The sequence below is a fragment of the Quercus robur genome, chromosome 2 (assembly GCF_932294415.1).
Source record: "Quercus robur chromosome 2, dhQueRobu3.1, whole genome shotgun sequence".
In the NCBI taxonomy this organism is placed as follows: domain Eukaryota; kingdom Viridiplantae; phylum Streptophyta; class Magnoliopsida; order Fagales; family Fagaceae; genus Quercus; species Quercus robur.
This window is the reverse complement of record NC_065535.1, coordinates 1,116,848-1,176,452: the sequence shown is the minus strand read 5'-3', so window position 1 is coordinate 1,176,452 and position 59,605 is coordinate 1,116,848. Positions and strand designations below refer to the sequence as shown.

At 34.0% G+C, this 59,605-nt stretch overlaps 6 protein-coding genes across 14 annotated transcripts; 1 reads left to right on the top strand and 5 right to left on the bottom strand.

Annotated features, from left to right (window-relative positions):
* The first annotated feature begins 1,187 nt into the window (after positions 1-1,187).
* On the top strand, positions 1,188-3,921 carry LOC126708410 (uncharacterized). Its single transcript, XM_050408207.1, has 6 exons — positions 1,188-1,493; positions 2,390-2,460; positions 2,544-2,581; positions 2,671-3,183; positions 3,258-3,348; positions 3,475-3,921. The coding sequence occupies exons 1-6, from the start codon at positions 1,352-1,354 to the stop codon at positions 3,559-3,561; spliced, it is 942 nt and encodes a 313-aa protein (XP_050264164.1). The 5' UTR covers positions 1,188-1,351; the 3' UTR covers positions 3,562-3,921.
* Positions 3,922-7,870: 3,949 nt separating this feature from the next.
* On the bottom strand, positions 7,871-10,998 carry LOC126708381 (protein REVERSION-TO-ETHYLENE SENSITIVITY1). 6 transcript variants are annotated; one of them, XM_050408185.1, is made up of 3 exons: positions 10,608-10,998; positions 8,899-9,268; positions 7,871-8,510 (listed from the first exon to the last, which is right to left on the bottom strand). In XM_050408185.1, exons 2-3 carry the CDS (start codon positions 9,205-9,207, stop codon positions 8,088-8,090), a joined length of 732 nt encoding a protein of 243 aa, XP_050264142.1. In that variant the 5' UTR covers positions 9,208-9,268; positions 10,608-10,998; the 3' UTR covers positions 7,871-8,087. The 6 variants fall into 6 exon arrangements, with proteins under 6 accessions (XP_050264142.1, XP_050264155.1, XP_050264128.1 ...); XM_050408198.1 differs by having other exon boundaries at positions 8,899-9,193; XM_050408171.1 differs by having other exon boundaries at positions 8,899-9,339; positions 10,608-10,997.
* Positions 10,999-15,045: 4,047 nt separating this feature from the next.
* LOC126708374 (uncharacterized protein ycf36) lies at positions 15,046-18,662 on the bottom strand. Its single transcript, XM_050408167.1, has 4 exons — positions 18,115-18,662; positions 17,689-17,717; positions 16,787-16,843; positions 15,046-15,582 (listed from the first exon to the last, which is right to left on the bottom strand). Exons 1-4 carry the CDS (start codon positions 18,608-18,610, stop codon positions 15,382-15,384), a joined length of 783 nt encoding a protein of 260 aa, XP_050264124.1. The 5' UTR covers positions 18,611-18,662; the 3' UTR covers positions 15,046-15,381.
* A 704-nt stretch (positions 18,663-19,366) lies between these two features.
* Positions 19,367-30,039, bottom strand: LOC126708354 (serine/threonine-protein kinase EDR1). 4 transcript variants are annotated; one of them, XM_050408145.1, is made up of 15 exons: positions 29,352-30,038; positions 28,083-28,523; positions 27,713-27,816; positions 25,860-26,938; positions 25,342-25,578; positions 23,554-23,594; positions 23,312-23,353; positions 22,989-23,057; positions 22,770-22,870; positions 22,362-22,440; positions 22,184-22,282; positions 21,974-22,042; positions 21,797-21,846; positions 21,505-21,681; positions 19,367-19,967 (listed from the first exon to the last, which is right to left on the bottom strand). In XM_050408145.1, the coding sequence occupies exons 1-15, from the start codon at positions 29,796-29,798 to the stop codon at positions 19,874-19,876; spliced, it is 3,129 nt and encodes a 1,042-aa protein (XP_050264102.1). In that variant the 5' UTR covers positions 29,799-30,038; the 3' UTR covers positions 19,367-19,873. The 4 variants fall into 4 exon arrangements, with proteins under 4 accessions (XP_050264102.1, XP_050264111.1, XP_050264106.1 ...); XM_050408154.1 differs by lacking the exon at positions 25,342-25,578 and having other exon boundaries at positions 29,352-30,039; XM_050408149.1 differs by lacking the exon at positions 23,312-23,353 and having other exon boundaries at positions 29,352-30,037.
* A 6,837-nt stretch (positions 30,040-36,876) lies between these two features.
* LOC126708344 (glycine dehydrogenase (decarboxylating), mitochondrial) lies at positions 36,877-43,690 on the bottom strand. Its single transcript, XM_050408140.1, has 15 exons — positions 42,198-43,690; positions 41,663-41,908; positions 41,504-41,581; positions 41,315-41,415; positions 41,039-41,234; positions 40,783-40,908; positions 40,000-40,185; positions 39,766-39,879; positions 39,261-39,413; positions 38,717-38,905; positions 38,295-38,372; positions 38,090-38,215; positions 37,903-38,001; positions 37,537-37,654; positions 36,877-37,181 (listed from the first exon to the last, which is right to left on the bottom strand). The coding sequence occupies exons 1-15, from the start codon at positions 43,440-43,442 to the stop codon at positions 37,087-37,089; spliced, it is 3,150 nt and encodes a 1,049-aa protein (XP_050264097.1). The 5' UTR covers positions 43,443-43,690; the 3' UTR covers positions 36,877-37,086.
* Positions 43,691-54,982: 11,292 nt separating this feature from the next.
* Positions 54,983-57,343, bottom strand: LOC126708336 (GATA transcription factor 21-like). Its single transcript, XM_050408131.1, has 3 exons — positions 57,005-57,343; positions 56,174-56,485; positions 54,983-55,711 (listed from the first exon to the last, which is right to left on the bottom strand). The coding sequence occupies exons 1-3, from the start codon at positions 57,212-57,214 to the stop codon at positions 55,358-55,360; spliced, it is 876 nt and encodes a 291-aa protein (XP_050264088.1). The 5' UTR covers positions 57,215-57,343; the 3' UTR covers positions 54,983-55,357.
* Between the last annotated feature and the right edge of the window lie 2,262 nt (positions 57,344-59,605).

Genomic DNA, 59,605 nt, shown 5'->3' with positions numbered 1-59,605 from the left:
GGCACAAGTGGAATTGGAGTGAAGATTGAAAGTGTTCTCAAGAACTTCTGATCTTTGGTTTTGAAATTCACCATACTAAGATACACTCTCTTATTCCTAAATTTTAAAACTTACTTAATACATGTTATCAATTACAAATGAAGTAGATCCGTTAATTTTCCGCTGCGTACATTCATATTTCCATCAGAAGATATAAAGAATCAATAATAGACAGATACAGAGAGATTGATAGTGACAAACTTCCATGGTGGTTGCCAACACCGAAAATGAAGATTTGAGAGTGACAAACTTCAATGAGGGTGGTCATTAGGCATTAGGTGAGAGAGTGAGAGAGGAAAAGAGAGAAATGGAAGGATGAGGATAGAGTATACTTTGCCATAAGTTTACCAAATCACTCATGTAACAACTCAACGAATAAATGTCATGTGATTTAATTTTATACTCTTTTGGTCAAAGTTGATATCATCAACCTTCCGCTTGGTATTTTTTCTTTATAATCCCCACATGGTATTCACTTATTGAGTTTTTTTTGTTTTTTTTTATGAGACACTTATTGAGTTGTTTCATTGGTGATTTGGTGTAACTATTGCAATAAATAATTTTTTTATAGATAACAACAAGGACACATGTCACAAAAGGAGGGGAAAAAACCCATACAACAAATCACACACATTAAATAAAATTATAATAGGGTTAAATTGGGTCTAGTTGCTAAGAATTTTATAGTTCAACTAGTTGGTACTTGACACATCTTGGTGTGTTTATAATATCTAAAGTTGAAATCTGTCAGTAATTTTTGAATTAAAAAAAAAAAAAAAAAAAGGTCTAATTGGCTATAGCCTATGGTCATAATATCCTATATGTGCAATGCAAAAAATACGAAAGGGTGGAGTTTTTTTTTTTTTTTTTTTTGGTTTCCCACAGTGTTTCCTCAAGGCTTTCAACTAGAGACTAATCACTGTTCGTGCCGGGTGAGCCCACGAAGGGATAAAGCACTGGCCAAGGAAATTATTTTCAAGGTGCAGGTAGCGAAGGGGTGGAGTTTGTAGTTTATAAGAGCCGATCTAAATTTCGAGTAAGGATTGTCAAAAATCCCACAACTTTTACCACAAGTGAGATTTTTTTTGTCCCTATCATTTTTCCTAAATTTCTTAATACCGCTGTGCTGTGCTGTGCTGTGCTGTGTGGAGTATGTGCTTCCTCCAATCAAATGCAACGTGCACAAAAATGAATAACACCTCTCAAAGTGGCATTTCTCTCTCTCTCTCTCTTGTCTCTAAAGCCTCACTGTTATGAGCTGCTGTTTCTGAACGCAAAAGAAAAGAAAAGAAAAAGAAAAAGAAAGAAGAAAATGGCGGACAAACCAAGCCGAGCTCTGATATTGTACGGAGATGGGCTGGCACCTTTCATCCAACCATCTCATACCCATCTCCACTCTCTCTCTTCCAAAGCTTCATGTGGCTTCTTGACCCTCCCCAATGCCCCTTGCTCTGGTTTCTTTCTTTCTCTCTCTCTCTCTCTCTCTCTCTCTCTCTCTCGAAGTTTTTATATAATTGGCACTTTATTTCATGTTTGCTTGTAATGCTTTCAATACCCATCAGATAGATTCCTTTGTTTGATAATTTAGAAAGGAAAAATCGTAAATTTGATTCATCCAAAACAAAAAAAAGATGTTAATTTGATTCTTCATTTGTATTTGGGGTATGCTTAAAGCTTTCAGTTTTGATGAATTCCATGCAATTGAGTCTGTGCTGTTACAAGAACACAAAAGGTGTTAATTTGATACTTCTCACTGATTTGTGCAAAACATCCATATGTGCTCCCAAGTTATATAGGAAGCTCATTTTATGAGTTGGGTTTGCTTTTATTGTATTTAATCTAGCGCATATAGATATTTCAATTGATGCCCAAGAGCACGCATAGAGCTTTTGAGGGGTAGAAGTATTAGTATGTGTGCATTATTGTGTCTAGTGACACAAAAATTTCACAACTTTTTTCACGGCTGTTAGAGGTGGCATTTTATGATTACTGTATAATAAAAATTGTATTAGTGGTGAACCCGTGTGAAAGTGATGTTGAACCATTCACAACTTGCTACCTGAGAAAGTTGTGAAATTTCTGTCTCTCTGGCATATTACTCGGTTGTCATAGGTCTCAAAAGCGCTGTGCACACAATCCAATTTAATTTACCTTGGTGCCTTGGAAATCAAGCATACACTGCTCTTTTAACTTCTGAAAGCTATATTTATCCAGTTAAATGTGCTTGGAATTTCAATTTCATTGTGCTGGCTCTGGTCATGGTTATTCATGGTTCTTCCTTCTCTATTTACTTTTGAAAGTTGCAAAATGTGTGATCATTGGGATTGATTGACTTGAATATGGACTGCAGAAAGTGAGGATGAGAGAGTGGTTAGGGAGTTTGCAGTATTGCTGGATGTTTATGAATCTTATCTTGACAAGGTGAGATTCTTATACTTTTTAGCTTTAGAGAGTATAGTTTCAAGATGAAATCTAATAAATAGCATAATTTCTCTGTTTTTCAGAGTGGCAACACCACTAGAATGCCAACCATATCAGAGAGGTATCGTTTGTCTGTTGGGTTTTGTTCAGAAATTGTCATATACATTAAAAATACAGTACAATATCAACCAACATACTTTTTAAACTCAGGTTCATGGGAATGAAAGCTGCTATAATCACAAACAATACAAGTTTGAAATCTTTTGGTGCCAAACTGGGCATTTCTGTGTTGCAATTTGATGACTTAATTACAGACCAACAATCTCTTGAGGAATTACCAGCAGAAGTTGTGGTTGCCGAGTTGCTAAAGTTGCTCGGGTTTAAAGGAGGGAAGGCACTAGATATGAGTGAATATGATGTGGTGTTTGTGCACATTGGGGATGGTGAAAAGGTAATTAGTGAGAGAAACAAGGCTAATATTGCCAATGACATGGAGTATGTCAATGCTTTGGTTGGTGGTATATTGCAGATAGCCCAACCTGCCTCTGAAATTACTTCCCGTCTGCATTTGTCCCTCTTGATGAGCTTTGGTGATGTCTTAGAGGACAATGATCCCAACTTGTCAGTTTTGATGCCTAAAGATGAGAAAATTTCTGATCTTTCAATACTCTTCCCTCGTCAAAGTTACACCATGAGAGGAGAGTCTCCACGGAAAGATGTTAGGTGAGTATAAACTTGGTGGCTTCTAGCACTTCTTAGACCATTTCTTATAGCTCCAATTCATTTGTGATGAACAGGCACCATTGCCCAATTTTGATTGCTCAATGGCAGTATGCTGTAACCCGCAAGGATATGGTAGAGGCATTTTCTTTTAAAGATTTTAAGGAGGTACAAATTATAGTTATCATATTCATGATTCCTCCCTTTTTACTTGAATTCTAATATCTCTGGGTTTCAATTGATTAAGATATCTGCTTCACTATGTATATAATAATTGTTTTCATTTATGCACAGCATGGTGGAAATCTTGTAATACCGGCAGATAGATTTCTGCATGAGGTTGCCTTTAAGGTTTGGAAGGCCCCCAAGTATGGAGCATGAGAAGTATTTATCAAAGTCATGTTATGCCTTTAAGGTTTGGAAGGCCCCCAAGTATGGAGCATGAGAAGTATTTATCGAACTCTTGTTATGCGGAGACAATACTTCAAATTTTTGAGATAATTATGGAAGATAAATCAGAGTGCCTGCTCTTTCTTGATCCTTCAGTGCTATTCTAACCTCCCTCTCCTGTTTTGCCAAAATCAGACGCTGCTTAAGAACAATTTGCTTGTGTTTTCTAGGTGGATGGGTTTTTAAACAGTCATTTGCCTACCAAATGCCAACTAATGATAGCGATCTTGTTGAAATTTCTGTTTCATCTCAATGCTGCCATTTAATAGTCATTTTGATAATTTGAGTGCCTTTCCATGGTGTCTAATATGCGTGCTTGGCTACAAAAACAAGAAGTATGATGTTTGTTTTCTTGTGCTTTCATTTATACTCGCCTCCAGTCCAATTAGTAACACATATGTATCTCAGGTTTTTTCACTTTTCAATTAAGATCGCCTACAATGTGTACCACAGAATCACGTCACCTTTGGGAACTGAGGACTGCGATTCAGTGCATTGTGCAATACCCCTGGAGCAACCGAATCAGTCCCTCTAAAATTTTCCATCTATTTTAGCATAAAAACTTACTTTTTCTATTTTACACAAACACTTTACAAAAATATATACATCAGTTTATCTATTATACACACTTTTTATTAAAATAGTATTTTTTTTCTCACTTTTTTTATTATTTTCCACCAACCTACCACCACCTAACACTTACTTCTTTTTTCTCTTAATGCACTCCCTCCTCCTCCTCCTCCTCCTTCTTCTTCTTCTTCTTCTTCTTCTTCTTCTTCTTCTTCTTCTTCTTCTTCTCTTTATCTCTATCTCTATCTCCGCCTCTCTTTCTTCTCCTTCTTTCTTTCTTTCTTTCTTTCTTTTTCTTTTTTTTTATTGAGAATCTTTTTCTTTCCTCTTCTTTTTTTATAATTTGGGTTTTATACTTTTATTATAGATGATGATTTTGGCTTGGGTTTGATTAAGGGTCCATTTGGTTGGAAGGATGGAAAAGTGAGAAGATAAAAAAAAATTTAGTTTCTCTCATTTGTGTTTAGTTGGGAGGGTGGAAAAGTAGATGAATGGAAAACTTTTTTGTTTTGTTGAAAATAAAGTTTATATAAATTGACCATTATGTCCCTATTAATAAAATAAAAGGTAACACATTATACTTTAAAAAAAAAAAATTATGTATAGATAGACACTAATTAAAGTATTAAAAAAAAAGCATAACAAAATGTTTTCAAAAAAAAAAAAAAAGAGAACAAAAAAAACCAACCAAAATTAATGAGAAAATAAACATATGAGCACCAAAAAAAGAAAAGAAAAAAAAGAAAGATACACATCCAGAAAAAGTCAAAGAAAATAAAAAGAAGAAAAGGAAAGAAGCTACGTTTAGACAAAAGAAAAGAAGAAAAAAATAATAAAAAATGAAAACCATTACGTCAAAGGAAGAAAAAATTGAAAGGAAAAAATAAAAAGCCAACACATTATAGATTTAAAGGTGAATTTTAAGGGTATTTTTGGAAGCTCATTTTATGAGTTTCTTTCTCTCAATTTTCTCTCCACTTTGAAGAGAAAACTTTTTGGTGAGCCAAGAGAGAAAACACCTGCACCTCACTATTTATTTTCCTTCCTCCTCACCTAACCAAACAAACTTTAAAAAAGTTTTCCTTCCTATTTTCTCTCCAAAGTTTTTCATCCTCCCTATTTCACCTCCAAACAAACACACCCTAAGGGCAATGATTTTGGGCAGAGAAAGCAAAAATTTTGGGTGTAGAAAATGGTGATTTTGGGCGAATTTGCAGTTTCTGCTTCTCTTCAGCATCTTCTTCTTTCTTTCTTTCCTCTTCTTCTCCTTCTTTTTTCAATTTCAGTTTGATTATTTATATGAATTTGTATATGGGTTTGATGAATTTGGATATAGATTTAGAACAATTTTGATGATTTTGTCGTGTGTCCGTGTTGTTGTGGTGGTGGTTGGCAATACTGGGTTGCAGTGGTGGTGGTTAGCGGTGCTAGGTTGTTATGATGGTTGGCTTCTTCTTCTTCTTGGCATTGAAGAGTGGGTGAGAGAGAGTCTGACAAGGCAAGAGAGAGGAGAGGAAATATATATATATATATATATATATATAAAATAATAGATAGAAGAGCTACAGTAATTGTGCATATATGCACGATTATCGTAGCAATTGTGCATAAATGTACAATTTTATACCCACTGATATGGGTGTTTTTTGCTCAAAATGTGTAAAATAAGCAATTTTTTATTATTTTGCAAGACTTTACACATACTAATGCTCTAATTCACTTAAACTTCAACTCTTTATACATTTTTTTTTACTTTTTAACTTTTTAAAATTTGTTAATCCAATGGATGAGATTAAAAGTTACCTTCTTAACTTTTGATTTCAACCATTGAAAAAGTATTACACAGTGTAATAGCCCTAGCTATAGCATTCAAAACTCAATCCAGTAACTGTTAACATCAGCCCCGCCCTATAATTGATTACAGCTTCATGCATGTCGGAATCAGAATGGGCACCACTATAATTGATTTCAGCCTCATGCATGTCTGCATCAAAACCCACAAGACAATGAAGAATCTTGTCAATCTTCACATGTTATAAAATTTTCATTCTTTATTTTGGGAACAATTTTGCTGTCCCCACGTTGACGCTCACACCTATAGAATGGCCAAATGAAACTTAGGAATTTTACAAATTTTCTTATTGAAATATAATTCATTGTCTTTGAAAGTTGTTTATTTGAAACCCTACAAACACCACAGCATTATACACCTTGTTAAATGTCTCCACAAAATGCCCCTAAACCAGAGGGGACCAAAGGCACAAAACCAAGGAGAGTATCGCTTCTGCAGCCAGTTTCTGGTCACAGGAAATAGTCGAGATTATAGAGAAGCATTAGCTGAGGACAAGATCAATCCATTTTACCATCCATGACACAGAAATAGGTGTTTTGCGCATCCGACATATACTTCATTTCTCTCACAACATTTAGAACCCACAAACTATGAGAAAGATAATGCATACATCAAAAAGACGACATACACCGAGATAATTATTGATAACACTCAGCCTGACTATCAGTACATCCAAAGCAAGATATTACCCTCTCCAGTACAACAAAATGGCAAGGACTAAATGACCACCAAAGACATGCTTTGTATTTTCAAATTCTTCAGAAACACTTTACACTATTGCTGTGTCTGGTTGGGTTCATCATGTTTGGCATTTGTGAGAGAGCATGCTTTTGTGCTCCTTTAATCTCTCCACACAGTGCAACATTGTCCTGCCCCATAAAGAATATAAGTTACTCAAGTACAAGTTTCCAACTACAGAAATTAGACTGTGTTTGTTTTGGCTTCAAATCACTTCCGGAAATGCTTTTTCGTAAATGCGGGTGTTTGATTGCACATGGAAAATAAATTTTCCAGAAAATATTTTCAGTTGACCGTAAAATATTAGGCTTTGACCCGGAAATCATTTTAAGTTTGTATTTTACCTTCAAACCATTTCCGGACTCAGACACCGAAGAGAGAGAGAGAGAGAGAGAGCACGAAGAGAGACTGGAGAGAGTGAGATCGAGCTCGCACCGTCGAGCTCAGCCCACCGCCCCAAGCCCAAACGCGCCATCCTCCTCTAGGTCAGATCATCGCCTTCGATCTCGTCGTCGTCTCGATTGCGCCAAGATCAAGCCGCCCTCTCGATCGCGCCAAGGTTGCACCTTCGAGATCATGGCGCCAAGTTCGTGCCTGCGAGATCGCGCCGTCCTCCTCTGGGTCAGATCATCACCTTCGATCGCACCGCCCTCTCGATCTCGTCGTCCTCCTCTGATTTTTTTTTTTTTGTTGTTGTGGTGGTGTGGGTGGTGGTGATTTTGTGGTTTTTGTGTTGTGTGGTGGTGGGTTTTGTGTGGATAGTGATGGATTTTTTGTGGGTGCTGGTGTGTGGGTGCTGGTGAATTTTTTGTGGGTGCTGATGTGTTGGTGGTGATGGATTTTCTTATATAAAATTTGTTTGGAAGCTGAAAAAATGGCTAAGAAAATGTGAAAATTTTGTAGAAAAATAGTATTTTTAGAATGTTACCACACACATGAAAATATTTTCTAGAACAATTTTCATAATGCAACCAAATACTTAAAAATATTTTCCTTTCTCGAAAATAGCATTTCCGGAAAATATTTTACATTGAACCAAACACAGCCTTAATACAAATTTCAAATTCTACACTGATGAGAGAGAGAGAAGATTTAATTTCCATTATTTAGTCAATAATCTACAGTTTTAATCCGCTTCTTGATTCTAGGTGGACAACTTTTGATAACAAAGGTCTCCCCAGAAAAACTGCAGCAGCTCCATATTAGCTATTTATAAACACCACTTATAGAAGGAATACCCATACAACATTATCTGTTTTCTTCCATTAAAAACTTTTCAACATCTAAGACAAAGGACCTAGCACTCTATCAAGTTTTTGGCACAATAAGTACCAATCAAAAACCACCCAAGGAGGAGAAGAGAGAAGGAAAACAGCCCAATCAAGAATGGCCACCCGACCATGACAATACCAAGGCAGAGCACCACTACAAAAGGGAGGAATGATCTAAGGATTGACATGCTATCAACCCAATGCCCCTTAAATAGTATAAGAGCTGCCACATTTACCATATTCCAACTCATTGATCCACCGTAACAGAGCCGATTAAAACAGTTGGCAACAAATGAGTGGCAGTTGCATGTGAAGAGGTTGTAGGATTTATTCTCAAAGTAATGAATACTAGACCGTAGTGCATCATCCCAGGTGAGTGATGTCCCATACTCAGTATGCCTGTAGCCGAACTTGCATGTGTGCCCAGCTACGGTTGGTGGAAAGCAACACTGCATTAACATTCCAATTTAACAACAAAACTGTCAATGGACTGTACTAGGTTGGGGAAAAGCAACAATTCATTAAAATTCAGCTTCCACAACAAAATTGTCAACAGAACCGATTGGTAGCTCTAATTATTCAACACGAACCCTTCACATAAAATGATAAGAGAAGAAATGAGTGACAAACTCATAATTCTAACGGGCATTTTCAATTTTGTTACAAAAATAAAGGCCGACAAATATCAGGGGAGAGAGAGAGAGAATTAAAAAAATATTCAGTTTAACTCTTAGTTCAAATGTTCATATTTTCCCACTAAATTGCTTTGTCAAGTATTGATGATCAAATTGACAAAAAAGTGTGTCTGGATGGGTTCAAGAGGGAGAGAGAGAGTACCTGCTCTCTATCAAGCTGGAGATATCTGGCTACAGCACCAAATGAAAAATCATCAACATTTACAAAGTTGGATCCTGCAAAATCTAAAATAGCACCATCCTCCCTGCAAATGCCAACATGCCCAATGAAGGGTGCCAACCATGACACTACTGGGAGTGGAGTCCAAACTAAACAACATGGAAACTTTGCATTCTTTGGATCAATTTCATCCAATGGCCAGAACTCGTGCTGAATCCTTGGTGTAGAACTTGCGTGTTCAGCATCATAAGCTACTGTTAACTCCATTTTAGGAAGTCTTCTGAATGGCATATAGGTTTGTTCAATTTCTCACACAGAAACATCAATATGTCAAATGACACCCTCAGGCACACTATTTGTCCCAAATGCAATAAGCAAACCTAGCAACTCAGTTACCCTTTCACCAATATGATAAGAACTATTCTACAATAAACACAACATTATAGGCATTCTTAGGAAAGCGGAGATGGGGGAAAAGAATATACAATAAGAACTGTAAAGTATATGGTTAAAAAAAAGGAGATATTGTGCACTGAAACTGTCTGAAGGTGCAGTGACAAACAAAATACTAATGTGATCATCAAAGTAAACAAAAAATGAAAAAGCATCCCTTTATTAGGCTCACTAAGCCTCTGATAAATAGAATGTTTCATCATAACGCTGCACCGCCCAAATCCCATTCTAACTACTGAAAGTGTCCTATATGCTAAATAAATTGCCTTCTACTCTAATATTCCCTACCCATTTTGATGACAATGCCATACATCCTCAGTTGACCCACTTCTATTTTTTGACACTGACACAATTAGAAAATAAAACAGAATTTTTATAACCTAAGTTACTCATAGGTTCCTCTTCTTTCTTTCTTTTCTTTTTTTTTTTTCTTTTTTTTTTTTTGTGTCAGTAATAAAGTAATTTTTATCTATCAAAAGAGAAAAAGATGGCATGCTGTGTATTTTACTGTTCAATCGGATTAGGTCCTCTTTCAGATGTAGTCAAAGTTTGGAAAGAATAGTATTAGTCATGAATACAATGAGCGTAAATAATAATAATAATGAAATAATAATCAATGGACTACCATCTGAAGACATCCAAAAATATAAATAAAGATCAGAAAAATCCAGACTTAAGTCTATCAATACACTTTCTCAAAAAAAAAAAAAAAAAGTCTATCAATACAAAGCACCTGTCCTATTATAACACCCTCTCCTTCATTCATTTCTGATTTAGAACTACGGAATTTGCTCTTTGGCAATATTACCATACATAGTTGCCTTACACTCAGGTTTTCCATTTGCAAAAACACGAAACACTGGCCTGCATAGTTCGCAGAAACTCTATGATGGGCTTAATTTCTTAATGAAATTGCCACAAATCGAATCAAGAAAGAAGTTTTTATTCTATGATCCTAGGCAATATCTGAGGATTCCAAAAACATATCAGTAACTAACAATTAAGGAGAAAAAACTCAGTTTTCAAAAAGACAAGCTACCACCAGAAAAAAAGAAAAGAAAAAAAAAAGTTGGTTTAGACAAACCGTACATAAAGCTTCTGACTTTCAATTATTCCATGAAACCCAGATGGGTTACTTCACAAAAATCCAAAACACATTGAAGAAGAACAAGATCCAAACCTATACATAACGCATTCAAATCATTAAAAGCTTAAAAGGGTAAGCACAGATACTGTACCTGACGACAATATTGATGCAGAGACTGAAGCTGAAGCTGAATCTGAAAAAGGGTCCAATTGATAAATAAAAAGGTGAGGAGAAGAAGAAAAAAAGCCTGTGCTTTTGTTGATGTTGTAGTTGTTCATTGTACTGGAAGAAGAATGATTTATGATGACAAAAAAGAGGAGAAAAAAAAAAATGAAAGAAATCTTTGTTTTAAATAATAAAAAAATATAGTTAATTGGTGGGAATAGTAATTATTTCTTGTTCTGGAAACCAAAGGAGCAGAGGAAAAGAAGGGAAAGGTGCATGAACCATTCCTTAATTTCGATTCATTGGTGGGTCCACTATATTTAATGTTTATTCATTGTTTAGATTGACCACACGCTCTGTTGCCGTCTTCCGGACCAACTTTGATGTCTAACAGTTACTCCTCGTTGGTTGAGAAAAGAAAACCATGTGAATTCTGAGGTAAAGTGCATTGCATTATGTATCATATACATTGTATGCTGTTAACTTGCCGCCTCTTTTCTTGTTTTTTTATTTTTTTTCTTTTCTTGACAATCATATGATCTTATCTTAAGGTGCGTTTGGGAAGCGCGTTTGCGTTTCCCAAACGCACGTTTTGCGTTTTCAGCCTTTTCAGCTTGCTTCTTTTTTTTTTTTTTTTTTTTTTTTACCCCACGCGTTTTGGTCAATTTTGTTACTGTTCTTCACTGTTGCGCAGCAATATTTGACTTTTTTCTGTGAACAGTGCACATCGTGTACTGTTTATGGACCCACAAATTACACTTTTCAACAACTTTTTCATTAAAAATGGGTCCCACGGTACTATTCACACATTTAAAAATTATTTTGCTACAGTGTTTTTCAGTTTTCAGTTTCAGTTTTTAGTTTTCAGCTGTATCCAAACGGACCCTTAGTCTCCATTTGGGAAGCGCGTTTTCGCATGTCTCAGCACAAGCGTTTTGGTATAAAAAAAAGAAAGCATTTTTTTGTGGGTCCCGTGTATTGTTTACAGGACTCACAAATACCTTCATTCATTAATTTTTTCTTTAAAACTAAGTCTCACAGTACTATTTATACATTTAAAAATTATTTTACTACAATATTTTTAGTTTTCAGTAATAAACGGTATCCAAACACTGGTCATAAAAGTATACGAATGTCTTGATTTTGAATATAAATTTGAAATATGTTATGTCTACAATATTTTCATAATAAATTTTAAGTAACAGATTATTACAGGTTATTATTGGTGGGGTAAAAAAATAATTTTAGTGATAAATTCAAATTATAATCAATAATAACTAACTACTTTTTTATGAAAATTTTGTGAACATCACACTTCTCTATAAATTCAATGTTCATTTTTTTTTTATAGATAAAATAATCAGAAAAAAAAAAAAAGAAATATGACTTATGATTTTTATTCTTTTAACGACATTAGTCTTTATGTTGAATCATAACTTGATAATGACTTAAATATTTCTATACCAAAATGCTTTTCAATTGGAATTACTATTTAGAGTTGGATATTTTAGTTTCTTATAACAAGTGAACTTACATTTATGTGTGTAAAAATTATGAAAAGATGAAGGTCTAGAACATTGGTGTCGTGTCTAACCACTGGTATTCTGATGCTCAAGTTGGATTTATCTATTTTTTTAATAGAATAATTGATCACTCAAGAAGTGCTTAATTACCTTTTTCATTTGGGTTCATCCATTTTTAAGGTGGTCATGCCTATGACTTTCTTCATGCTGTTTCCTTAGGTGAAGTAACATCAATAGACTATCATTAATGAACTGTAACCACAGTCAAGTAGTTTGGATGTTGTGTGTTGAAGATTTAATCAAAGTCTAACACGTGAGTATTATTTGCTTGTTATTTATGTGGTTAGTGAGAAATTATTAAGTAGTTCTAGAGCCGTGCTCTAGGCTCTCACATGAGGCTTCATGTGATAGTTCCAAGTACTATTTCGAAACTACCTAATAATTTGTCATGATTGGTGGTTTTAATATCTGAAACTCTCATGTGGTTCATTGCCTTTACCTCCACCTATAGTGGATTGTGGACCTAAGCAATGTGCCTAATAAGCTAAGCATAATAGATCTTCAAGATTTGGTGCCAAGAATAGACTATAGAGCACATTGGTTTGGTGTTGAGTAGAACGAAAACGACTCTCCTCGACGTATCTCTATCATTTATTTTTAGTTATTTTTGAGATATTAAATTGAAACATTAACCTTGTAATTTGACAAGAATGTTGAAGATAAATAATAGATTGTGTGTACAAAAACTTCGAAGTAACAAATATTATTCTTAAAACATCCTAACTTGTATGTTTTGACTGAAATGTGACTTAAGACCTAAGAAGCACGGACAAAGATACACGTACAAGTACACTACGATGCAACGAGCAATTTTTGAAAAATTATAACATAACATGGCAGGTATAACATCCAAAAATGAGTACTTCTTAATTAAGACATCCTAACATGAGTTCATTAATTACAAATTTTACACCTACGAAAATGTGTATTTAATGAAAATGAAAACTTAGATTATGGGTATCAGATCATCTAAACCACGGGAAAATTGTGAAGGTAAACCATGAGCTGCTCATGAAGTCTTTGATGTCAGTCTAGCTAACTGTTTGCAAAACCGTGTGAAGTCTGAGGTGAGTAGTGACGTCAGGTAGAGTGCAATGCAGATGTATGTATCATGTATGTATGCTAGCTTTTTAATTTGCCCTTTTTTTACCTTTACTTCTTTTTCTAACAGTCACATCGATCTTATCCGCTTGAGCATGGCTGATAGTTTCTCTTTTTTCTTCTTCTTTTTCTTTTTTTTGACGAACTAAAAATTTGATTCGAAAAGACAAAAACAGGAGAACAGCACAAAGGAGAACTAAGCCTCCATTACATAAGTCAAAAGAACCTACAAATCTAGTATTGAGGGACCATTTTGCTAAAGAGTGGACAATCCTATTCTAGGAATCCAACAAAAGGAGGAAATGGGAACAAACTTTGCAAGAGCAATGGATTCTTCTAAAACATTTTTAACTCTCCAGTGAACATCTAGCTTCTTGTTATGAATGACTTGGATGCATCCCTGCGAATCACCTTCAACTTCAACAACAACTTCTTCACAAGATAGACACGAGGCCAATGAGGCAGAATCTATAAGATGGGCTAATAGTTTCTCTTTTGTTGAGTTACTAATGCTTAAATGATAAATAAGTTCCCAAATAAGACAAATAACATACTGAAATTTGGTAGAGTATAAAGCGGAATAGTGTGACAAGAAATTTGTATTCTATTTTATGATATAGATTTTTAAAAAAAAATATGAGTGTTACTTTAGGTGAGTTGAATCATAACTTGATAATAACTTAAGTATTTATGAACTCATGTCCTTTTAATTTGAATATTCTGTTTGGAATCGAATATTCTAGTTTCTAATTTGGATATATTGTTTGGAATCGGATATTCTAGTTTCTTATTATCGAGTCAAATTAAGAACTGAACTAATATATCTAATTATTATGTTAAAATTGTGTACAAAAATCATATGTATGGATGATTTAGTTGATTGCAAGTTCAAATTCTTGAAGACATGCAAAACTGAAAAGGTGAAGGTTTAGAACAACAGTGTTATGTCTAACCATTGTTATTCTACCGCTTAAGTTAGATTTCTCTCTTTTTTTTAGTAAAATAATTATTCACTCAAGAAATATTAACTTTTTCTTTTGGGATTATCCATTTTTAAGATTATTGCCTCTGTTATTTTCTATGAATCGTCTCTATAGGTGGATCACATTAATGAATGATTATTAATGGTTCGTAATCACATGCAAGTGGTTCATTATCGGCTCAATCCACATTTAACATGTGGGCATTATTTGCCTCTTGCCCATGCGGCTAATGGGGTCTAAATATCTGAAACTTTCAAATAGTGGCCTAGGCCCCAGATGTGGCGGATCTAAGCAATATAACTAGCATGCTGAGCAAAAAAGATCTTGATGTGGTACCTAGTAGAGCAGGCCTTGGTTTGGTGCCAAGCAACGCAGATCCTACTCTCTTTGGCCCATCTCTCCTATCATTTATACTTCATTTTAAGAGATCAAATTGAAGCATATAACATTGTAATTTGACAAGAATGCTGAAGATAGATTATCATTATGTACAAAAAAACTTTGTACTAACAAATATTATTCTATCAATCTATCCTTTTTGGTTTATCAACCTTTCTTCGCTTATTTTTTTAAAAGCTTTGTCTGAAATGAGACTTTCCTCTTACTTTTTCCAAAGAGAGATCAGAAACGTGTATCATGAGTTTCACTACTTACACATTTTAAACCTCAAATACATGAATAGTTATATTTCAGATTACATGTAAATAATCTAAACCACGTCAAAGTGATAATAATGTAAACCACATTTACAAGAGGATGCATTCAAGCTATGTGAATTCAAATGATAAAGTTCTTAAAATTACACATTAGGCTCTCTTAAAATGTTACACTTGATACCACCTGCCCTTGTAGGTGATATGGTACCCCGTGCACGAAGTGCTTAGGGGTTTAGTGAAGGAGGAGTTTGAGCAGCAAGGTCAGCAGCATATGAAAGTATATATTTCTAACTATATCCACAAAACAAAACAAAAAAAAAAAAAAAAAAAAAAAAAAAATCCATATGAAAAACTGTACGGAAGGAAAATTAATGACATGATTCTGCCTTTACACTGAATAAGATACATTACTATAGAACTGAAAGCTGCTTCATGAATTATGGAAGACCAGGTTCACCGCAAAATGCGTCTGGCTCAAATGATCTTGCAGACTCATCATTGTAAACACCAGGTATTACTCTACCACTGGCTTCTACCTTTTGGCCACCATCAATGTTAATGAGGAGAAGAACACATACAAACAGTGATGCAGCAAGACTCACAAGAGTGAACTTTAATCTGCTCAGCACAGGTTTGACCTGTTGTAGAAGATATAGCACCCACATGAGTTTGAATTTACCCAAAGATGAAGTTTATTGTTATATTAGGATATTACTATAAATATTGTAGACCATGGTTTTGTAATATCATGGGTTACTATAGTTTTATGGTTACCAAACTAAGCCTATTAAAAGTCATAATATGAGAGAGAGAGAGAGAGAGAGAGAGATGCTGTATACATATTTTCTATACAATAAGCTATACAATAGTGTCCATATGTATAGAGCCTATAGTTTACCTAGGATATCCTTAATTGTCCTTGATTTTAGTCTCAATCAAGGATACCAACACGTACTATATGTGGTAAATGTGATAAACTATTAACAAAGTTGTAGACATTAAGAGCTTTCTATTGTGGACATAGGCCTACGTTAATTTTCTTACTTATCTATCACTCTCAGTCTCCCAATAACAATTCTAACAAGTGCAAAAGGAAGCACCTCCAAGAGGGGGGAAAAAGGACATTCAACACTTGCAAGTCTGTAGTTCATAGTTCAATGTCCTGACGTTGACTATTAAAGACATTTTGTATCACCATGAGTAGTTATGAAATGGCATGAATTGAAAAGGCAAATCAATGAACCATACATTTGGACACGAAAGCACATTTTTCCGACTTCCAAAAACTCTTGAAGCCATAGAAAACTCTCCCATTTTCTCTGTGCTGCCTAATTAGCTGAAGAGTAGGCAAAAGGGGTATACATAGTCTATATAGAAACTATGTCACCATAACTCTTGTTAACGGCTTTTACTTGTGAGAACAATTCTGCATGACTTAGATGACAATATTACATGCCATAAAGCACTGCCAAGATTCCTTTTTTAAACAAGGATCCTGCTGTCTAAGTATCAACCAGGAGGTTTAGAGAACACAAAAACAAGTTTAGCTTTTAGTTCAAAAACTTCTACAACTCCTGAGAAAGCAAATATTAATAGCTATATGCCAGAGCGCTCATAGGCCATTTTGAAGGTTGAATGACAATACAAATGGTCACTTTCATTTCTTTTCCTTGAAATTTACATTGAAATTCTGCCATAAGTCATCTTTCCTTGAAGTTAATAGCAAAGCATCCTTAAAAAAATCATTTATGTTCCTTGATTCATAATAAACAAGAGCCTCCAGCATCAAACAGTCAAAGATCATTATAATTACACCAAGTCTGTAAAATATAACTAACTTACAGAAAATGAACCAAGGAGCCTGTCACGTGCCAAAACTTCAGCAGTTTTAACCCATACCTGTTGAAGAAATTCAATTCAGGCTTCAATAATGTAAAACTATAAACTGAACTTTAAAAAAAGAATTTTCATCTGTAGTGCTAGGAAACATAAGAAAATGTAAAAAAATGTAGGAATCAATGAATCATATAAAAAACAAATGACACAGGAAATATGCACTAGATTTGCATTATGAACTATTGAACAAAAAAAGATTTTCTTTATGAACTATAAAAACATTGTTAACAAAAGCCATCCACCAAATCCTTGGTATATAATTAACAGTTTGAAATGAAAATTGATACTTAGAAACCATTGCTTTTATCTTTTACTAAATATTCATTCTTGAAAATTTTCCACACAATACCAAATTTCTTCATAAATTCTGTGGCTACCAAATAAGCTTACAACAACATCACAACCTTGTCTCCATAATTTTCTGAATTCCAGACTGCCCAAATGCCAAACAGATATCAAATTTTATTGCAATTCCCTTGAGTGAGAAGTCAAGGGACTGTCACCTCATGTATTAAACGTTTACATATAATGCTTATTAGTTAGTAGTGTCTCATGAGCAAGATCATTTTCTTAAGGTTGGTAGAAAAGGTCAAGAGAAAGTAAGAAACTAAAATTTTACGAAACATTCAAATTTTCGTTGATCTCCACGCAAGCAACAACATATGCAATTATTATCCAACTTACTTCAGGTAATGTAGTTCCATTTGGAAGCAAAAAAATGATACAAAGAAAGACATTTGAAAATTCAGCTTTCCAAAATATTCTTCACATTCCTTAGAAATGAAAAATAAGGTAGGGAAGCACAAACTATATTGAATTAAAGACAAAACAAAATAGAATTCATGTACCTGACCATCATACCATCCTGTCTCTTCATCTGCAAAAAAGAGAGGGAAAAAACTACTCCATCAATCACCTAAACCTCCACACAAGTGTTAAGCTCTGGTTGGTTGCTAAGAAAATGAAGTAAGAGAAACTAAAAACCATGCCTCATACAACTTTCTTAGTTGAAGAAGTTAGAATTCTTAAAAACCAAGAGAACATAGATTAGAAAAAAGGGTCAAACTTAAAATCCAAATTATACCCTTTTTAAGTTTGGATGAATTCTAGTTTTCGTCATATAGTTTACTATATTAGTCTAACTTAAAAATTGTAATTTAGATTTTGAGAAGGAAAAAAAATCAGATATTCAAGTTGTTTGCTTTCCTCAACTTTCACAGCAACCAACCAAGTGAAGTTAGATAACATAGAAAACAGAGCATTTATATATATACATTCAACAGTGGCACTAAGCAATCGATTGCCCACATAAGCCCAACCCAGATACATTCTCAAAACGGCGAGAGTCACCACAAAAACCCCACTTGAAAAAGCACATAAAACCCTCTTCAATGGCTCAGAATCTGGACCCACAGTGCCAAGCCAGGCCACAGGGAGGCCAATAAAGAGAGCAAAAGAAGTGCCTGTGATGAACAACCTGGAGCTGTATTGAGCAATGTCACCTGAGGCCCATGAGAATGGGAAGGAGGTGGAGAGGTTTTGGTACTCATTTATGGGTTGCTGTTCTAGTGGAACAGGGCACTCTGTTTCTGGTTGTGGAGTATTGCTTCCATTTCTGAAGGATGATGAGGAAAAGGGTATTTTGGGAATTTGGGTTTTGTAGTTGTAATGGTAACGATGATGGTGGTAGAGTTTGGGGTTTGGAATTGGGAAGATGGGTGGATATTTGTTGGGTTTGGAGGGAAAGAAGAGGGTTAATTGGGTGGCCATCTCTTTGGATAACTTTTTCTGTTTGCTAAAGATTGTTGGACACTAGCTCTATCCAAATAAAGATTCTTTTTAGTTATTTCACCAAAAAAATAATAGTAATAAAGTGTTTTTTTTTGTTTATCCTTTATAATTACTTCTTTTACTATCTAATTTAGATTGTATTAGTATTTATTTATTTATTAGTGGAAGGGTGTCATGCCAGGTCAGGTCTATTTTGCTTGATGTGTTTTGACTTTCTGGACTGATTAATAGTGTGATTGAAGATGAGAATCAAGTGCTGCAATGAGGTATAGGAATATACCAAGGATGTAAGTAATAATTGAGCGATTGTAGTGCGGACTATATGCCCAAGTAGTGGCCCAGAATTTGACAAGAACTTTTAAAGAGAAAATATGTGTAGTATGTAGGAACAACTAAGTTACCCATTGAGTTAATCTATAATTTTTAGGTTCATATGATCTAATGTCCTGAGTTCAAGTCATTTAACCGACACTTTAAATCATCCCAAAACAAAATTTTCTTTTAATTACCCTGATGTGAGTATGGTATCAAAAGACTACCTTAAAAATAAAGGGTACAACTAATCATTCAGACGATCTTACAGCATTTGATTATTAGAACCACCTCAAATAGTGGAAAATCAAAATTATTTGTCCCTGAATTATCGCAAGCAGCAAAGTGAGGTTTTCATCCAGATTGAGGTTAGCAGCAGTCATAGTTACTATAAATAACTTTCTTTTATCTACCACGTGTAACTTATGAGATGGTCTTTTTTCATTCCAAAAATCAAGCTTTATAATAACACATCTTATGCAAATAATTTCTTTTCCTATTTTGATCTTTCTTTTTCACAATATACTGCAGAGATCAAATGTATACAATTCACCAAACATGATCTCCACAGATAAAGAACTTGATAAAATTATTTTTTTTTTGTTCTTTTTTTCTTTTTTTCCTTTCTTTCTCAACCTCCTCCCCGCATTTTTCTTTTTTTCCCTCCTGGGACATTCTTACATTTAGAATGATTCTACCTACTTACACAACTAACTTCATTGGTATCCTCCACTGCACTTTTGCAGCTGTTCGGTTAGGAGGACCACCAAATTGTTCTGAATGGGTTGTGCTGAGCTCCCACTTTGAATGAACCTAACACTTCCCAATCCAGCATTCTCTCAAGTTTCTTTGCATAAAAAGAAAAAAAACCTCAGCTCCTCCAGCTCTTTGAGCCGGAGAACAACTATTATTACAATGGTGTTGATCTGGTCACTGTGTCAATCGATTTGTAGGTACAACTAGACGTTGAAGATGGCGAAGACTGGACATAAGCTGTGAGAAAGAGGGCCGTAGATCTGGGTCCCTGCAAAAAAGTAAACATACTTAAATGGATTAAAGTTGATAAGCAGGATATCACTGCAACCCAGTATTCCATCACAAAGCACATCTATGTATTCTTGAATTAATAATTGCTATTTACTATAACAAGAACATGGTATAACTTTTTTAATTGACCTTATGTCTCAAGATTATGGGGTTTAATATCATAATTTGATCTTTTTAAAAACTTTTTTTTTTTTATAGGTAAGAAAAAATATTATTGAAAAAGGAAAAGCATGAAAAATACACAAGGTTCACAGTAGTGAACAAAGGGGAACAGAAATAAAAAACAAACAGACTTGACACAAAACTATTCTAAGAGATAAAAGAAAATTCATAAGTGTAGAGCAATCCGAGATACCCTAACACCGAGACCAATCATAAAGGGTCTGATGGCATACATCTAACAACTGAGCCAAAGATTTTCCAGTATCCTCAAAAGAACACCAATTCCATTCAGTCCAAATAGTCCACTTTAAACAACCCAGAACCAAATTCCAAATGTCAAAATTATGTTTCCCAAGCCAATGATACCAACCAAAAAATAAGTCTGCAACAAAACCTGGCATAACCCAATCAATCCCAAATAACCAAGGCATATCCGTCCACAAAGAATGAACTACCGGACAAAAAATCAGCTAGTGATCCACAGATTCCTCATTACAACAACGATTCGCCAAAGTGCGATCACGGAGCATAAAGTTATCCAAAGTTAGAATTTGACCATGAGCTGCAGTCCACATAAAGAATGCCACCCTTTTTGGAACCTTTACTTTCCCAATGCCCTTCCAAGGGAAAGTAGAAAGAGGTTCATTTCGAATCTTATGATAGAAAGACTGAACATCAAACTTCCCACTGCCATTGAGACGCCAACAAAATCTATCACTACCTCCACCCCTAGGAATCCGAGTTTTAATGAAATGAAGAAGGGAGTAGGAAGCCGCTAATTCCCAATCATTAACTTCCCTATAAAATCTCAAACTCCAAACTCTATCATTATCTCCAAATGGAGGACTTAACACTTCTGAAATACAAGCTTCCTTATTGGCTACACACACAAATAACTGTGGATAAAGAGTTTTAAGAGAATTGTCTCCAGTCCACTTATCATGCCAAAAAAGAATACAAGAACCATCCCCCACCACAAAGGACAAATGCTTAGAAAAGTTTTCCCAACCTTCACTAATACTTCACCATAAACCACAACCATGAGCCCTTCTACAAACTCTAGTACTCTACCCCCCTGTCCCTTCCCCATATTTCATGGCTATGACCCTCCGCCACAAATGAGTAGTTTCATGACCATACATACATATATATATATATATATATTGTCACTTCTGTATTTTGAGTCCATACTATGCATAATTGATGAAAAATAAAAAATGTTACATGGATTTTAGAATTTCTCTTCAATATTTCATTAGGATGGACATCTAAATTGATTTTATATAATTGCCTAATAACCATAATAAGTGCAGTCCCAATTGTCAATAAGGATAACAAAGTCTAAATCTTACGTTTGCCAGCAATCACATATTATCTGTGCTACTACTGGATCAACCTCTTCTGGAATTTCAAGACGCCTATTCTGGAATCCAACAGCTCCAACAACCTGCATTGGGTTCAACCCTTTCCAAGGGATACGTAAAGTAGATAACTCCCACAATATGATACCAAAGCTATATACATCACACCTGCAAACAAGAAAACCTGATTATGCCAGACATCTATGGCATTGAAAATTTTCCAAAATGGACCTGCCTGGCTACAGCAATTAGGCAGATTACAAGCACAAGCATATTAACTTACTTCTCATTGGCACGTTCATTCCTTAGAACTTCAGGTGCCATCCATTCAGGCTGCAGTATCATAGCAGCTTTTATCAACACATATTTTTATTAAGCAACAAGGTAAAATGATGAAAGAAAGGGCCACAAATGGGACATCAACATAGAATCTGTTTGGTTATTCACACTTAATTATTACCGTTCCAGCGGTAGACTGAGAAGACAGAAACGTGTGGTGCTTTGTGCGTGACAAACCAAAATCACAAACCTGCAGACAGAAACCAAAAATTGAAGAAGATTCAATTGATGGCTCTCACCAAACTATATGGCAGTTCTTCTATTTAATAAAAGTAACAACAAATACAATCAGGGAAAAGCTCTTAAGTGCAAGAACTTGGATTGAGCAGACCTTAACAACCCAATTTTTATCAACAAGAAGATTTGGAGACTTAAGATCTCGATGCACGATGGGAGGATGGCTTGTGTGCAAGTAATTCATTCCCTTGGCCTGCAAAAAATCAGGCAGTTTGCTCAAGAAAAATGAAGTAAACCAAATACACCAGAAAGAGAGACAATCCAACTTATACCACATCGAGAGCCATCCGCATTCGCCTCTTTTCATCAATTGGAGGATTGGGACGATGCAGTAATCTATACAAACTCCCCCTGCATACCAAGAGAGCTTGAGGGACAAGACAATATAGTACAACAAAATTCCTTGTTTTGTTACATAGTTTCTTGGTAGAAACTTACAATTACATGACCTAAAAAATCTCTACGATGATATACTTCTTGCCACTTAAAATAAAGACAGATAAACTCTAAAAATGACACAAATAACACTCTCAATGGGGTCACAAAAGAAAAGAATAACACCCTCAAGGAATTTTACAGAAGTCAAGTAAACATGGTAAATTGGATATGCAGGTAGATCAACTAAAAATATGATACTAATTAACACCAATATAACAAATGGAGTACAGAAAAGAATTAACCTGGGAAGAAACTCTGTCAGTATTGAGAAATGTGGGGAGCGAGTAACTGCTCCCATGAAAAGGACAACATTAGGATGTCTCAGTCTTAACATGATTTCAACCTGCATGAGGCAACCAAGAGGAATTGTCTTCAGTAATAAAAAGAAAATTAATTCTAGTAGATATTTGGCTTATAGTAAAACAACAATATATAATGTAAGTTAAATATATTCCACTTACTTCACTTTTAAACTGAACCAATGAATCACCAGAGAAATCTTGGTCTAGAAACTTCTTGACAGCAACTTCCTGAAAAAACATTTCATATAATGTCAAGAAGAACAAATAAAATGTCTTAAAATGGTTAAAATGGATCAGTCAAATTCATATTCCAGGGTCACCCTAAAAAGTCCTTATGACCAATTGACAGAATAGGAGTTTTTTTTTTTTTTGGTTGACATAATGAGTTTTAATTTCAAAAAGAAAAAAACTATTGAAATTATTTCTTTCACAAAGCTGTTGAAGCAATCAGAAGATTTTGATAGAATTGCTGCATTGTTTACCACTATCGAATTAACGTATGAAACATTGAATCTGACGATCCTCTGATTGGTGAAAAAAAGAAACTACTAATGTTAGTCATAAAAAGTTCAAAAGCACTCATACAATTGTTGCTAATTTTACCACTTTGTGGTCATCAAAACTTGTTTAGAAAGAATACATTTTATGCATTTTTATAAGTCCTAAAGGTAACCGCGAACAAAAAAAATAGATGGATAGTCACTGTGTTAAAAGTACAACTCACAGTGCCATTCCAATCTGCACGATAAACCTCACCATATGAACCTGCAAAACACATCATGTGGGAGTATTATCAAACAGAAGTACAGGTTAGTGCTCCTGAACGGATAATATAAAAATAGATAGCAAAACATTGACAAGTTTAACATGCTGATGCAGGAAGCACAAGAAGGCCAAAGGATTGGTAGCAATAATCCATACATCTTTCCAAACTCATTTCCTTCTTTTGTTGATTATAAATGTTAAAGCTAATTGTTTTTTTAACAAGCGATTCATGAAGTTTTATTGAAAAGAGAGTTACTTCAAGCTCACGATGATGAACACAAAGAAACTTATAAGTTACAAGGAATCAGACAGACAAGCTAAGAGAACTATGAAACTCAAATATGGAAATAGAAATACAATGAGTGAAGTTCCAAGCCCAATACCACTTGAACAAGGAACAAAGCAATAAGGATTTCAATTGCTCTAGGGACCTCTCAACATCGATTTCCCCCATTACCTCTATTCCCATTTTCCCCACTGTCCTCAAGTGGCTTAAACAATGGACACACAGGCTCGACTTTAGTTCAAATTGAGCATCAATAAGCAGACTCAAGCTTGGCTTAATGTCATCAAGCTCAAGCTTAGCTTGGCCTGGCTAACTTATTACAGGCCCAAATTTGAGATAAGCTAATAATAAGCGAGGTTGCAAAAAATATGAAAGTATTTTAGAGGAAACAATGGACTAAACCAACTAGAAGTTGGTACCATTTTTTAATACATAATTCTTGTAACAATATAATTATCATAGTACTTCTCAAAAAATATATATATATATATATATAATTATCATAGAACTATGAGATATCTTCCCTACTCTACAAGGTTGATAATATGATTATCATCCAGTTGTTTAGTTTTCCAATGAGCTCTAACTCAAATCGCACTTCCTAGCCCTCCAAAAATTGGGGGTGTGGTCAAGGGTTCAAGGGTTCAAGGGGAGAGAGAGAGAGAGAGAGAGAGAGAGAGAGAGAGAGAGATGAGAGATCTATTAGAAATACAACCAGATCTGTGAGAGATCTAAAGCAATTAATGTAACACTAACTTTTGGATAAATAATTGATGTAAAACTAACTTATAGGTAACATGGCACTTCCACCATTTTAGTCGTAGTTTGTTTAAAGCATACACATGTATCAATATTTGTCTGGGACTAGGATTTGAACTTTCACTTGGAGAGTTCAAAAGTAGTTAATTGTTTTGACCAAGAGAGCAATAAGCAGCCAGAGAAGATCTTAAAGCAGAAGCAACACCTTCTCAGCCACTGGTTTTGATTACATCCAACATTCCCATGTGGACTGCCCTTCACATATTGCATAAAGTTGAGTTTGGTATCATTAATCCGAGACTAGCTTTAAACAGAAACAATTATGTCCTTTTATCGCAATGGTGGTTTGGCTCAACTGGTTGGGTAGGTCTTTGGTTCAAATCCTAACAAGAGCGCAATAGAGAGAGAGAGAGAGAGAGAGAGAGAGAGAGAGAAGTATCCTAAAATTGGTACTCTAACCAAAAAGTTTGTAAAAGGATGCATTTTAATTATTCAGGGAAAAAAATCAGCTAAAGAATAAAGACATTAGGTCAACATCAGTACCAACTAAAATGAAAAAGATCTATATAAACCTACACATAAATGCCCTCAAGGCTTCTTCCAAAATGTAATGTCTAACATGATAATACATTGTCTAAATTAACAATTCACTGTCTTTTTCCTTCTATGAAATAGAACAAATTAAGATAAAGAAAATCTTACCAATACCAATTCGTTCACCAATCCGTAGATCCTCCCATGGAATTTCCCATTCTGCAACTTCCCTGAGCACTGGATTAATACCCTCGCTACACGCAATGCGAAGACAACTGCTGGCCATTTCTATTGCAGATTCTTCACCTGATTCAATGCCATTAAATAATCCTCCAATATTATCCTGAAAACACTGTTTCTCATCACTCGATGGTGCAATGTTACGTTGTCTTTTGCAAGATTCAGCTGCAGTGTCCAAAAGATTCATGAATTTGTCAAAGGCCAGGTTGTAATTATTCAGGAGAAAAAGAATCAAGATATTCAGCCAACTTCACTACTAATGAAAATGGAGGAAACACACACACACACGTAACAGTAACATGTCTTCATGGAAAAAGTGAGAAAACATGATTTTTTTTATTATTCCAAAACTCCAGGTCTACCATGATAATTCATCATCTAAATAACCAATTCAACTTTTTTTCTTCTCTATTAAACTGAATAATTCAGATGGAATAAAATCTTACCAATACCAATTCGTTCACCATTTCGTATATCCTCCCATGGAAAATCCCATACTGGAACCCCCCTGAGCACTGGGTTAATACCCTCACTATGAGCATCAACACGGGTACCACTGTTGGCCTTTTCAATTAATTTCGCAGCAGATTCATTTCCCAAATCAATGTCATTAGAAAATCCTCCAATCTTATCCTGAAAGCAGCGTTTATCAGTATTGTCACTGAATGGGGCTGCAGTGTCCAAAAATGATTCAAGAATGCGTTCCTCATTCAAAGCTCTTGCATTCATTTGAAACGGATTGGGAGTAACCATATTTACACCTGTAGCATCGGTCTGGAATTTTTCATTAGTTCCAGTACCAACAAGCACATATCCCTCAGATGTAAATTCAGAGTAGGATAGAATGGTATTTGTCTCCAATTCTTTATTTTGATTGGCTAACCTCTCTGCAGACAGTTTTTGTTTCCCATCACAATTAACATTGTTCAAAGGCTCCAGCTCATGGCTTGACAAAACCTTATAAGGATTATTATCTACATTTTTACCAATTGCCATATCAATATGTTCAAGCACTTTCTGCTCACCCAGATCATGTGAATTTATGTCCAAAAACAAATCTGGTGGAGGAGATGCACCACTCTCTAACAGAACAGCATGTAGTTTCTGTGCAAATTCTGGGTTCTTTGCTGCACTGATTACATACTTTGAGACATCCTTAACTTTCTTTTTCTGTGCGCACGATGCTTTTCCATATTTTCCAGATAAGCTTTCACATGATTTATGCGGTGATGGAAGAAGCTTCTCACACTGGTGTTCAAATCCCTCAATTTGGTTTTCTTTTGTTTGGAACCCTACAACAGAAGCTTCATCTGGCTTTGAACTGCCATCTTTGAAAACACTATCAAGATCAGGCGGTACAGCTAGTGTTCTACTTCCTTCATCATTCATCGAACATATATCTTTGGGTGTTCCTATGACATCTGCAAAGCTCCTTACAGCAAAGCCTGGATTTGGAAGATGACTGCTCGGTACTTCAGCAGGAATTAGGGCGCCAGGAGCACCCATGAGATCAATAATATATTCACTGCATTGAATCAGAAAATTAATTACATACTGACAAATTGTTCCCTAACATCTTAAAGCTTGTTGTATTTTCTTTAGTTAGGCAGCATATATGCCTGAATTGGTAGGAGCAAAATGGAAAACATAGAGCATACACCTTTTGAAATCAAGAGTTCAAATCGAACAACTTAAGAAGAGTCAAAAATCTGAACCCGAATCACTGCAGTAAAATATACAACTGGTAGATGAATGTAAATTTGCCAGAAATATTTATTGGTTCTTTGTACTGTATGAGAAACAGAAGCAGCATGTATCAAAGAAGTAATGTCAAAAGTAATTTTGAAGGGACCATCCTAAAAGGTGCGCAGCTACTATCCAAAATCTAGATGTTAGCTTGTATAGGGATGCATGTGCTGCTTCATTTACCCTTTTTTTTTCCTGTTTTGAAAGCACAATTGGGTACAAAATAGGGAGTAGCAGTCACACGCCAGTAAGCCCTCTGCCACCCCCACCCCAATGAAAATGGGCTTCATCCCTTGTCCCAGTTACAACCCCCCCAAAACCACCCTAAATATTTTACCTGCACCTTATGCAGTCACTCTTGTTCATGTTTGACACAGCATTATGGGTTTAACTACTATAACAAAAAATAAATAAATAAATAACAAAAAACAAAACATGCATAACATATGTGATACCAATTTAAAGTGCCCACATCAAAAAAAAAAAACTTTATCTTAATCCTCAGAAAATTTTATATTTGAAGAATTGAAACATCATGACTGGAGGTTATCACCTTCCATCATCAATTTTGATGAAGTTCACAGCTCCATCATCAGTGCCAGTGTAGTAGCTTCCTTTGACCAGCATACATGGAAGATTAATCCTATCAGCTAGTACCTGGCACCACAAGCATCAAATAAATAACTTCTTGCCAATATTCTTTCCCAGAAGATGACACACATTCTATAATCTTAAAAAAAACAAATAGTAACAAAACAGGGAGCATTTTCCAAATAAAAGAAGAGGGAAATTTTGATAAAAATTAAGCAATCAAGAGCCTAAGGTTAGTTAACAGGTGCAAATATTTTATTCATAATTCAGTAAATATAAGGTAAGTCCATGAATTCATTAAAAAAATAAAAGGCAAGTCCATGATGTTTAACCTTAAATAGCAAGGCCCTGTGGCGGGAAAGTCCAATATCAAGACGTCCGAGGGGAAGAATAATAGTGTTAAGAGAATTCCGCAACTCATAACTTCTCATGTTCCACCTTCTCAACATTTGATCAGCATTGCCAACTGGACCACCCATTCTATCAACAACAAGATCAGCAATTTTCTGAATTAGGCCACTTAAAATCAGACCATGTTTAGAAACTTGACACTCCAGGGATATGGCACATGCTGTCTTCTCAAGCTTTTGAAGTTCAAGATCAACCAAGCGGTTTACTAAAATAACTTCATAGTCAACATTATCTGAAATGTTTATTGCTTGAAGATCCACCAACAATGGCATCGTCCCTTGTGTGTCCAAATTTGAGGTAATGCCATATACATCATAAAATCCATCCATCACTTTTTCATGATAATTGACAACATTATAGCTCTGCAATGCAATAGATATAAAAATTTAGTAAAACCTCTCCCTGCTTATCAAAAAACAATATTGAAAATGAACCATCCAATCACATGGGAAGGTCAAGACAAGACATTGATATTTGACTAAGATTTTCACAATCCAAGTTCCTATAAGGCAAGAACTCCACTGAAATAGGTGCAAAAGGCAAGCGAATTTATAACGAAGAAGCCACATCAATGCGAAACTCAACCTCAACTTCTCAGCGACCAAAGTTTAGAAAAAAGCAAACAACGAGCCCATTGAGAAAAAAGCTTTGGTTACCATAACCAATCTTTTCCCGAATACGAAACATGAGGCAACGCGGAATTAACCTACAACTTCAATTAACATATGCAAAATAAAGTAAATTATCAATGCAAAACAACGATATCCACCAATTCCTATGCAGTGCATTAGAATCAAGACTCAGAAACCCACACAACATGAAAAAATCGATATGCCAATGAGATTTTCCAATCAAAGAATACCACGCCTCACCATCACTCTTCAATGTTTTGGAATCACAATCCAACACCAGCTAATCATACACAAATAGATCCTCAATTCACCAACCCTATATGAAATTCCAAAACCAATGCACCACCAAAGCAATAAAACCTAAAACGCAATTTTGACAAAAATGCCTACAATATAACATACACATAGTTTGGTACAATTAGGGAAATGATTATTCAATCTTAAACACAAATAGATCCAAACAAAAACGAAATTTGAAGAAAAAAACCTAATTCGCTCAAATTCACACACAATTTGCAAAAAAGAACGATAAAGATTCGAAATTGATAGGTACCGTACCCAATATCGAGGCGAGAGAAACTTAACGAGGGCCTGATTATCGGAAATAGAAGCGGAGCCACCGAGACTAATCCGCTTCGCGGCGTCGATCTGAGCGGTCTCGGGATCCTCACGCGAATCGGGATCGGAAGCGCTAATAGCTAGGGCTAACTGTACCTGAAACTCCTCCTCCAACAGATTGAAATCCACCTCAGCAGCAACAACACCACCACCATCGGTAACCGTCCGATCACCTACCGACGACGACGAAGACTCAACGGCACCAATTCTCCCCATTCCGCCGCCGTGCGCGGAGGAGGAAGACTCGGAAGCGCTCGGGCTTTGACTCGGAGTGGGACTCAAATTCGGAGAAGGACGAGTCGACTCGGACGAGGCGAGTCTGTGATGGTCATTGATTCCACCACCACCGATGTGAAGCTTTCTCAGTAGATGCTTCATTTTCGACATCGATCATCAATAACAATCTCAATCTCTCTATCCCTCTAAAGCCTTATTGTTTTCGCTAAATTTTTTTTTTTTTTTAAACTGGGTCTTAACGTGCGCACAATAAGAACAAAGGAGATTCGCTTAACCTGCGCACTTCTCTTCTTCTTCTTCGTCAAGCTACTACTACTACAAACACAACTTGAAAGACTTAAATTAACCGCTCACCCATTCCCTCCAATACACTGTTGTGTATATCTTCTTCTCTTCTCCCAAAATATATATATCTTTTTATTAAAAAAAATTAAATAACAATGTTTATATTGGATTATTATTATAGTATTAAAAAACTATATAATATTCTTATCAAAAAAAAAAAAAACTATATAATATATATAATTTTTTGATGAACCTATGTAATATATATAATTATGCTAAAGTCAAGGCACCAAAACATTAATTCTAGTGTACGACTAAGTCACATTGCTTCTTATCAACTACACTTAATCTTTGCCGTTTGATTAATGTGATAAAGATTTTAAATATGTTGATGTGCATTTTTATTTGTAGTTGAATGGATAAATCCTAATATGCATGATGCATCGGATATATCTAACTACCCTCTTCTACATAATCCATTAGGCCTCGTTTGGGAGGAGGGAATGGAATGGAATGGAAAGGAATGAAAAGAATCATTTTAGAATATTTTTCCATTCCCTTGTTTGGAAGTTTTAATGGAGGGAATGGAAAGCTCATTCCCTTGTTTGGGAGTTTAAGTGGGAGGAAATGGAATGGATAGGAGGGAACACTCATTCCTCTCTATTCCCTTAAAACCTCAAATTTTCATTCTCCCCAAAATTGGGAGGAATGGGAGGGAATGGAATTAGATTTAATGATTTTTTTACTAAAACTCCCAAAATACCCCTATATATTCAACTCTTTATTTTAAAATAGGGGTCTAATAGTAATATTATCAGAAAATGATTCCATTCCATTCCCTCCATGTTGCTCCCAAACAAGATTAGTTACATTCCATTCATTTTCATTCCTTTCCATTCCTTTATTTTAAAACATCCAAACAAGGTTACTTAATTCCATTCCATTCCATTCTTTTCCATTCCTTTCCCTTACTTAAATTTAGTTCATTCCATTTAATTCCTTTCCATTCCATTATATTTCATTCCCTTATAAACTCCCAAACGAAGTCTTAGAGTTATCTTTGGAAATGGCGCTTGTTCAATCCCACATCGGGGAGAGACGTCTTCCACTCATGAGACTTTGGTCTAAGGATACCACTACTACACATGTACACTCATCCTTAGGTCATGGTACACTCATCCTTAGGCCAAAATCTTATAAGGCATGAGTGGGAGGCGTCTCTTTCTGATATGGGATTGAACAAATCCTTGAGGACTAAGACTCAATATCATTTCCAAAAAAGACAATACCTGATTGGGGGTCGAGATGAAAGTCCTCCCACAAAGTGTATATAAGGAAATAAGCTTAAAGTTTTTTACTACCTTATTAGGTATTCCACTTTCTTGTGGTAAAGTTTTTTATAGTATAACTTATTTAAACCTCAATCATTATATTGGTTTTTTTTTTTTTTTTTTGAGTGATTGGATAGTTATGGTAATGACGAAATTAAGATTCGAACTTTAGTTGTGCTAATAAAGGAGACTAAGCTATGTTACTGAGTTACAAGATTGTTGACTATTATATTGGACCTAAACAAGTTGCTTTTAGAATTTGATTTGTTTAGATAAGCGTGTCATTTTAGGAAAGAGTTGAATATATTATCAATTTTATTATAAACACTTACAAAGTGTCATGATGATAAATTTAATTGAGGTTGCACCAATAATATAATATATAATCACTCTTTCTTTATTTTTTTGAGAAAAATATAATCACTCTTTCTTTTCTTCTTTTTTTGCCTTATGTCTAAAAGTTAACCTATTAGCTTATAAGGTTTATGTTATGAAAAACCGTATCATCCCTAATGATATTCCAATTTTTTTTTAAATACAAGATAGAAATTCTACTATAGTCTAATCTAATGGTCCATTTGGATTAAGGGGAAGTACAGTATATTTTGGCCCAAAAGCATACTTTTAGTCAACTTTACTCAGCTCCCCTCCATCCCCCCTCAATCCAAACAGGTTTAAGTGTATATGTGTATGAAACTCCCTCCTGAAAACTTGAATCCCGACCCTTACCCCTCACAACCTACAAGCACTTATACTTATGAAGTGACCACCACACTAAGGGTGTGTGGTGGTATAATACTCCAAATTTTAAGTCATAAGAAACATATACTAATTGAGATGGTATGGATTCATAAATGCAATTTTTATGTCACAACTCACAAGTTAAAAGATTGGTTTAGGTTAACGCTAGGCTTGGTTTTTTGAATTATTGAGAATTTAGATCCTAGTGTTCAATAGGTCATAGGAAATGATAAAGATTCTTTAGAGCTATTAGGATAATTCTACAATGGAGCTCCTCAAATATTATCCATTCATTTTGAAGTCAATAAGATTAATTTTGTCATATTATCAACATTTAAGCAAATATTGACTATCATTGTTTCTATATTTATTTAAATTTTGGATGATATGGCAAAATACAACTTGCTAGTTTCATATGGATAGTGAGATTTTAGAAACTACATGGTTAGTTACCTTACAAAGTCTAGATAATCTTCATCCCATGAGAACTAGTTTTAGAAACCCTATAAAAGTCTAAGTTTATTGGGAAGAAAACGACCAATGTGACCACTTATAGTAAGTGAAATCTAACACAAATTTTTAACTTTGTTCCAATTGTAATTAGTGCAAGATGTATTCCTAAATTTTAGTTGAGATTTTAGGACTTCATTAATTGAGGGAATTGAGGTATATTGAGATTTTCAAACCCCTACAAATACAATATAAGTCAACCGTTCATCTATACTTTTTGGTAACTTTAAAAAATTACCAATTCTCAACTTAAATTTATACCAAATTAACACAATATTTTTTTTTATGAAATTATTAACACAACATTAATAAACTTCATGCAAGCAACCAAACTCATCTTAATAAACTTCATAGTCTCCTACTTTATCATTTAGGAAAAAATTTATATATAGACAATACTTGAGCGGTAAAATTTTGAAGTATTGTTCGGCACATAACAATTTTTACAATTGTTGATGTGATGGATTTTCATTTGAATAATATCACTTTCACATAAAATCAACCATTAATATTGTAAGGACTGAAATTGGATTGGATCCAATATAGGATTGGGTTTTAGCCCAAAAAGCCCAAACAATAAATTTGTAGAGCGTGGATGAAAGAACTAGATTTACTCCAGAATAAAAATGATAAAATTTGCTAATTTAAGGCTATTAAACACAAGTAAGATAAGAAAGTCTGTCCTTGGAGTGGCCTGAGGAGCTTATATTATATTGTCTTGTTCATAAACAAAGTTACGAGAGCTCACAGTATTATTACAAAAATTTCTTGATTTTTTCCGATGCCTTTTCTTTAGGCCATATTCTCATGCTATATACTACAATCTTGGTATCATCTCTACCATACACGTGTAGGTTAGATCCTGGGAACTTCTTTTTGTCCCCTCCAATACCTCCCAGAACCATCAACTAGTAGCTGTAAGGCTGCTTGACCACTGTTCAGGTATCACCTCCACATTAATGCAGCTAGAGAGTTAGTTGGGAGACATTTAATGTGGAGGTAACAGCTTTTTGAAGATATTTGTTGCCCTCCCCTTTTCTTACCCCTTGTCAAACGTCCAACTCTTAGTTGTGATGTAACTTTGAAGAAAGTCTATGATGATATGACACTCTTACTGACCTCGGACCCTTGTTTCCAAGATGGTTGTTCTCCTCGAACATTCGTTGGACTTATCTCATACTATCTTTACTTTTCTCTTTATACCGTTCCCCTTATAACCTTATCTGACCATCCTCGAATTAGCTAATGTCCTCGGATTGGACCATAGGCCCAATTAGTACAGCCTTAATAGTACCTCCTAATTAACTGGCCCCCACAAATATCATTTCAGAAATGGTTTCCTTAATATGGGTCACACTTAATAAAAAAATTAGATAAATGAAATAAGTCTCCTCCTTTATCATTTAGGAAAAAAATTTATGCATAGGCAATACTCGAGAGGTAAAATTTTGAAGTATTATTTAGCACATAACAACTTTTACAATTGTTGATGTGACGGATTTTGATTTGAATAATATCACTTTTACATAAAATCAACCATTAATATCATTTGAGAAAAGGTTTCTTTAATGTGGGACTTAATAAAAAAATTAGATAAATGAAAAAAAAAAAAGAAGACATAAAAGTAGTCCCACAATTTATTTTAATATTTTTTTCTCTCTATGAAGCTAGTCTCACAACTTATAAAGTTGAAAAAAAAAAATAATAAAGCTGTAAAAAAGATAAAAATTTGCCAAAAAAAAGTCAAAAAAGTTGTTAATGGTTTCCTTAATATGGGTCACACTTAATAAAAAAATTAGATAAATGAAATAAATCTCCTCCTTTATCATTTAGGAAAAAAATTTATGCATAGGCAATACTCGAGAGGTAAAATTTTGAAGTATTATTTAGCACATAACAACTTTTACAATTGTTGATGTGACGGATTTTGATTTGAATAATATCACTTTTACATAAAATCAACCATTAATATCATTTGAGAAAAGGTTTCTTTAATGTGGGACTTAATAAAAAAATTAGATAAATGAAAAAAAAAAAAAAGAAGACATAAAAGTAGTCCCACAATTTATTTTAATATTTTTTTCTCTCTATGAAGCTAGTCTCACAACTTATAAAGTTGAAAAAAAATAAATAAAGCTGTAAAAAAGATAAAAATTTGCCAAAAAAAAGTCAAAAAAGTTGTTAATGGACACCGTAAAGTGCTCGTTAACGCAACCTCATATAATTTTTAGTAAGTTGTCTGTTAACACAACCCATTAGCACAAAACACAACATGTCACTTTAAAAATCATGAAATTTTTTGCATTCCTAAAGTTATTGGTCCATTTTTAGTCATGGAGATGCATTAAAAGAGGAAACCAAACGAGAAAAAGAAAAAGAAGAGGGGGGAGGTGATGTTAGGTATGCAAAAAAAAAAAAAAAAAAAGTTGAGTAGTATGAAGTACCACATCCAGGTGTGTATGTCGAAAAATCAAGACGTATGGCTATACATAGTAGTCTAGTAGAGAGAGCATATTGTGAGTTGTATTTTTTTTAGTTTTTTAAATTTTATGGAAATTGTGAGTTGTGAATTGTCTTTTGAATTGACTATACCTTCCATTTTTGTTTTGATTTTATAATTTATTCCATTCAATTATGTCACGCAACCACAGGTCCACAGCTAATTGTTATCGTATTTATATGAATTCTAAAAATATTTTAAAGAGATATAAAATATATGAATTATCCATTTTATTAATTGCTTGACAAGGGCCTTGAAGGAAAAACAATAAGGATTTAGAGGTGTACGGCAATTAGAAAAGGATTTGATGTGGTTCTCTTTTTTGGTACAAAAAAGTGGAGTTTATTCCCTAAGTTATGGATAAAATGTAAGTTGTACTGAATGGGATGGATCACGTTAGTGCTTGTCAAGATTACCAATATTATACTCTATTATTATTTTCAATTCATTAATTAGGAACGATGTACTTAGGAAAGGGGATGGTATCAACTGGACAGGGAAACCTTAAAAGACTAATTAATAATGTTCATAAAAAAAAAAAGACTAATTCATAATAAATTATATATATAATGTTGATATATATATATATAAAATATTTGTTTAGGGAAATTTTATTTTATTAAAAAAATTTTTATGGAAAACAACTTGATTTTTTTTTTTGTATTTGATCAAAAAAATGTGGATATATATAAAATATTTGTTTAGGGAAAATTATTTTATTAAAAACAATTATTTTATGGAAAACAACTTGATTTATTGTATTTGATAAAAACTATGACATTAATGAGTTTGAAGATTTGTTGCATTTGATTTGCTTAAAAAACAATCAATGATTTTTTTAATTAGTATAGTTCTTATAGTGGTGATGGCAATAGTGGTTGTAACTTGTAAGGGTGGTAACTACAGTGGTATGACAACATCTAAGGTGGTGGCGACGGTAGTTTTGATTGTATAGAGGAATTAGAATGAAGAAGGTAATGGTAACAAGTGATAACACAATGAATGTAAGATTCGATGAAAATACAAAAGAGCGAAAGTGACGAGAGTATAAATATTTTAAAAAACCTAAAGGTAAACATTTGTTCAAGTTTTGTCTTAAAGAGTATATTCTAATATTTAGACATTTTAGTGTGTCTATACTATGTGATGGGACTACAACCATGAAAGCTGCAAAAGAAAAGAAAAGAAAAGTATATATATATATATATATATATATATTTAAATCCTATAGTTTTAAGATATTCTAATTGTTATAATTTCAAAATTAGCAAATCAAATACTTAAGTTTAAAAACTTAACAAAGTACACTGTAGGCTTGGCAATGGAAATATCCAAGTTTAAATCCCCCCACCCTAATTGTTATCAAATTATTAAAAATAAAAAATTGGCAAACATATGACCATCTCAATTAAAGATATTTAAAGGAACAAAGTGCAGATATGATGCTTGAGCTTCAAGATAACCCCATGTTTGGTAAAGAGGAGTTGAGATTGGACAGACGGTCCAATCTCAAGAGTTTTTTCAGCAACATTTTTTTATTAATTTTTTTTGCTGCTTTTTGGTCACAAGTCGTTTATACTTTATAGGATATTCTATCAAAGCAGAGCCTATTGGCAGAGGATCCAAATAGATTCAGCCACCAACACTAGCTACAGTTCGTTTAGACACTCTTCCTCGTTTTATTCTAATTAAAAACTCTGGATTCAAAGCAGTAGATTAGTATCTTATCCAATCCATTCTTGTGGAATTAGTTATGTTTGTTCCATGCCAATACTTGGCTTTGGGAACTATGAATTACAAGTAGAATTAACATAGGTTGAGCATTTAGCTTCTGTTTAATATTGGCTAAGACCCAAAAGAGGAGGGCGAATGAAGTAAATTATAATTACAACATTTTGGGTTGCAATCAGCAACAATTGTTATTAGAACAGCTGATCATTATCAATATGGTATTAGGAAAATGAATGTCACCAGCTGTGAAGGACATAATCAAGGAAATATTTATACAATGAGAGGGAGAAGCAAACGGTTTCATAGAGAAACCTTGCAGCAAGGAGCATGATGAGGAAGACTAGGCAGTGGCTGCCGCTTGTTCTTCAACAACATGTGATGCTGGGAGAAGGGTGCAGACAAGGTTGCGGTCGCCATAAACATTATCCACACGCCCTGATATAACAGTGCAAAAGAACTCAATGTTAGGTAAAATTAAGCAGGCATAGACTATAAATGCATTAAAGTATTCAAGGTTTGCCACAATTTGTAGCACTTGCATCTTGCAAATAATCATGGACTAAGTAGAGTAGATCTTGTATCAATGATTAAAATGCATGTGGTGCTTGAATGATTATAATATTGCAAGTATTAATTGATAAAAGAAACTGTTAAGTTCCTCAATTATAGACAACAGATCAGTCTGAAAGAACAATGGTTTATATGAAAAGCAAGCAATTAAGAGATGGGGTATCAAGGCAACTATATAACATCCAAAACTACAAATTTAGATGAAGATGGATATGGATACCTGTAGTAGGCCAGAACTTCGCAACACGAAGCCAAGCAGCTGGGAAGGCTGCATATTCCCGAGAATATGGTTTTGTCCATGCATCTCCCATGAGCAGGGATGGTGGATGAGGAGCTCCCTGCATAATATTTTTTTAGATAATTACTTTAAAAGTTCACAATTGGATTATTTTTAAACATGTGTCCATAACTGTGCAAGGACAACAACAACCACGAATTTGTCCCAAAATTTTTGAGGTTGGTTATCTTATGGATCCTCAATAGACTAGTCAAAGTTGGACACATGAATTCTTGAGCAAGGACAGCAATCAATTTAACAATTTCTTATGTGAATGGCCAAAGTGAGGAAAAAGAATAGTCATTTCACCTTCAGGACATTGTTGTGGACGTCTGCTTTTCCATTCTCAATCTGAGCAATTTCTTCTCTAATGGAAATAAGAGCATCACAAAACCTGTCTAACTCCGCCTGCAAATAATTTTAAATTTACTTAAAACAGAACAAAGAAACAGGATGAGAAGGGTGTGTTAAGTGGAGGGACTCCCAAAGGGCATACCTTGCTTTCACTTTCAGTGGGTTCAATCATAAGTGTGCCTGGAACTGGCCATGACATTGTTGGTCCATGAAATCCGTAGTCCATTAAACGCTTGGCAATATCTTCAGGCTCTATACCAGCAGTATTCTGCAACAATAATTGGTTACAATTGCTCCCAAAAATGGAAACAGTAGGCAAAATATAACCTAGAAATGAACAAAACTACCTTGAAGCCTCTTAAATCAACAATGAATTCATGGGCAACTGTTCCATTGACACCACGGAAAAGAATGGGGTAATAGTTCTGCAAAAAGGCAAAGCAAAATACGAAAACAATATTAAGAACACCAGGACAAAAATCATTGAGACTTCAGCTTCAGAAGGGAGAAAATAAAAATAACTCAAAACCTCAAAGTTGGTTAGCCAGGAAAACCACATGTGAGTGCAATGCACAGGTCAAACTTCTTATTCAAGTGCAAACATGTACCCACATTATCGTGGGACTAGCTAGGTCAAACAATGAAGTACATGTTATTCTTCTTTTCTGAAGATAGAAGCATGACTAGAGCATGGCACCTACCTACTTCTATAGTAGTGAATGGATTTTCAAAAGATAAAGCAAGGAAGTGTAAAGAAAGAAGCAGGAACCTCCAAACGCTTTGCCATGTAATTTGCATTCAGAATAGCTATTTTTGATGCTTCAGTGAGACCATTTGACCCCATCATGGCTATATATGTGTATGATATTGGCAAAATAAGTGCAGAGCCCCAAGGTGCAGCAGAAATGGTACCAAGTGGGTGAGACTTGTCAGGAGCAGGTATTCCACCAGTGGGTACCTTAAAAGTAAAAGCAGGATGAAATTAATGATTGAATAAGAAAAAAACTTGCCAGAAAAGAATCAATAATAATAAAAGACAAGTAGTGGCAGAGCATGCAAGTAATCATCACCATCATGTAACTTTACTAACCGAAGTGGGTTATGCTCTGATTGTTCATGCATGTGTGTGTGTGAGGCTGTCAGTTCCAATACAATTAGAATTACACAATGGATCATGAAGAAATGAAAGATGGATGAGAATGAAACTAATTTGTCAATAGAAGCTACATGCATTTGATGCATATATAAACCTAACATGGAATTAAATGGAATCATATTCACATATAAGGTTACTCAATGAAAAGAGCAATTACCACAGGATGCGATGGCAAAAATGGTGCCAAGTGTTTCTTCACACCAATAGGACCCATGCCAGGACCACCTCCTCCATGAGGAATGCAAAATGTTTTATGGAGATTGAGATGGCAAACATCAGCTCCAATGCAACCAGGGTTTGTCAGTCCCACCTATAAGGACCAAAGGTTTTTTAGATTTAATGTGAAATAAAATTGAAAAGAAATGCCAGAAAAAATTAAATGCATAAATAGAAGCTGAAGTTTCCACTACAACAATATGTAGATATGTGTTTAAAGAGCAAAAAATCTAATGACCCAGAAATTATCTACTTAAACACAGGGAATATAAATTGAAGAATAAAAAAATCAACCAACACACACACAAACTAGCCCTACAGCTATATATTTTAGTAGACCATTTGATTATAAGGTAAAGGTTATTAGTTGATTTTACTAGATTATGTGCTCAATGAATACAATTAACATATGAAGGAAACAAAGGAAGATGGGGCAAATAGCTGACCTGTGCATTCATGTTAGCCCCATCCATGTATACTTGACCTCCATTGTCATGAATTATCTTACATATCTCATCAATACCTTCTTCATAGACTCCATGAGTTGAAGGATATGTGACCTATCATGTCAACCAAAATTAAAAGACTGTCAATATTGAATTAAATCTCCACCTTCATCTCCTTTAATTTTGTCAAATGACAAAAGCAGATTCCCAGCATAGGATGCAAAATGAAATTACCATAAGAGCAGAGAGGTTGTCCCTATTAGCTTCAGCAGCCTTCCTTAATTCTTCAATGTTGATGTTTCCCTTGGCATCAGTTCCAACAGAGACAATTTTCATTCCACACATGGCAGCACTAGCAGGATTTGTCCCATGTGCTGAAACAGGTATAATGCACACATTGCGATGATGGTCACCTCTTGCCTACAATGTTCATTCAGCATCAGCTTTTGACAAAATAAGACTAATACAATGTCATGTTGTTTTTGAAATGGAGTGATGATCTGAGGACTTCTAGATTTATGGCAAGAAAATACTGCAATTTAGACTTGCTTCCATTCATTTACATATTTGAGGAACAAAATGCTATTCCATTATATATTTATGCAGACAAACACACACACATACTGCAGATTTTAATCATCAGCATCATTCACAGCAAATGCGAAGAAAAATTCCTAGAAAGCTTGAATACCTTCAATATCTACCATGAAATTCCTTATTCTAAGTAGAGAATAAGAAGAAACTATAATCACCCAAAGGTTAATCCTTCTTTGTTTGCAATGATATTTTCCACTTTGAGAGAGAGAAATCAAAACTCAAACTTTGACGCCTGCCTCATGTGCTCAAGGCACTTTAGGAGCATACAAATCATCATATTAAGATTCCAGGCTTCAAGTTGAGGTGATTACTTTATGTTTGCATCAAAGTGAGCCTTAAGGAGAAAGCATCAAATGCCTCTTACTTTCTTTACTACAATCGAAAGAAAACATTATTTAAATTTGGCCAATGTTACCATACCAAATGATATGCCCGGATAACCATCAAGCCAGCATACTCTCCAGCCGCACCAGCATTAGGTTGCAAGGAAAAAGAGTCAAAGCCAGTGATGGTACACAATAGTTCACCCAAATCTTTGAACATTTCCTGGAAACCATTCATTAAGAGAATAATGTAAACCTGCCTGTTTATACAAAGAAGAAACAACATAAAACCAAAAATTTTGGGCAAAGAAAACAATTGGAACTTATTGTGGCAAGTAAACATTTCTAACTACCTGATAACCCTGAGACTGTTCAGTTGGGGCAAAAGGGTGAATGTCAGTAAAGCCAGGCCATGTTACTGGCATCATCTCACTTGTTGCATTCAATTTCATAGTACACGATCCCAATGGAATCATGCTGTGGCATAGAGAGAGATCCTTTGATTGTAACCTATGAATGTATCTAAGCAGCTCATGCTCTGTATGATACCTAATAAAGAGAAAAGAAAAGTCAGGGTTGGTTATGAAATGTAAACTTTGCAGAGTTCAAATTTCTTGAGGGGGATATACGTGTTAAAGATTGGATGGGTGAGATATGGGCTCTCCCTTTCTAGCCCAGAGGGAATCACGGTCTCCACCTCTGGTGCAAGAGATGCAGCAGTAAATGGAACCTGAAAATTTACCACAAGTCTAAGTCAGGTGGATGAAAATCCTAATTGATTGCAAACACCATCACCATGTAAAACTAATGAGACTCACAGGCTTGCCACCAGCAAAAACTTTGAGAAGTTTATCAACATCCTCCAAGGTGGTTGTCTCATCAAAAGAAACGGTTATCTGAAATGCATATAGACCCAATTAATCTCATCACATAGACCTATAGCCAACTAATTGGTTTACTTACAAAATCACACTTACGGTGTTCCGGTCTACAATTCTCAAATTTATTTCACTCTTGTAAGCAGCATCAGCAATTGCATGTGCATCAGCAACCTTAACCTTCACAGTGTCAAAGAAAGGAAGGCCTTGAACTTCCCCTGTCCCAAGCTTCTTCAGTCCAAGTGAAAATGCCCCAGCAAGACCATGAACCCGTTGTGCAATGGATTTAAGGCCTTCAGGTCCATGATAAACAGCATACATAGCAGCCATATTTGCAAGCAGTGCCTAGATAAAACAGGACAGATATTCAAACTAGAAAGCCAACTCCTTGAACACCAAGACACCTATTCTAGAATTACGCCCAGCAAAAAAATTGAGCTGGACCACAGTTACATAATTCATAATTGTCAAAAACATAATGATTCACAAGATTTTCAAATATCCATATAAGCAGCTCTATTAAACTAATTACAAAAGTAATAAAACAGCAATAACAACTAAGCTTTAGACCCAAAACTTTGGGGTCAGCTATAAATCCTCAACAGACTAATTAGAGTTAGCAATAGCTTAGTACCTGAGCAGTGCAAATATTGCTTGTAGCCTTATCCCTACGGATATGCTGCTCCCTTGTCTGCATTGCCATTCGCAGAGCAGGCTTCCCTGAAGAATCAACACTTACACCAATGATTCTTCCTGGCATCATCCTCTTGTACTCTTGTGATGTGGCCAAAAACGCAGCATGAGGACCTCCATACCCCATAGGAACCCCAAACCTCTGAGCAGAACCAACAACAATATCAGCCCCCAATTCACCTGGTGGCTTCAACAATGTCAATGCCAATAGATCCGACGCCATCACAACCTTGACCCCATGACCATGAGCATTCTTAATGAACTCCGCATAATCCAAAATCTCACCCTCAGTCCCCGGGTACTGAACCAAAACACCACACACATCCCCAGATTTGTAATTGATATCCTTAAGATCTGCGGTAACTACTTTAAGATCAAAACCATCAGCTCTAGTCTTACAAATATCAATTGTTTGAGGGTGACAATTATTGGCAATTACAAAAGTTTTCTTCTTTCCCTTCTGAATATTATTACACATAGCCATTGCTTCAGCAGCGGCTGTTCCTTCATCAAGCAATGAAGCATTTGACATGGGGAGACCAGTAAGATCCGTAATCAAAGTTTGATAATTTAACAAAGATTCAAGACGCCCTTGAGATATCTCAGCTTGGTAAGGTGTGTATTGAGTGTACCAAGCTGGATTCTCCATTATGTTCCTCAAAATCACAGGTGGAACATAAGTGTTATAGTATCCCATCCCAATATATGACTTAAAAACCTGATTTTTTGAAGCTAGTTTTTTCATGTGCTCAATCATTTGACTCTCAGTTAACCCTTCATCAAACTTATCAAACTTCATTGATTGGATTCTAATAGATTTAGGCACAGTGGCATCAATAAGCGAATCAAGCTTATCAAACCCACATAAGTTAGCCATTTTGGTTTGCTCTTCTGGGGTTGCCGAGTTATGGCGGCGTGGAAAAGTGTCACTGGGTTTCAATGCCTCCACAGATATAGAACGAGTTTGAGACACCCCAACACCTTGACCAACATTGTTATGTGACAAATCTGATCTAGTACTTCTACGCATGGACATGTACGAGGTCAAGGATGATACGTACCTTGAGGGTGTGTATGAAACTGGGGAGACAGTGTGCAACAAAGTCTCATTTTGACGAAACTGCTTGGCTTCTGACACCAACCGCTTCAGAATTGCACGGTTTGCGAAGCGCCTTGCACGTTCCATGAATGAACAATGAGAGAAAAGCTTCTGTTTTTTTTTTTTTTGGTGTGTTCTGTTTTTGCAGAAACAGAAACAAAAATGAACAAACAGCGAAAGCAAAAGCAAAGAGGAAATGGGGTTGGTGAGAAAAATGAAAAGACCAAAGAAAACAGGAACTAAAGTTGTTTTGTTTTGGTTTTTTTGCTATTCCATTGAAGTGAGTGAGTTGGGTTGTGTGGTGGGTTGTTGATAGTATGGTGAGTTTTTCTATGTTACATAGATATATATGCAAATAAATATTATAATAATAATAATAATAAATATGGAGGAAAATAATCAAAATATGAGCCCAAGATCTGGTGGAGAGGTGATGGGTGGTGGGTGACTAAGCACCTAGAGGAGAAAGAGACCTGTTCAGGGATAACATACTAGTCTACAAAAAAAATGTGTACAAAATCTGAGGAAAGTGAGTTAGTGAATGTATGGAAGGAAATGAAGGATATCAGATTGAGTTTCAATGGATCAAAATCACTTCAGAGGGAAATGAAGGACATTTGGATGGTTTTTAAAGGGTATATGAGATTCTTTCTTTGGTGGCAGAATCTCTTTCACATTAAGCTTATCTCTATGTCTCTCCCAATATAATAAAAATGTAAAATTATAAATTCTGCTCTCTAATTTCAATCTATTTTTATTTTAATCTTTTAAGTTTCATATAATTTTTTTTTCTCATTTCAGCACTTATTAATAAGTTTTCAATTTAGTTCTTTTGTTATTTTCTCTAATTCCATCAAATCTTGTCATTACTTTTAAAAATTTTCTTTCTACCAAAAAAGACATCATTTTGGTAGATTTAGCTGTGGGAATTAAACTGGAGAAAATTGGATTGCATTGAAAATGAATAAAAGTTAAAAGAGTGTAAAGAAAGAAAGACCAATTTATATATACTAAGGAATTATAGGTCATGTTGCTCGTAAATGCTATGAGCTATATATGGTTATCCAACTAGTTATAAATCAAAAGTAAAATCATCCGCTTAAGTTTTTGAAATAATCGGTAATATAATAATAAAAAATTAAAATTAGAAAACATAAAATTAAAGGATTGAATTGAAAACATATCAAATTTAAGAGATATGATTTATAATTTAGTCTCATAAAAACAAAATGGGGTATATAAGATATTTGGTTAGGTTTGAGGCAGTGGGAGTCCACTTGGATCTAAACTAATGGTGCTTTTGAACCATATGGTGTGAAATCTCGGAGGACCATCAATGTCAGAATGTGATATGTATTTGATTGAAGAATGTGATATGTATTTGATTGAATTTTCTTTTTTATTTTTTGGAAATTTTCTATTTGCTGGTTTTGGTGGGACCCATGGATCTGGTTGGAGGGTAATATTGGAAAAATAGTTGGATCATCCTCTGAGTAATAAAACGTGGCTGACATTGTACGTTTCAAAAGTGAGTGAGTCAGAGATTGACGATTGTTTTGATACAATACTAGTTTCGGTATTGTATATGTAATCAAGGCCGTTTGATTGTAAAATTAGTGCTAGGGTCTAGTAGAATCAACGGTATGTGTTCATCTAACTCTATTGCTTTCTATTGTTAGAAAGAGATAGGAATCTGAAAGCCTATGTATGAATTTTTTATTTATTTAATTTTTATAGGAAATCACTCAACTTAATATAAATCAAACAACCATAGCATTTACATCATGAAGAACTACTAATTCTAAGAAACTAGGACAATTCTCCATCCACATACACCGATTATCTATGCCCTTGGCATACTTTGCTAACAAATGAGTTGAGGTGTTTGCATTTCACTTAACATGAGAAAAATCAACATTATGGAACTCCAAGGAAGCTTTGTCAATGCCCATGATCACTGCATCAATCGAGACCGGAATTGAGGAAGAATGATTCAACGCCCTAGAGACGATTAATGAATCACCCTCAAGTATGAAGTCTATGATCCCAAGTTGCTTTGCAAATTGCAAACCAAGTTCAAAGGCCTTCGCTTCTGCTTCAAGAGGCTCCAGTGGTGCATGTATTTTTCTACTCATTGCTACCAAAAATTGCCCATTCCAATCCCTTACCATTACTCCAACTCCCACTGAATTCAGCTCAGCAAATACAGCACCATCGATATTGAACTTGAAAACCGATACTGGAGGTAGAAACCATCTCTGAACATGCTGGACTGACTCCTGGGCACTCGGTAGTAACTCAATAGCAACCCGATACTTCTCCAGATATTGCACTGCCCAATGAAGAAGCATTCTTTCATCTTTTCGCTTTCTGCCATGACGAACATCATTCCTGTTACCCCACAACGCCCACGCATAGGTCAACAGAATTGATCCATCATTAAATACCAGAGCATCTCCTTAAAAGAACCAAGCTAATCCATCACACTAGGAAAAACCAGTTTCGACAAAGACCACAGTTCTTTAGCGCGGTAACACTTCCAAAAGAAATGGATTGAATTCTCAGCCTCCTCGTTGCATCCATCGCATATATCAACTTGCAAAACATTCCTTTTAACAAGGTTAGTTTTCAAAGGTAGGATGTCCCGACAAGCTCTCCAAGAGAAGTGCCTTATTTTATGAGGCACATTGATTTGCCATAGCCGTTTCTAGAAGCTCTTTTCTTGGCTACCATCAGAACTTGAACCCGTGGATGAGGCTAATGACATTTGAGTTGCAACTCAGTAGGCATTTTTCACTGAAAAGGCTCTATTAGTGCTCCAAGCCCAAATCTGTTTATCTTCTAGCAGATCAGAACTTATAGGGATTGCTTTTATAGCCTCTGCTTCATGCGGCAAGAATAGAGCATCAACGGCATCAACCTTCCAAGAAGCCTCATCCTTATTTAACAATTCTTTGACCTTCATATCTTTTGGCATAAACAACCTGGGAGATGAAACCATGAATGTAGAAGGCTTAGGCAGCCACCTATCACCCAAAATCCGGATTTTCTCACCATTTCCAACTTTTCACCGTAAACCATATTTAACAAGAGGTTGAGCAGACATAATACTTCGCCAAGTAAATGATGGACTATTACCCAAAACAACTTGTGAAAAATCACTTGTATGGAAATACCTTGCCTTCAAGACCTTGTACACCAAGGTGTCATGACCTTGTTGAAGTCTCTACCCTTAATTTGTTAATAAAGCTATATTAAACTCCTTAAGCTTTTTAAAATCCATCCCACCACAATTTTTCGGAGCACATAATTTTTCCCAACTCATCGCCTATGTATGAATTTTGGTCTGTCATTAGTCATTACGATTTTTGAATGGGAATCTAATACAGTAGGCATTAATTTATGGTATGAGTGTTGCGTACACAAGGACTTCATTGTACCAATAATTTTGGTTTTGGGAGTGAGTACTGTGTTTATGATGTCTTGGAAAAAAAATCAGCTAAAACAGTTGATATTTTTAGCAAGATGAGCATTAGACATTGGATTCAAAATATCTTGTTAGCATATTGGGGTTAGTTCAAGGAATTTTTTCATGTAATAATTTACTATGTGTGGAATTAGAGGGACTACATACACTTGAAAAAATAGTTAAATACTCAAAAGAGTCTGAATGCACTCGTTGATATTTAGAGCATGTTCTCTTGTATGATTTTTATCCTAATTGGTATTATTTTTTGTGTAACTTATCACATAATATTCCCATTTTAAAAAATCACATCACATCATACTATATCATATAATTATTAAATAAAAGTTGGGTTTTTGAAACTATTAAATGGCTATTATGTTGCTAGGACTACGATGTGTGTCTATATTCTTAGTAATTATTAAAATAGTCTATATATATATAAAACCGAAACCTATGAAGTTCTCATAATTTTCCACGTCAGCACAATATTTAAATAAAATTATCATTTTATTTAAATAAAATTATTTTTGTTTAGTCTAAACTTAACAAGAAGTGAAACACTATCTCTCTAACAAGTCCAACTTAAACTCAAACTCATAATTATTATTTTTTTAAAATAAAATTATTTTTGTTTAGTCCAAACTTAATAAGGAGTGAAACTCGATCTATCTCTCTGACAAGTCCAACTTAAACTCAAACTCATTATTATTACTTTTTTAAATTAAAATTATTTTTGTTTAGTCCAAACTTAACAATAAGTGAAACTTTATCTCTTTAATTAGTCAAACTTAAACTCAAGTTGATAGGATTTATCTCCAAATTTGCGAGTTATAAAGGGAGAAGATAACAATTTTGTTTGTTTAATGTGCTTGCAAGTACGTAACTACACATATCTGATATCCTCCATCAACTGAAGCATCCAATTTTTATTTTTTAAACAATGGTCTGGTCTCCCCCCTTCCCCTCATAATATGACAAAGAAAAAGGCCACATTACATGACAAGAATTGATTGTCTGCAATGTATATGATCTATGTGTAGGCGCTCAACCAAGTAGATAAGCTCCGGTGCCTTCCACGTAATGATTGCTCTATAAAATTGTTCGGATGATAATTAGAATCATTGTGACGTGGAGAGAACATGGTGTAAGTACGTTAATTTCAACATTTTTTTTAGCGTGAATCATCGTTTAAAGTTTAGACCGGTTAAAATTTAAAACTTATTATTTTATGGGTTCATGTATTTTTTTCTTTTTTTATATTTCTCTTTTGAATAGTCATATATTTTTTGAATTGTTTCAATAATTTTTTCTTTAATTATATATCTTTTTGGCATTTTGAAAGTTTTAACATCTATATTTGTGTAGTCATATGTATATTATCTACAATTTGTAGGCTCTAAATCTTTTGATTCCTTTCAATAGTTATAGTCATGGATTATCTTTCAAATGTAACCCATCTTTCTCTTATATTTTTCTATTATTCAGTCATATATATATTTTGTTTTGTTTCAATAATTTCTAAGTAATGAATCATCTAATCCTTTAATATTTTTTGGTCTTTCAGAAGTTTTAATATTTGAACTTTTGAAACTGACAAATTTTTTGTAAGCTATTGAAAGTTGAAGCAATAGCTTCTTTATCAAATTGTACCACAAATTGAAGTCATACAAGAGCAAATCATGCAATTGTGTAATTTCTTAATCAATTTAAGATTTTATAAAATTATTTTAATTTACTTCACAAATAGGTAGGTTCCCGTGCATAGCACGGGTTAGCGACTAGTTTACTTTAAAATTAAACTCTATTACCGATGATCTACTCTATGTAAAACTCTATTATTTAACTCTTAGGAAATATAAATTTCTATTTCAACTAAAATTTTAGACACCATAAAGGCCACTTATATTCACTTTTGCAATGATCTCTTCTAATCCAATTTTATGGCCATTAAGAGTCCAAATTTATCTGTAAGTATTAGCAATTATAATTAAAAATCAATTAAATTTACTTATCACCAAAGGTTGATATCTCAGTATCTCACTAAGTTAATTCTTCGACACTTATTATATAGATATAAGATGTAATGGAATTACAAGGATTCCAATTGAGATTGTGCTCAGACATGCTCGATTCATCATCGGATTAAGAAGTTGTAAGAGAATTAAGAACCTTGCTATTTACTCCAAGTAGCAGCGAATGGGATTGGTTAGAGAAGCTTTCTCACAGAATTTTCCTTTTTCCACAAACTTGAGTTAAATCTTAAATGAATTTTTTTGCTCAGCTTTGATTAGGGAAGGTACTTCCTTTGTTTCTTTTGGTCACCCAGTTGATGAGGCTAAACTTTTATCAGATTCCTTTGAGGAAGCTCTGTAACTTATAATCTTGTTACGCATACTTTAACATTTTAGTGGTTTTTCGACATGGATGAAAGATGTTTCTTTATATCTTAGCACTGTTATTTTTGCTTCTTAATTTGGCTAGATTTTCTTAATAAATTTTGCAGCTTTTTTCTTAATTAAAAAAAAAAAAAAAAAAAAAAAAAAAAAAAAAAAAACCTCCACAAGTAAATATACTAAGAAAGAGAGAATTTTGTTAAAAGATATTAAAACTTAGAAAATATGATTTGGACATGAGCGCTATGTGGCATAAGCCACAAGGGCACAAACAACGCATTTACATTCCTATATAAAAAGAAAAAATGCATTTACATGAAATATGTTACACGTGAGTCATAAACTACATAAATCCACCCACCTTTGAATGAATCACATGCAGCTAGCATATAAATCTAAAACAATTTCTCTGATTTTTTTATTAAAAAAAAAACAACAACAAAAAGGGGGGTTGTGGGCTGTGGGGGAGGGCTTAATTATTTGTCCCCCCTATCATTTAAAGGAAAAAAATATTTTATATATATATCACATCCGTACAAATGTATAGTATAACAACTATATAGTATGTGCTATGTTGTATACTGTATTTATTATTAATAATGTACTGTATTTCTTAAGCATGCTTATTATGTATAATTTAATGAAAGACATCATAACTAACAATATATATATATATATATTTTTTTTTTGAGAAACAACTAACAAGATTTCTTGATAATCTCGTGAGCTTTCTGTAACTTAAACTGATTTAAGATGGGAAAAAATAAAAAATAAAAAAGAAAGAGATGCATATTTTGTGCGATTATAAAGATAATTGTATAACTATTTTCTGACAAAATTGACAATAATAAATAAAAAAATTGTATTTGGTTGGTCAACTATAATTTAGTAAAATTGGATCTAACAATCAGAGTGTCAAAATTTGAGATGATTTTTTTTACTTTGTTGAGCTATCAAATGCTATTCTATTTCTATATTCTCTATACTAAAGGGAGATTCTATAACAAGGCACGTGAGGATGATCTCGTGGAGACCATATTCTAATTTTATTGCTTAATTTATATCAATACTTTTTGTCGGTGGACTTGATCTACTTGACCTTTGTCCCATGACGTTTTACACCAGCAACAGAAGGGCCAATTGGGTTTTTTGTTTTTTGCTTTTTTTATTATATTTGTTTTCAAGTAATGATGTTATAATGGAATATATTATTGAATTGTTTGGTACATGTTGATGTCCCTCCTCCCAAACTTGAATTGGGCCTTTCGTATGCAAGATGATTTTGTCATTTTTGATCAGCCTCCTTCTGTTGAATTTCTCCCTATTTTGTATGCAAATATGTATGGTGTGTCATGTTGTAGGCGGACAAGCTCATCTTTGATGTCTGTAAACAGTTAGTTGTTTATAATATAACACTTTTAACCAAAAAAAAAAGAAAGAATTGGGCCTTTCGGGTCTTAGCTTGATTAGCATCCCTTACTGACCTTCAAGAATGAGCAGTTGGTAGTCCATAGCTGCAAAGTTTTCCTTTATAAGCGTTTTTTTGCAATAGATTTTGTTCACGTACATGTCCAAATGAGAGAGAGAGAGAGAGGGTTGCAATAGATTGATGATCATTAGAAATAATTCAGTTACTTTACTTTTATTTTTTAATTATGAACGAAATCATTACATATGCATGTATATTAAAATACATGTGATCTACCATAATTAGCCTGTTAAAAATTCATAACCAATTCCAAGATTGAGATTATAAGGTTTGTTGTAGTTGATCCAAAAAAATAAAGAATAAAAATAAAAATAAAAAATAAAAATAAAGAAGAAACAAGAAATATGAAAGAAAATATTGCCAACTGCCACTTTTTCATATATAGTTGGGCTGGTTAAGAGTGACAACATATAGAATTTGAGCACTGTATTGATTAGCATAGCATTTAAAGGACAAAAGTAAATCTAAATCCTTGTATTAGTCATCATGTGACAGACTTGGATTCAATATTTTAATTCCCATGAAAACATCTTTACAGTAGTTTAGTTTAGAGTCTTTGAGGCAGATCTAAAAGACAAGGTAGTAAGGAACCATATATAATAGTTGTGTTTGTTGTCATTTTTGTATATATGTTACCTTCAATTTTCAAACTGTAATTAAAAGTAAAAGCTTTGTATCACCTCAACGTATAAGACTTACGTTTTACTGACATGTAGACTCTACAGGTGTGAGACTCACGTGTAGAAGTGGCTTAATGTATTTGGGGGCATAAGGTGAAAAGTGAAATTAAGGCCTTATATATTTAAATATGATTTTTTAAAAATTAAAAATTACTTAGATTCTATTATGTTGTTTTAATTGCAAAATTACTACTAATTAACATGAACGATGTAGATTTTTTTTTTAAAGTCTATAGATAAAAAATTTGACAAAACTTTTCAAATTTGTTGATGTGGCAGATTGATAGTGGTAAGTAAAAAAATGATGTTAGTAGTAGACTTGGATAAAAACTAGTAAATTTTTTTTCTTTTTTCTGCTAAAAATATTAGTGATAGACTTAGATAAAAATATTGTGAAGGTAAGATTTTTTTTTTTTATTTGATAAAAAAATTATTTTATTTATTGACTAATATTTGGATTTAATTAATACTATTATAATATTTTTTAAAAATCTTATTCGTTAAAATTTCGGAGCCTTTTTTCTAAGGTTCTAGGCGGCTGCATCACTTGCTTCACATGTGGAACTGGCACTGCTCACGTGTCAATGAAACATAAGTACATATGAGATACCGTGTGTCTCCTGTAATTAATGTATCGCAGTTGATGTCTCTAATTTAGCCACATAGTACAAGTTCACATGTATCCTTTCTAACAAACTAACTATTTGCTTGACATGGTAGTTCTTGAAATGTCTGCTATCCTATTTTACCTAATTACCCATAGTATTTTTTATTTTTATTTTTGGGATAATTCAATAGTTAAAGGTGGGAGGATTTAAATCTTATATATTTTAGTTAGAAACACCAAAATGTACCAATAGATTGAACTACGATCCTCTTAGCTACCTATTGCTTTTTTTTTATTTTTGGAGAATAGCTACCTATTGCATTTCTAAGACACATAGTTAGAACATATTACAAATCTAGTTGAAGCTCTTCTCCCCCGATATATAATTAGCCTTTAATTACAAGGAGAAATATTGAATTAATATTCATGCGCGTGTATGTATTAATCAATTTGTATATTGACTCAATCTTTCTAAATTACTTACATGGTTTTAGTTTTAGTTTTTTATTTTATTTTAATTTTTTATTTTAATGTAACCTACTTAGATTATTAATTTCCAAAAAATGGCTGGGGTGGCTGATACTGAGACAAATATGCCACAGGCATTGGATTAATTACCATGATCTCTTAGGCAGATGAGTTGTCATGCGTTTAGTTAGATATACTAGTCAGCAACTCAAAGAAATTCAATAAAATATTATTTTTTTTAATAAAAAAAAAACTTTTTTTCTCTCATTTAATTTTATATATGAATATGAAATTTGATATTGTGGTATTTATTAAGAGACATTTATTTATTATAATTGTGTTTGTATATAAATATATATATATATATATATATATATAAATATGAAATTTGATCATTATGAAAGTTTTTTAATATTGTTGTTTTTGTTTTTTATTTGAAACTATATAAATTTTATTTTTTGTAGAAAATATGACATATTAAGATTTTAATTGAGTGTTCAAATATAAAATAGAATTTAAATTCTATTATATATTTATATATATAATCATGGCTTACCTTCTTTCCTAATTAAAAAAAGAAGAAGAAGAAATGGAAAAGTAACCAAGTTACAACTTACAACTATAAATAAATACATAAATAAAATCTCATCTAAAATTCTTAACAATCCTACGAAGTTGAAGTCTATCCAATTGACCAAAAAGATAAACATGTACATAGTCGTCGGACCATGTGATGTTCTCATCTAAAGATATGCACTGGTATACTCCCTAAAAATATTTGACGCTCCTATACTGCACATCCTAAGATAAAAAATTAAAGAGGAAAATGGAAATGTCATAATCACATTAGTAATGATAACAGAAAGCATAATTTCTATATAATTACATTAAAAATGGGAAAACAGTTCTATTTAATTGTAGAGGCAGAAAGCTACACAATATGATCCAAAGAAAAGTAGATTAGTAAAGTTGACAGTCCTCAAAAATCTAGTTGCCAAAACTACATATTTTTGGGTGTTAAATTTCTAGTTATTTTGTCGTTCATAATTATTTGTGAAGGGGCTTATAAGTTATAACTACATAAATTCATTAGTTTTGATTTTGATTTTGATTTTTTTTTTTTTGGTTTAATACTATACCAAATTATCACAAATTGGAATATATGCATTAGTTTTGATTTTTTGATTTATGGCACATATGACAATATTCTATGGATGATGATGTGTGAAGAATTGTCCACCTACAAAAAATTCAATGGGTGAGTACTGAAACAGCAGGCTGCAAGAAATGTGTGGTAGTAAACGAAGGCACATCACAAGAGTGTAAAGATAATTTCCTAATGGCGATAAAGGAATCACATCACAAATTCCCTTCTATTTTTGCCTGATTTCACTTGGGTGGCCCTCACCACTAGACTATAGTGTAACTAAAACAGCATCAGTACACCACGTTATCTCTTTTCCTGCGCTCTCTGCCTTCAACCAAAAGGTGGAAATAGTAGCTCTTCCACCCTCTTCTCCCATTCACATCCTTCCCTCCTATTTTCGATTTATTATTTTGTGTAACAGCTTTGTGTATTATCTCTATCACATAGAGGTAAATCCGTTAAATGTGAGACCTACTCCAAGTGAGAGAGGTATTACATGCAATCATTATACAAGATATAACTTCCTTATTTTATCTAACCAAACACCATGTATGTTAAACTTCAACAATTCTAAAACAACAAGTCTACATAATTTCTTTTTTTCATAATTACTGAGGCGACAAGTTCCTAATAAGCAACAAAAATAAAAATAAAAATAATGTAACAACTTACCACCTTAAAAATTATGAAAAAAAATAAGAATTTTATGTATATGGTATCACTCATTCTAAAATGAGAATTTTAGTTAATCAACTGACCTTGGCTATTTAATAGCCATATGATAGTCTTAAATTTGAGACAGTATCTTATGTATCAATAGATATATGTATAAAGCCAATGGAATTCGTACGTATGTGTAGTCCTCATCTATTGTAACCTAGCTTGTAGGCACACATGCTACATGCAACAAATAGCATAACATATTTTGATAATTTTTCGTACCAACTTATACAAATTGTCCTTTTCCATGGACCAATACTCTTAAATTCATTTTAAGCAGTAGTAAGATCCCAAACACCAAAAAGTAGTTATTATAAGAGGGGAAGAAGAAAACTTTAGTAGAAGCTAGAAAAAAGAACTTAACTTTGTCCATTTTTTTGGCATAGCATTGCTTGGAATTTCCCAAGTTGAAAAAATGCAACCAATCAATTCAATCAGTATTTTTACTAGGACCACATGGACTGATTTCCACTCTGGTCACATGACTATCTAGGAAGTTTGATGACACGTTACCATATATGATAAAAGTGGAGCAACTTTGAGGACACAAAGTCACAAACACACGCAACAGATATAACTAACATTTCTCATTCAAATTAATCTATGTATGAATCTTGACATGGAAATGGGGCCTAGCTACAAGTACAAAGGTAATTGTGAATCAAAGTACGTAGCTGACGATGTATAATTATCCTCATTATTTTACTATCAAGATAAACGGTAATAATGAAGCAAACCCATATCTTTTGGTTGACAACTTGCTCAAAAGACACATCTCTCACACACTCACTCACTTAGTTGCACGCATATAAGAAAGAGAACAAGATTCTCTCCATTTTAAGAGTTCATTTCACGGTAATTTTTTTTTTTTTTTTCCGAAACTCAGTGTATAGAGTATCATGTGCTTTAAATGACATGATACTAGATACACTTTTAAATTTTTTGATATTAAACTTCAACCATGAAATGGGTTCATTTGAAATGGAGATGAGACAAACTTCAACAAAGAAAAGAAAAAACTTGTTAAAACTAAATGGAAAATTTTCTACTGTGAACAAGGCCACAAGATAGTTCCATTAGCAGGAGTGCACCTTCTGCTTCATCCTGAGGAAATACTTTTCCAAAAGTCGAATTGTTTCTCAAACTTAGAGCTAAATCCTTGAAAGAAAGCTTCCTTTTGCTGTGGGAAGTGTCCATGAGCTTGCACTTAGTCTTGTATTGTGCTCCATGGCTTTTACGCGATTTCTTTTCTTTGTTGTGCACCTTATAACTCTTCGTTGTTGAATTGTTGGTGGAAACTACCATACCATTTGCAGCTGCTGCAGCTTCTGCCATGGCTCTTCTTGCCTTCCTTTGCCTAATACCACAGGCATTGCAAAGTGACTGCAATAACATGTTGCATATAAAGAACTTAATTAGCTATCTATATATGTTATAATAATGGTTAGGCAATTAAAGTCATAGTTTCCTAAAGGCTTAAACTTTTGGAACATATAGTAATTCATCCTGGTATTAGAAGCAGGTGGTCCTGAGTTAAAACTATGTTGTCACTCCTAATAGCTTAAACTCAGCTATCTGTCAAGTTAAGCAAAATCAAGCTTAACCTATTTAAGATTTCTTTGTTGGTGTGTGGTTTTTGTGATGATAATATATACACATAAAGTGCTAATATTACTAAACATTACACATAAAGTGCTAATATTACTAAACATTACACATAAAGTGCTAATATTACTAAACATAACACAATGGTAAGGGCATCTGTGAGGGTGATCGCGCGGCTTTAGTGTTTGATTCTTAGCCCTAGAAAATTATGCACAAAAATGATGAAGAAAGATATATAACCTTGGGACCTCGAGGGCCACTCCTCCAAAGAGGGGTAGTGGTGGTGTTACAATCAGCACAAACCCTAATAGTGTTGTTGATGCAGTTAGGCGGGTTGATTTCTCCATTTCCATGCCGCTGATCACTTGGAAAGTTCTTCATAGTTCTTGCTGGTTTGTCTGTATCTTGGAAATTTGGGTTCATCATTTTTTGCATCAACCTCATCTTTGAAGACATCCACTGTACTGGCCCAGTTGTACTTTTACTTGGATCTCCACCTTGGCTTTGGCATATGGATAATTTGTGGTGTTTGCTAATATCTTCCTCCACAGACTGAAATGAAGAAAATGAAAATGCTTGATGATCACATGTTGATCCATAACATATGGGATTATTAATCTATGTTCAAGAAAAGAGTTTTAAAAAACAGGATCAAAAGTAAATTTGAGGACACAAAGGCAATAGAAATCTAATCATTAGCTTAAGATCTTGAAATATCACCAAGAAATCAAATTATAGAATACTAACCTTCCACTGCTATAAGATTAAGGCCATAAAAATAAAAGATGAAAGTAATTAGATCACTAGGTAATTGAGGGGCCAAAAAAATAGAAATCCAAACCATTAAATATATTTTTTTCACCACTAGGAAACGTATAATGTTTAGTAAGAGATCAAGGATTAAAAAGAAATGCTTGACTAGACTTTTGAACTTTTTGGTTTAAAATAAGATGAAATAAAGGATCAAGGAATATATAAGATCAAAAGAATAATTGTAAAATCAATTATTTCAAAGCATGAACCTTTTTAATCAAAATATGTAAATTAATACATGCTTCTTAATTAGCTTGCCTTTTCATCATCATGTTCTTGTAGCTGTGGCTCTTCAAATTTAATCCCCTTTTCATCATGTTGTTTCCTCTCAAAAAAAGTAGGAACTAAGAGGGAAGATGAGGCTTGATGATCATGTGGTGAGATAAAGAGCTTAATGTGTTGATCTTCTTCTCTTTGCTCTACAAGAGGGCAAGGAGATGATGGTGGGTTCAGATAGGCTGGAGTCATTGAATAGAGAGAGAGAGAGAGAGAGAGAGAGAGAGAGAGATGTTATAGCTGGTGTCCAGCAAAGGTGGACAACATGGGATAGGTGAAAGAATAACAAAGCCAAAAGGGACTGATCAAATGGTGGTGAGTGTTTATAGAGGAGAGAAAGGGCAAAGAAGAGAGGTCTGAAAGTTATTCACGTGACTTCATGTCGCCCAAACAAAACAAGTTTAGAAAAGACAAATAGAAAAAGAGGTGTGGTTTACACTGTAGAATGCTACTACTCGACCCCAGTATGACACTACCCTATCCGTAGTTTTTCACCTCCCAATCTCAAAGCAGTTCAAACTTCAAACACATATTACTTGGTAAATATCAATTGGTATATATGTTTTTCTTAAAGATCATCTAAAGTTTGATTCATTTACCATGTATAGACATCACAATGTTTCTTATGTCCACACAATCATTGATCAAAACATCTTTAGTTTATTCTAATTAACTTTGTGACTGAACAGTAGTAACTCATCAAATATGTATGAGTAAGTATAAAATAACAACATTTTTTATAACTTCTTTTTACAACTAATTGCATGGTTTGTTGTAATTTGAGCATAATAAAAGTAGAGTCAATGATAAATCTAGATGAAAATAATATCGTTCTAATCATATCAGATTATATCAGCACTCTTGTTCAAGAAAAAAATTATAAAAAATATTCTGTTATTAACACTGCTTGATACGTATATATGCAGAAAGAAGTAATGGTAAATATTCCAAATTTTTGTATGTAACAGATAAAATGATATTTCTCAGGATAACTTTTTACGATCAAAGGCATTTCCTGAAGTGGGTATTATCAATTTGACTTTAAAGTTACCATATATATCACCAGCTTTTGAATATGCATAAAAAGGGACCACCAAGCAAACAATTTTTCAAGTTGACATTTTGTATGGGACAGTTTTGTTTCACATGTTACATGTCACTTATTATGAAAAATCAGTTAAGCAAGATGAAATAACTCATGGATTTTACGAGATTCAGTACGTAGTGTGCTAACATTCATAGAAGTGAGTGATTATCAATATATCCCCCCACTATATTGAAAATTAGGGTTATAAGAATATTTATATAGAGCATAATCTCTACCCAATTCAAATCTTCAAGATTCCATTGAATCATTTTGGGAGGGGGGGGGGGGGAGGAAAGAAGGTGGTTGTCCCCCTAAACCCAAACTTATAATTCGGCTCACAAACCGTTCAAATTAAATGGTCACTATCTTTAGGCCAGTTAACCTATAAACAAATATGAGCCAACTCTAACATCACCATACCAAAAAGTTTGAGACTAAAACTTGAATGTTATTAAATAAAAGATGAAGGAATAGCTATTTCTTTTTTAGATGAGTACATCCGTTTGGGCAAAGGCAAAAAGTTTTTAGCGTTTTGCTTTTACTTTTTGTTTCAAATTTTTTTGGCAAATAATCTAAATTTTATCTTCTTTTGAAATAAACAATCTTTTAGCATAAAAGAAGAAACTTTACAAAATTGACATTTCAACTTTAAAACACAAAAGAAAAAAGAAATTAAGAAAGGTATATCCTAATCAATGTCAAACCAATCACATTGGGCAATATGACCTCTCCGTGCAGAAAAATTCCAATTAGTTTCGTTGAAATTCTTGCAGATTATTCTGGTGTTCTGAATAATGGACAGGAATTTCAGAGGTTTTTGAAGATTTGAAGATATGGGTAAGGATTTGCATGGGAGCATCTTCCTCCTTAGGCTTTGCCAAGAGCAATCAATTTCTTACAGGCTAGGGACAGTGACAGCCTCTTGTCCCCACAGTTTTTGCTTTCAATCCTAACTAATTCTGATCTTTTCATTTTATTTTTTCTTCCTTTATTACCAGACTCAATTAAAGATGAAATTGCCCAGTCCTTTTTATTTCTGTCATCTTGTCTGTCATTTTGATTTCTTCCTCCCTATGCTCTCAGAGGAAGCACATATATCAAGAATGAAAATCTGTGTCTAGAGCTATACATGTGTGGCCTAATTATATGGTTGTGCTTTGCTTCATATCTTTTTTTTTTCTTTGATAATTTGCGATTTTATTCCAAAACAAAACAACCCCAGAGGGCTACACAAAAGAGCCTATAACAAAGGCTTTGCTTCATATCTATATATCTAAATTTAGAAACAATATTTTTTTTTAAATAGAATTATTAATATGGTTTGTCGTGTAATTGATACTAATAAAAATAATTTTAATAGTATATCAGATAAAAATGATTCTACTCCTATCACAATAAGGTGGGGTTTGGATTGGGTGTCTGCGTTTACAAACGCGCGTTTTCTTTTTTTTTTTTTTTTTCTTTTTTTTTAAGCCGTAGTTATTGACTTTCAGAGA

Excerpts from the sequence above, each read along its gene's own strand:
- LOC126708336 (XM_050408131.1), bottom strand. The coding sequence starts at position 57,214 with ATGACTCCAGCCTATCTGAACCCACCATCATCTCCTTGCCCTCTTGTA. Across the intron at positions 56,486-57,004 it reads AAGAACATGATGATGAAAAG|TCTGTGGAGGAAGATATTAG; the intron begins GCAAGCTAATTA and ends TCTTCATTTCAG. Across the intron at positions 55,712-56,173 it reads GTGGCCCTCGAGGTCCCAAG|TCACTTTGCAATGCCTGTGG; the intron begins GTTATATATCTT and ends ATGTTATTGCAG.
- LOC126708354 (XM_050408145.1), bottom strand. The coding sequence starts at position 29,798 with ATGTCGAAAATGAAGCATCTACTGAGAAAGCTTCACATCGGTGGTGGT. Across the intron at positions 25,579-25,859 it reads TGGTGAACGAATTGGTATTG|CTGAATCTTGCAAAAGACAA; the intron begins GTAAGATTTTAT and ends TGGACACTGCAG. Across the intron at positions 22,043-22,183 it reads ATAAAAATTGGGTTGTTAAG|GTTTGTGATTTTGGTTTGTC; the intron begins GTCTGCTCAATC and ends TTCTGTCTGCAG.
- LOC126708381 (XM_050408185.1), bottom strand. The coding sequence starts at position 9,207 with ATGCCATTCAGAAGACTTCCTAAAATGGAGTTAACAGTAGCTTATGAT. Across the intron at positions 8,511-8,898 it reads TCCAGCTTGATAGAGAGCAG|TGTTGCTTTCCACCAACCGT; the intron begins GTACTCTCTCTC and ends ATGTTAATGCAG.
- LOC126708344 (XM_050408140.1), bottom strand. The coding sequence starts at position 43,442 with ATGGAACGTGCAAGGCGCTTCGCAAACCGTGCAATTCTGAAGCGGTTG. Across the intron at positions 41,909-42,197 it reads GCAATATTTGCACTGCTCAG|GCACTGCTTGCAAATATGGC; the intron begins GTACTAAGCTAT and ends TGTTTTATCTAG. Across the intron at positions 38,216-38,294 it reads TTGATTTAAGAGGCTTCAAG|AATACTGCTGGTATAGAGCC; the intron begins GTAGTTTTGTTC and ends TTATTGTTGCAG.
- LOC126708374 (XM_050408167.1), bottom strand. The coding sequence starts at position 18,610 with ATGGCCACCCAATTAACCCTCTTCTTTCCCTCCAAACCCAACAAATAT. Across the intron at positions 17,718-18,114 it reads GCTTAGTGCCACTGTTGAAT|ATGAAGAGACAGGATGGTAT; the intron begins GTATATATATAA and ends TCTTTTTTGCAG. Across the intron at positions 15,583-16,786 it reads GGCTCCTTGGTTCATTTTCT|GTCAAACCTGTGCTGAGCAG; the intron begins GTAAGTTAGTTA and ends CTTCTACAACAG.
- LOC126708410 (XM_050408207.1), top strand. The coding sequence starts at position 1,352 with ATGGCGGACAAACCAAGCCGAGCTCTGATATTGTACGGAGATGGGCTG. Across the intron at positions 1,494-2,389 it reads CCCCAATGCCCCTTGCTCTG|AAAGTGAGGATGAGAGAGTG; the intron begins GTTTCTTTCTTT and ends TATGGACTGCAG. Across the intron at positions 2,582-2,670 it reads ATGCCAACCATATCAGAGAG|GTTCATGGGAATGAAAGCTG; the intron begins GTATCGTTTGTC and ends TTTTAAACTCAG.